The sequence below is a fragment of the Juglans regia genome, chromosome 9, assembly GCF_001411555.2.
Source record: "Juglans regia cultivar Chandler chromosome 9, Walnut 2.0, whole genome shotgun sequence".
NCBI lineage: Eukaryota > Viridiplantae > Streptophyta > Magnoliopsida > Fagales > Juglandaceae > Juglans > Juglans regia.
This window is the reverse complement of record NC_049909.1, coordinates 2,149,852-2,212,874: the sequence shown is the minus strand read 5'-3', so window position 1 is coordinate 2,212,874 and position 63,023 is coordinate 2,149,852. Positions and strand designations below refer to the sequence as shown.

At 35.4% G+C, this 63,023-nt stretch overlaps 3 protein-coding genes across 6 annotated transcripts; all 3 read left to right on the top strand.

The window, feature by feature from the left end:
- The first annotated feature begins 15,754 nt into the window (after nucleotides 1-15,754).
- On the top strand, nucleotides 15,755-24,726 carry LOC109021500. Its single transcript, XM_035694143.1, has 4 exons — nucleotides 15,755-15,916; nucleotides 23,754-24,108; nucleotides 24,198-24,466; nucleotides 24,562-24,726. The coding sequence occupies exons 2-4, from the start codon at nucleotides 23,823-23,825 to the stop codon at nucleotides 24,724-24,726; spliced, it is 720 nt and encodes a 239-aa protein (XP_035550036.1). The 5' UTR covers nucleotides 15,755-15,916; nucleotides 23,754-23,822.
- LOC109021498 lies at nucleotides 20,116-21,777 on the top strand. Its single transcript, XM_019004136.2, has one exon. The coding sequence runs from the start codon at nucleotides 20,116-20,118 to the stop codon at nucleotides 21,775-21,777; it is 1,662 nt and encodes a 553-aa protein (XP_018859681.2).
- Nucleotides 24,725-31,048, top strand: LOC108989988 (MAG2-interacting protein 2-like). 4 transcript variants are annotated; one of them, XR_004802425.1, is made up of 9 exons: nucleotides 24,725-24,770; nucleotides 24,867-24,959; nucleotides 25,115-25,210; nucleotides 25,339-25,952; nucleotides 26,620-26,843; nucleotides 26,986-27,110; nucleotides 29,102-29,290; nucleotides 29,463-29,686; nucleotides 30,761-31,048. XR_004802425.1 is itself a non-coding variant. In XM_035694108.1 (3 exons), the coding sequence occupies exons 1-3, from the start codon at nucleotides 29,214-29,216 to the stop codon at nucleotides 30,794-30,796; spliced, it is 330 nt and encodes a 109-aa protein (XP_035550001.1). In that variant the 5' UTR covers nucleotides 28,826-29,213; the 3' UTR covers nucleotides 30,797-31,048. The 4 variants fall into 4 exon arrangements, 1 of the variants encoding a protein (XP_035550001.1); XR_004802426.1 differs by having other exon boundaries at nucleotides 25,339-26,843; nucleotides 27,001-27,110; XR_004802424.1 differs by having other exon boundaries at nucleotides 25,339-26,843.
- Nucleotides 31,049-63,023: the final 31,975 nt, after the last annotated feature.

The window sequence follows — 63,023 nt, the reverse complement described above, 5'->3', positions numbered from 1 at the left end:
TCTAGTGGATATCTCTTTCATTGTTCTTTTTACCAAGTATTTTCCTAGTTTGCTTTGATTTTCCATATCCATTTCTCTCTTAGCCCTCACCTTACAGCCTGTCATTACAACCTTGATTAAAGACTTTTTGATCACTGAGTTTGGTTTGACGACATTAGTGGAGAGGATTTATGAAAATTAGACTTATGGAGTTAAGTTTGGAGAGAATTCTTTTGGTTTCAGTTGTTCTACTTTTATTTGAGTTTGCAAGTGGTTTGGAGTTAATTAAATTGACTATATCGCGCACACACACACTCAAAGTCTTAACTTTAGGTTGAAGTAACCTCTTAACTCTTGCTTGACAAATTGTTAAATTTTTTATTGATTTTCCTTCTATCTTTGATGTTAAAAGAGTAAGATACTAGTGATGATATCTAATTCAGATCATGACTTGGTGAGTGATGAAACTTTTCTATGGGGTCTAGTTGATAGTTTATAGTGGTATTTTATTTTATTTTATTTTCGTTTGAGGATAAACAAAGTTGTAAGTTTAGGGATGCTTGATGATTTGTATAATTTAGAATATTTTATCACTTCATAATTTTAACTTTAGTATAAATTTATTTATTTTTATTAATTTTTGGCTTCATTGTTATTATTTAAATTTTATTTTAGATTTAAAGAAAATGAAAGATTCTAGTTTTGGCAGTCGATTGTCTAGTGACACTTTCATTTAATGAAGAATTAGGCAATTTGAAAAATAAAAGTCAAGAGAATGTTTTATGTAAGGGACCTTTTTCGCAAATGCAAAGCTGCAGTTTGACCTGGCTTTATAAGCTGGAATTAAATACGGGCCAGTTGGTATCGAAGACGCACGAAACGGAAGGAAGGCAGCTGAAGGAATGAACGAGTTATGCGGGATTTGCTGCGCAGACGTGCGGGACGAGGAGCTGGAACGCGCGCGATACGTAGCTAAATAGCAAGTGGACGAGGAGCTGAAACGAGGGCGCAATTGGAGTTTGAAGTTGACTTTAAAAAAAAAAAAAAAAGAAGAAGAAGATGAAAAAGTTGGAAGACGCACGGAGAAGGGGATTGAATGGAATTTTTGACTTTCCAAAAGAAATAAACAGAGAGGACGAAGAAGATTGGACGGACGCTGCGACTTGCGACTGAGAGGCTGGGCTTGTGAGAAGTATTTTTAGTGTTTATTTTCTAAAAAAAATTATGGTTAATTTGTTTATGTTAAATTTAATTTTTAGTATGAACTAAATTCTTTTTATTCTAAGAAAATGATGTAATCTAGTTCTGAACTATGCTTACTTTTCTATTCTAATTTGAAGTAATTATCTTCTATATTTGTCTAATTTATTCTGAGATTATTGCTTTTAATTAACTGGCCATTAATTAGATATTTTAATCTTGTGATTTGTTGTCGAAAGAGGAAATTATAGGATAGATCTTGGATATTTCGACATAGGTAAATATAGAGATCGAAAGACTTATATGAACCTATGTTGTATTAAAATCTTTGGTCTTATTACTTTATTATTTTATTAATTTGCATACTCTTGTGTAAAATGATGAACAAGAATAATTTTCAATTGAGCTTTTGGATGTTTGTGGAGATTTTGCTAACAAACAGAGAGAATTAAATTCAATTAGTTAGATGAGTAAAACATAGTAAGAAATTAGGTGAAATTGATTTCCTAGAGGTTTTCTTTCCCATTTATTTGATATTCGAACAATATCTTTATTTTCTGTTGAGTATTTTCTTTAAATTAATTTTATTTTAATTTGCAATTACAAAAATCTTAGTGATTTTTCTAAATAAAGTCGAGATTAATATAATTTCGGTATTTGTCAAAAGTAAGTTACAAATCCCTGAGGACGATACTCTTCTTATCACTTTACTATAAAACTATGATACTGTGCACTTGCAGTTTTGCACCGATCAAGTTTTTGGCGTCGTTGCCGGGAATTGATTTCTTCTTATTTTTGCCAATATTGATACAAAATAATCTTGATTTTAATTTAGAATTTTATTTTATTTTCATTTGGGTCTATTTTTTTATGTTGGATGCGCCGTGCTAGAATTTGTAACATCACTCATTTTGATCCAGAGATCGAAAGACTTATATGAACATATATAATATTAAAATCAGTTGTCTTATTTCTTTCTTACTTTATTAATTTGCATACTCTTGTGTAAAATGATTAACAACAATAATTTCTAATTGACTGTCGAAACAGGCTTTTGGATGTTTGTCTAGATTTGGTAACAAACATAAAGAATTAAATTCAATTAGTTAGATGTGTAAAGCATAGTGAGGAATTAGGTGAAATCGATTTCCTAGAAGTTTTCTTTCCCATTGATTTGATATTCGAGCAATATCTTTATTTTTCGTTAAATATTTTCTTTGAATTAATTTAATTTTAATTTACAATTACAAAAATCTTAGTGACTGTTCTAAATAAAGTCGAGATTAGTATATTTTGGTATTTATCAAAAGTAAGTTACCAATCCTTAATAACGATACTCTTCTCATCACTTTACTATTAAACTACGATACTGTGCACTTGTAGTTTTGCACTGATCAATAATGTATTATATAAAATATTATATATATATATATTGTACTATATATATAGTATAGTATTTATCTAATACTATATTATATATTATATTATAATATAATATATAATATATACTATATATATGATCTATTATAAACTAATGAAAATAACATTAGAACCACAAGCTGCTCTTATTAGCCCAAAATGATATATTTTATTATTATAATCTAGTACACAAAATTCTAGTGTACAAATTGATAAACAGTTTAATTGGAATCAAATTACTCTCCCTAATGAATGACAATTAGAAAATATTACTCTATAACTTAAGATAAAAAATAATTCTAAAAATGATCTTGAATACATCAATAAAAAAGGGGACGGAACAGTCCTAATTACCTTTCAACCTTTTAGAAGATCTTCATCACATTATTTTTCTCTAGCATCTTCTAGTTATTATACACCAAGATCTGTTATTACATCAATTTCTCGAAATAAATTTCAAAATTTTGACAACAAATTCCAAAATCTAGACTCACAGATTCGGGAAATTATTCCTGAAAATATTATTGATACACCAGTATATACTGTTAATCATTCGGATAAGGCATCCACCTGTCATAATCCTAAAAATGAACATTCTTCTCCAACGTATTCACAAGTGATAGAGATTATTCCCAAATATACACCTTGAGTAAAGAAGAATTTAAAACTAACAAAGAATATCTTAAGCAAGATTATATTAAAGAAGAAAATAGTCACAAAAAATTAATATTTTTCTCGACTTTTATAAAAATAGAAAGATATTATATTCAAGAAAAATATTACGAGCACTTAAAAGGAATATAAATTAATATACCTTTCTTTACATGATTTGAAATTTATAAATCAAATCAATTATCGACTATAAACAAGACTACTAATCAATGGATTAGAGAAGAAAATAATTAAATTGTTTGTGAACAATATCTTCATTTTGAAACCGTTAAATTCAATCAAAGAAATACTCAACCCATTACCTTTGATGGATTCCCAAGATCTGTTCGATCTGAAATTAACAAATTTTGACCCATGACATGATTCCAAAAAATTATCACTATATAGTATATATAGAGTGTATTATATATATAATGTATTATATAGTATATTATATATAGACTATATATATAGTGTATTATATATATATATAAGTTTTGTTGTTAGTTTTATTAATTATATATCATTGATTTATATATATATATATATATATATATATATATATAGTATACTATATATAGTCCAGATTATTCATTCTGGCATCCACCTTTCATAATCTTAAAAATGAACTTTTTTCTCCAACATATTTACAAGTGATTGGAGATGATGCTCAAATATACACCATATACACATTGAGTAAAGAAAAATTTAATAGGTAACAAATAATATCTCAAGCAAGCGGGTTATGTGAAAGAAAAAAATAGTCACAAAAGGTTAGTATTTTTCTCAACCTTTCAAAAATAAAAAGAGATTATATTGAAGATAAATATTATGAGTATCTAGAAAAAATACATATATATAACTATTACATTAATAAATACTAATTATTGAATAAAAGTAATGTTTGAACGTTCATTTTTTACGTTCGAATGCTAATATTATATTCCCACTTGATTTCCTCATATTTGTGATAATCTTTCCACATTCGAACGTTACAATTTAATGTGCGAATGTGAGTGGACATATATGAGAGGAAATCGATTGACATTCGAACGTACAATTATAATACGTTCGAACACAAGAAAAATGTGAAAATTTTCTCGCTCAATTTAGGCACCTCTGTGATGATCAGAAACGTTCAAACGTTAAAATTTTACATTCGAACGTTAGTCGATGAAATTCACTGGAAATTTATAAACATTCAAACGCCAAATTTCCTAACATTCGAACATGAAAATAAAAGTTCGGAAAATTTCTCGCTAGATTTCGGGCTCTATCATAGGAAGATACTTTCGAACGTGTATAACCAATGCCCAAATGTTATCCGCAGAAAATTTACTTGAGTTTTTTAACGTTCGAATGTCATCTAACAATTGGGCTGGATATTTTAACGTTCGAACGTACATCTTAAACGTTTAAACGTTACATCTAAAGATTTTGTTTTTGAATCAATACACGCACAGGAGGCAACAGACTCATTTCTACTGCTTCTCCCGTTCGCGCAAATAACCTAGAGAGACGGAGACGGTGAGAGAGGGTCTTCATGGGTTAGAGAGTTGGGTTAGAGAGAGAGAGTGTTAGAGTGAGAGAGAGTTGAGTGAGAGAGGGTTAATTAATATTTTGAAACTCTAGTTCCATTGATTTTAGTAAGAAAAAACTATTTTTCTGTTGTATTTTCTTTAATTTTATGATATTTATCTTGTGTTTTTGTTATATATATATGGTTCTAATAAGTTAGTGTTGTATTTTTTTGAAGGATTAGATGTTTTGAGAAGTTAGAAGCTTTTGATTTGTAAGAGAATATTGTGATCACTGCCAGGTATATTTCTAAACTTTAGCAATATGTTTATACATTTTATGTTTACTCTTGAAATATTGTGATTATTACTTGTGAGTTTTGTGAATAGTTTGTGAGTTTATGGTATTCATTGATGAATTAATATGTGTAGAAATAATGTTGTGATATGGATTTGAAATATTGTGATTATTGTTTGTGAATTTTGTTTGAATATTTTATATGGTTAGAAATATATTATGTTTAGGTTGTGGATTTATGTGAATTTTTTTATATAATATTTTTTGGTGTTATTTGAATTTGTGAGTGCTAGGTATATTTCTAAAGTTTAGAAATATGTTTATACATGTTGTTGTGATTTTATGCTTAGTCTTGAAATATTGTGATTATTATTTGTGAATTTTGTAAATAGTTCATAGATTTATGATGTTCATTGATGAATTAATATGTGTAGAAATATTGTTGTGGGAATACTGTGAATATGTTACGATTTGGATTTGAAATATTGTAAGTATTGTTTGTGAATTTTTATTGAATATGTTTATATGGTTAGAAATATATTGTGTTTAGTTTGTGGATTTATGTGAATTTTTTATATTATATTTTTTGGAGTTTTTTGAATTTGTTCATTAACAAGAAAATTATAAGGTTAGGAACTTAATTTAAGTAAAGATTAAAAACATTTAATATACATTTAATATTTAATAAGTGTATATAATATATTCATACTAATTTAGTTAGAATATGATTATTATTCAAATTATAGGTATAGTATAAAACTTAATTATAAAAAAAAGAAAAAAAAATTATATAACTTGACGATATATAGAGTATAATAAACATACAATAACTATAATTAATAATTACTTATTAAATATTCTTACCATTGGGAGGTTCCAAACTATTATATTATTAAATATTATATAAATAAAGTAAAATACTCTTGAAGAAAAAAGTGTTGAACCTACCAAATAAGTAGATAGTTGGAATAAATAATTATACTTATTTAAAATAAACTAGAGAGTAAATAAATAAGGATAAATTAAATGCTTATATAGAAATTATATACTTATTTTCTATATAAATAAATAACTCACTCAATTAAGTATAATAATTAAAATTATACTTTAGGAATGATAATAATTAAAATTATATAATAACCTTTAAAATGATATATAACAAATATAATAACAATTATATAATATGAATTAAAATTACATAGGTATCAATCAACAATTTCCTAAGATATATAATAACAATTAAAATCACAATATGCATTCAATTCAATTGCTGATGGTGTATAATAAAGACTATAATCAACCGTCTCTTTTAGATATCGTTGAACACGTTTGAGAGCTGTCCAGTGACCTTAACGTGGGCTATGCATAAACTGGCATAGTTGGTTGACAATATAAGAAATCTTTGGTCTAAAAATAGTGTAATATTGAAGTGCTCCAATGATCAATCTGTATTTACTAGGGTCTATATGTAGGTGGCCATCCTGAGATGTTAATTTCCTGCCAAATACCTTCGGTGACGACAATGGTTAAGCTGATGAGAAGAGGTAGATTTTATTTTTTATTTTATATATTAACACTCCCTCTCAAATGTGGGCTAGACTCCTCTTCAATGGATACCCAACATGTGAAATATTTAATTAAATGAGATAGAGTGTAGAGTTAGGGTTTGAACTCAGAACGTGGCTCTGATACCATGTAAGATTAAAGAGAGTAATCCAAACACAAAAATGCAGACAATATTGGAGTAGATTTCAATCATCTACCAACTGAAAGATTCATGTATTTATAAAGCTGTAGTTACAAAAGAATTCAGTTTCACAAGGATATCCAACAACTTATCTTAAGAGACGTTACAATTCAAATTTAAGTATTTAAAATTCTGTTTTGACATTGCTGCATATTCGCCAACTGATCTGATACTGCTGCATAATCGATGATGCTAACATTCTACTCGCATTGCTTCTGTAGAGATGAGATGCAAGGCAAACCACCGAACGACAACTTCTCCTTCCAACAAATCGTTTCCAGAAGATATCAGTACGCCATAAAATGTTCATAGCTTTTCCTTGCTCATGTATAATTCCCAATTGCCTATCTACTTTTTATTAGATTCATATTTACTTTCAAGATGAAGTGGATTAGCAACCTCCAAATCAATTGCTTCAAATCTGACCAAATCGATTCCAGTAGCAAAGACAAACAGTAGAACGGACCAAGAATATAAATTAACTTCCAAATTATTGCAACAAGCCAATAGTAAAAAGGAACTCTATTTCATGGTTGATTCCACTCTCGGTGCTCAAATTAAATAAAAATTGGGATCCTCTATCTAAATGACACCATTATATATCAAATTAAAAGAGCCTCTATCTAAATAACTCCATGCATAGAGTCTATTGACAGATCACTTCTATAAATTAAGCCACGATCTCTTCCATTTTTTTAACATCATGATTTTAAGATAATTAACCTTTAATTTTGTAATTGTAAATTTTACCATAAATCAAGCCAAAATCTCCTCCAATAGAATCATTATGGTGAAAATTTGGGCTTGATTTATGGAAGCGATTTGTCAAATTGTCAATAGAGTCTGTAGTTGGCATCCTTGCAACGAACAAACTCTTCTAAATTCCATCTAGATCTGTTACTACATCAATTTTTTGAAATAAATCTCAAAATTTTGATAAAATAAATGCTTATATAGAAATCATATACTTATTGTCTATATAAATAAATAACTCACTCAATTAAGTATAACAATTAAAATTATACTTTAGGAATGATAATAATTAAAATTAGATAATAATGTGGCGCCCCCAATCCCCCTTATATAAATACACGGGAATCGAGACGCCCGAATGGTGACAACACGGTCACTCATCCCAACGAAATGTGCCCCAAGTGTGTGCAACACACAAAAGTGCACAACAAAATTCGCAACGGATAATATTATAAGTCAACTAAGTACCAGAAAATTAAATACAAGTATCCAAAATAATTTATCTTTAAAAATTTATACAGTCATCCCAAATATATTACAAAAGATAAATATATAAAAGACTAGGATAATAATATCGATGCACGAGAGCAATCCCATATCGCTCTCCCCATGGAGCCAAAGCCTAAAACTCATCATCCTCATCTACATCAAAAGCTGCGATACCATAAAACGGAACCGCAGGTAAGTATAACCAAAAATAACAACGTAATATAAATGCATTAAATATGACCAACATGCATGCATAAAAAGAATATACATTTCTCTCAAAAACATCGTTTTCCCCGAAAACGATTAATTTCAACACACGCCAAAATCTCATTCGGCCCAAATTATCCGTAAAATACTTTTCCAGAAAATGGTTTACGCAGAACCCAACCATTTATCGGACACTGTAGGCGGGACTCACAGGCGGGAATCTACCACCATCCCTGCTTACCACCATCCTTATCGCGTGCACCGTAGGCGGGAATCACAGGCGGGACACAACCACCATCCATGCTTACCACCATCCCTACCGTGTGCACCGTAGGCGGGAATCACAGGCGGGACTTTACCACCGTCCCTGCTTACCACCATCCCTACAGTTCTTTTCCACACAACGGATGCATAACAGAGCACTGTAGGCGGGAATCACAGGTGGGACTCTACCACCGTCCCTGCTTACCACCATCCCTACTGCATGCACCGTAGGCGGGAATCACAGGCGGGACTCTACCACCGTCCCTGCTTACCACCATCCCTACAGTCTCTTTCCCTTTTTTCTCAAATCAATCAATCTAAACAAATCCAATTTCTCCACATGAAATCATAACTTTTCCAAATCACACATGCACATGAATGCAATACACGAAAACCCATTTTTCTTTACAAACATGATCATGCATGAAATATTGATATGTACATGCACCAACACTGATCCATAACAATCAACAACCAATAACTAACTCAATGAAGCAACCAAACAACTCCAATCACAATTCCATCCGACCCCCAAACTCCTCGGACTCAGTCCGGCATATCAAACAAATACAGTGTAATATGTTAGTGTAAAAATACATTTAAATTACGAAAGTTCTTTGGAGAAATACTTACAATACAATATTACAATTTTCGAAGGATCACGGGTGCGCACGAAGTGGAAAAACAGCCGCCGAACAGTGTAAAATACACTGTGGCCGTGGGTCACAGATACCCACTTCTCAACGGTGACAAACGAAGATCTAAAAATGATAGGGTAGGGCCTAGAGAGGTCGGTGAAGCCAATAGTGGTGGTGGTTTGCTGTGGGTGGCGGCGCAAGGGGTGGTTTTAGGCCAAAAATGTACAAATTGGAAATGGACTTGGTGGGGCTTCACCGGTGACGGATCGGAGCTGGGGTTGGGTCCATTGGGTTGCCAAGAGGTCGGGGATGAAGTGGTAGGAAGATGGTGGCCGGTGGTAGCGCGACGGCGGCGCGCGAGCTCAAAGAACGCCGCGGCTTCGTGGGACTCGTGGGGGCTACCAGCGGCGAGTTAGGGGCTGAGGTTGGTGGGGGTTGATGACCGGCGGGAGGGGAAGAGAATGGGCCGGGCGGTGTCGCACACGGTGGCACGACGGCGGCGCTACAGGCGGACGAAAAACAACGGCGGAAGGGAGAGAGAGAGGGTCCGTAGCGCGCACGGGAAGAGAGAGGGAGAGGAGAGAAAAAGAAAAGAAAAGAAAAGAAAAGAAAAGGGAAAAAGAAAAATAGAGGGAAAAAAAAATGAGGTCCAGTCCTCACATCTTGGGTCATAAAATGATCCAACGGCAACGATTTTAAAACAACAATTCAGTTAAAATAATTTAAACGTAATGATACAATGAAAATAAAATAATTAAATTCCACAATCAATTAATTTAAAAGAAGAACAATTTAAATGTACTACAATAAATAAACATTAAGAAAATATAATAATTTAATTCTCACAATTTAAAGATCATAAAAATAATCCATTTAAAATATCCGATAATTTTAAAACAAGAGAATAAATTTTTGAATAAATAATAATAAATGCTTCAATAAAAATACACTAAAATACGAGGTGTTACAAATAACCTTTAAAATGATATATAACAAATTATAATAACAATTATATAATATGAATTAAAATTACGTACGTATAAATGAACAAAATTCTAAAATATATAATAACAATTAAATTCTGAATATGCATTCAATTCAATCGCTGATAATGTATAATAAAGACCACAATCAACGGTCCATTTTAGATATCGTTGAACATGTTTAAAAACTGTTCAATAACTTCAACGTGAGTTATGTATAACTTGACATAGTTGATTAACAATATAAAAAATCTGTCAAAATCAACCAAAATTTCCTCCAATAGGATCGTTAAGGTGAAAATTTTGGCTTGATTTATGGAAGCGGTCTGTCTAATTGTCAACAGAGTCTGTAGTTGGCATCAGACAAACTCTTCTAAATTTCACATGAAAAGTAGTCATCACGCGTCAACCACTACCTCCATGATGACACTGAGTCATGTCAATCATTATTATTCCTTGTAAGGATAAAGCTACAGCCACCGTTATTTTGCACCATTTTTTAGTCGCGCTTGATGTGTGCACGCCACTGTGGTATTTCCTTCTTTTTTTTTTTTCATTTGCTTCTTTCTTCCTTTTTTTCCTTAGTCCCGCACCCGTTTCCATTTCTTTTCTCTACAACCATTCTGCATTGCCCCAAACAAGTGCACAAGAGACCCATCTCTCCCAAATCCCGATTGACTGCCCATTTCGTTTTCCCCAAACAAGTAGAGACCCATTTCGTTTTCCTGATTGATTGCCCCCAAGAGACCCATTCAGACAGGCACAAGAGACCCATCTCCAACCGGCACAAGTGACCCATTTCTAGCCCCGGGATCTCCTTCGTTTGACCTCAAATCCGGGAAACAAAACCTCTGCAATTTGGTCTCCTTCACGGTAGATTTCTCCATTTCTGCTCCCTAGATTACTGGTCTTGATTTATTGTTTTTCTATAATTATTTTGGTGGACCATTCTTGTTTATTATTTTTGGCGACGGTTGGTTTCTTTCTACAAAATATTTCTTGATTTCTTTCTTCTTTATCGGAAAATATTTCTGGCGACAGTTGGTTTCTTTCCGCACCCATTTCCGCATCCTATCATTTCTGGCTTCGTTATAGAACTTGTTGTTAGGGATAACTGTTGTAAATTTTTTGCTGTAAATATTTCGGTGGACCTCTGTTGTAAATATTTTGCATGAAAATTATAGAACTTGTTGTTGAGACTTGTTGTGGTTGAGAACTCTATATGTGGCAATGCAGAATGGGTGCAGAGGAAAGAAATGGAAATGGGCGCGGGACTCGAATGAAAAAAAGTAAGAAAGAAGCAAATGAAAAAAAGAGGAGGGGGGGGGGGGATGCCACAGTGGCATGCACACGTCAAGCGGGATTCAAAAACGGTGTAAAACAACGGTGGCTGTAGCTTTATCCTCCTTGGAAGGTCCTTGTAATTTGGGTGGAGTGAATTAAGCTAGCTAGCTATCTAGGATTTTTTTGTAATTTACACTTGCCTCATCATGTACTTAAGCGCCGAATGGATGGTAAAACCTACTCATGACTCACCACGTGCTCGATCGGATGGGTGGGGCATGAAAAATTCGAGTGATCAACCTCCTCCCATATATAAGAGCAAAGATATGACCGTACTTGGAATATGCGAGGTTTAATGATTGGATTTAATACTCTTTATGTTAAAAGATAACTTCCCTTTCCCTACCTACCTATTATGTCATGTGCATTACTAATTTGCACATCAACTTCATATATCCAACATTAATAGTTGTTGTAATATTTTATAATATCTTGGTTAATAGTTTTTTCAATAATTTATATATATATATAGAGAGAGAGGGATATTTTATTTTTAATTAATTAAAAGTTCTGAATGGTCCTAAATTTATTATACAAATGAAAATATTAAATTATGATTTTCAATATTCTGCTCATATATATATATCAAATATTAATTAATATTATTGAGTACATTTCTGTAAATCAAATATGTTTTTTTAGATAATATGTAATGTAGTTCCACTTTTAAAGAAGACTCATATCAATGTGCAAAAATACTTACACGTATAACATTAAGATAATTACAGATTTGTCCTTTGATCTTATTACAGGCATGACACTACCTCAAATGACCTAAAAAATCATTTTTTTATATTGTTTCCAAACAAATTGAACATATTTGGAATATGTCCATTAACTTGAATCTACGTTAAGTACTGAAACCCTATACTAATCTTGTAGGAGTTTCTAAGTACAATAACACTAGCTTAACGATTGGGGAAGCGATTGTGGACAGCCAAAGAATCGAATATCATTATGGCCATCTTTCCTATCTTAACTTGTCAATTGGGTAACTGCATGCGTGCTTGATAATGGTAATTAAATTAATAGTAGTTCTTATGTCGATCTCTGGTACAAAAAGTTACCAACTTTTGACATTTATCCTTTAATTCATCGAACAGGGACGGTGTGAAGGTCAAGGGGTACTTCGCTTGGTCTTTCATGGATAACTATGAGTGGAACTCGGGTTATAGAGTTCGGTTTGGCCTTTATTATGTAGATTATAAAGATAGACTGAAAAGGTATAATAAAACATCGGCTAATTGGTTCCAGAACTTCTTCCATATTAATCACTCATATCAAGCACCTCCTCCATAGTCCATTTCTGTCAAATATAGCTCGGTGCCCTCCTCGTCTCCGCCTTCAAGTATATGGTTCCCTAATACTGCAGCAATGAACCATTTTGCATTAGATTTTGTCAACATGAATCTCGACGCAACATCGTACCATGGCTCTGACCCAGCTAACATTGGCGACGACAGAACCCTTCCTATCCAAAATATTGGCTCTGCTCACTTACAGTCACCATCTGGCAATTTCTTTCTTCATAAACTTCTTCATGTTCCATTGATTACTTGAAATTTAATTTTTGTACGTCAAATTTGTCTTGACAATTTATTATTTTTTGAGTTTCACTCTGATTTTTTTTTTTTTTTTTTGTGAAGGATTAGTGCACCCAGACACCTCTTCTTCAAGGCCACGTTAGGAATGGTTTGTATGAGCTGCCTACTGGTGTTTTCACTCCAACCTCATCTGCTTCAACTCCACAAGCCATTCTTGGTGAATGGACCTCTTCTAATTAGTGGCACTCTTGTCTTGGACATCCCAGTCCCCGCACCACTTCATTTACTATTAGAAATTTTCAGCTTCCTGTTACTAATAGTCCTCGCATATCACAATGTTCTACTTGTCCTTTAGCTAAGTCTCACACTCTCCCACATCCCCCACCCCCTCTAGCTCCCTCAAACCCTTTCAACTTGTTTTTCTTGATGTTTGGGGACCGGCACCTATGCCCTCCTCTAATGGTTCTCAGTTCTACTTATCTGTAGTTGATAATTATTCCAAATATCTATGGCTCTTTCCACTACAATCAAAGTTTGATGTGTTCCAAATTTTTTTAGCCTTTTTAAATTACGTTCGGAATTTTTTCTCAACTAACAGGGGTGGAGAGTTCAGAACCTTAAATAAATTTTTTCAATCAAATGGAATTGTGCACCGTGTGACATGCCCTTATTCTCATGCTCAAAATGGCAATGTAGAGCGACGACATCAGCATATCGTGGAAACTGGGCTTTCTCTCATGGCCCATGCTTCCGTTCCCTAAAAATACTGGGCTGACGCCTTTTTAATGGCTTTTTTTTTAATTAATCGCATGCCAACTCCCATTCTCAATAATAAATCTCCCCATGAACTCCTCTTTCATCGTTCTCCAAATTATAAATTTTTACGAATTTTTAGGTGTCAATGTTGGCCCAATTTGCGCCCACTTAATCATCACAAACTTGATCTTAGATCCAAACCGTGTGTTTTTTATATGGGCTACAGCCCAGACCACAAAGGGTATCTATCTCTTGATATTCCTATGGGCAGAGTTTATACATCACGCGATGTACAGTTTAATGAATCCATCTTTCCCTTCACTGTTTGCTCACACACCGACTCACCCACTTCCTCTTCATCGGGACCCTCTCTTCATCCAATTCCTATACCTGTACGTGCATTAATGCAGCTTCTCGCAATGGGATCCCCATTGGTCCAGCGGTACGTATTATAAATTAATGTTACAAATTAATAAACGTATTAACAGACATTTGTTTGTATTTATAATAATAATAATAATAATAACAATAATAATAATAATAGTATTGATCATATCGATCTAATTAAGAAGGTTATTGAACAAACTTCCCTCCTTTTTTTTCCTTTTCTAATCGCAGTGTGCTTCACCTTGGCTCTACATTTATCCTAGCGGACTTCGTGATCTTTTGAACTACACAAAGTATAATTACAATGATCTAGACATTTACATCACTGAGAATGGTATCTCTCTCTCTCTCTCTCTCTCTCTCTCTGTGCATGTTTTCTTTTTCTTTTCTTTTAATTTTTCTGGTAGTTTCTGGAATATGTCCATTTGTATCTACGTTAAGTGAAACCCTATACTAAATCTTGTAGGAGTTTCTAAGTACAATAACGCTTGCTTAACGCCTGGGGAAGCTCTTGTGGACAGCCAAAGAATCGAATATTATTATGGCTTGATAATGGTAATTAAATTAATAGTTTTGATTTCGATCTCTCGTATAAAAAGTTGCCAACTTTTGACATTTATCCTTTAATTGATCGAATAGGGACGATGTGAAGGTGATCAAGGGATACTTCGCTTGGTCTGTCATGGATAACTATGATTGGAGCTCGGGTTATACAATTCGGTTTGGCCTCTATTTTGTAGATTATAATAATGGACTGGAAAGATACAATAAAACCTCAGCTACTTGGTTCCAGAACTTCCTAATCCAGAATTAATAGAGATCATGAAGATGCATGCTCGATCGTATTGCATGGATGGTGAAGATGGTTCCATCTGTATATGTAATTGCTTTCTAAATAATGTCCTAATTAGCCTTTGTGTGCGGACTCGAATCTTTGTTAAATAATAAATTACTCGTGCTGTAGTACTGCCTATGCGATGAAACAAGTCTAAGCATTGATCAGTACTACAGGCACTACATAATCTGCCGCCCTTTCATATTATATATCGCTTTGTCTAATTTTTCAATGCATATTAATTTACGTGATCTTCTGAATTTTTATTATGCATTAATGAATGATTAAGCCATCATGGATTTTAATTACGTTGCCAAATCCATCATGCGTATGTTTGTCTTCATCACTACAACACAATTACTTTTTAGTGACAGTTGGAAAATTGTGACAATCACTACAAGAAAATGGCCCTATTGCGGTGAATTTTTGTCTGATGGAATTAATATCGCCGCAATAAGTGATTTTTCGCGGCGATTTATGGGTCGACGCCGTGTCCAAGTCGTGCGGTTAATTATCGATCTTTTACGGCGATTTTTCACATATTTGTGACGAAAAGTGACGCCGTAAAATATGTTTTTCCTGTTGCAGCGATTTTAACTATAATTGCGGCGAATTAAGGCGCCGCTAATGTGAAAAACCTTCTGCCGACGCACAACTTCGCTGCAATAGCCAATTTAGTGTAATCGGCGCCAATTCCTCCCCCAAATCAGATTTCCCCCCAAAATCCCTATTTCCCCCCAAATTGCAGCGTTCCTTCGTCCTGATGTTTGCAGCCGCCCCTGTTTGCACCCGGCGATTCTGGAGCTGAAAATCCCACGCCCAAATTCCAGACTTGATTGCAACCATACTCAGTGCCTCCCCGCGGTCTGTTCTCGATATCGGCGGTCGAGAGCGTCCATCGACAGGTATCCGTGGTTCTAAGTGAATGTTTTGCTCTTCCCCTTCATCCTCGCATGAATTTAGTGTCTAAATTGACTGCATTCTTAAATATGGATTTGTGTTTGTTATGAGATTAGGGTTATTGCTCCTAAGAACCCGATAAATCAGTTCATAACAGTGTTTCTGTGGCTTATGCATGTAAGGTTCTGAGTGAACTCTTTTCATTTTTTGGTGATCCGTAGCTTGTGGATTTTGTTTATACTTCGTTTGGTTTATTCATGGCCCCTTGACTGGTACATTGTGCAGTGTTTGTCTCCTTCGATTGTCTTTGAAGTTCCAAACTGTTGTGTGTAAACTTTATTTATCATGTGGTGTTGTTGGGTCTCAACTCAGGGGAATTAGGTGACAGGGTAGCTTTTTGAGGTAATGAAAGAAGTTACTGAAATACGTATCAAATGATATATACCTAATCTTGTTGGACTATGAATGGTTGTCCCTCACCTTCCCACTAAATGCTGCCAGTGGCTTTCAAAATATAAGCTTGTTTATAGGCGAATTTAGAATTGTCCAAAGAGTAGTGGATGGGAAGTATCAATGCCACAGTGGTGCAATAAAAATGAAAAGAGAACAGGAAACTCATAAAGAGAAGTGGAGTCAGATTAATGGTTCAGTTTTCATAGTAGATCATGTACCAAGAAAATCTTGGTTTGATTCAACAATCTAGAATTTTGTGAAGACTAATATTAGATATAGTCATGTTGTGTAGTCATGTTCATATCATTGTTCTCAAACAATGAAGCTATTCCTAGTTTAATGCTTGAAGTGCAATGGAGCAAGAAAATTACCAATTTTGATCCTTAGGAAAGCAAATGGAGGCATTACTATTGCCAATTTTTCCCTCCCTTTCATTATTACTCCCATATATTATGTAATTGAACTCAACATCTTCTCTTTCCCTTCTGTAAGATTATTTATAAGTTGGTTGTGTTCTTTTAAGCTCAAAAACACAGTGGATACCTTGGTCCATTGGTTTTATTTATTCTGGCCGGGATTCTGTTTGGAGTAATATCATTGATTGTGTTGTGTGCATAATCTCTTGATCATCAAACCCATTACACAAACTTCCCCACAACCTCTCCGGAAGGTACAAAAATCCATAAAACATCGCATCTCCATAAACTACACCACAACATCAAGGTGGTCACACGTGTAAAAGAAAACAAATATAGTTAAAAGCTAAGGTGTGGGATGTGCACCCATGAACCGGCTGATACCCAGATTATTTCTTAAAGGCTAATACTACTAAATCAGGATTCCTAGCGAGCGAGTTTAACATAGTTGTTTATTTTTGTGGCTTCTTTATTATAGTTGTTTAGCAGATAAATAGCTAGGTTAACACAGTGCAATGCATTCTTGAAATGCCCTCCTGTTTTGCCAAGAATTAATTGATCTAATTTAGTTTCTACGCTACTTTAATATCTATCTGCTTTTTCAATCTTAGTGTGTTGTTCTCATTCATATACGTCAATTTTATACTCTTATATGAGGTTTTGGTGGTTCTTGTTATACGATCTGGAAACATTAAGCACTTGAATATATGGTAAAATTAATATGCCTATATATTATACTTAATATATTAATGATTTGTTTTTAAATTGGAATCACGTACGTAGGCAATTCTCAATTATTACGTAATATACATATATATATTGTATGAATTTTCACAACTAAAATGACCTTACACGGTACTAGAAATACTAATAAAATTATCAAATATTGTACGTTTGTGAGTACTCATGCATGATACTCATATATGCATTGACTGTTGACAAATTAACATGCATGCAGTAGTACTACTATATATATATATATATATTATACCCGCGTGTATAAAAAATTGATTATTGGCTGGCTATGGCGCTAGGGTTCAAAGATTAAAGCTGAATGACATAGATATATATATACTAGCATGGCTAGGTTGATGAGGTAGAAAAAGAATTAGAAAAAGATCATGTAAATATTGAAAGAAATGATCGATGATAGTGAAACGGCCGTGATGAAGTCCTTGACGGGCAAATATATAATATTATTATTGGGTCATGATCTGCCAAGCTAGTCATGTTAATTTGTTGCGGTCCTAGTCATCATCATGCTGCAGAAAAGGAGTAAAGGGATGGCTAGGGAAGAAGGTGATTAGGGTACGTACGTACTAATCTAATTACAATTTTCTGCATATAAATTAAAATATGTATAAGGCTAGCTTTTAGAGATTAGAAATGAATCGATCCATTCGTGTTCCCTGTTTCATTTATATTCCATTCTTTTCTTGTCTCTTTGTCCCTTCTTTTGTGCCTCTTCCTCAAGTCATTAGCACCTCAATGCTAGCTTTGCTTGTTAAACATTCAGAACCAATGACCAATTAGTGTCTCTTAATCTCATTAACATTGTAATGTTGTGTTCGGAAAAGTGAAAGCAGGATTAGGATTAAGAGGACCTTCAATGGTCCTTTTTCCTTTTGCTTGTATTTGAGTGCATGCATGCTAGCTTCCTGTACATGTTAGAAAGAAACAAAGTGCTCATCAGCTGTTTTATATATATATATATATATATATAGGTGCATCATGTCTCAAATTCACTCATTAATATAAATTATGTCGGATTTAGACCTTCTTTTTTGTAACTCATGACTGCAAAAAAATGAGTATTTGTGATAAGTTATTTATGTTAAAAAAATGACTATTTGCAATATTGCGAGAATTGTGAGACCAGTTCTTCATACAACATTTTTTTTGCTAGCTGTCCATATGTATGTACTCCTAATCAGATTATATTATGTGTTCAAAAAATGAGTTATAACTAATATAATATGTTATATATATCTCCTGCTTTAAACCTTTTTAATCACCAACATAAATACTCTTAAATATAAGAGTATGCAAATTAATCTATATGATGCATGCAATTTGACCAACATCAAAACCGGCTGCGAGTGATCACCTTTTTCGAGACGTGGATTACAAGATGCATGCTGACTGAAATCGTTAAAGCTGATGTGTTTACTTGTTAGTGGAAACTCGTATGGCTGCATATTACTACAAGAACCAAAGGGTTCTACAAGAAAGGAATTTTCCAGCTTTATATGTAAAGTTTTTATCTTCTTAATGATCCCCTGTTGTTAATAGTAAGAGAATTTATTACTTTTTTACTTTTACATCTCAAGAAGCTGTTTCATTAAAAATAAACAATAATAACGTACAATGTAGTTGGCTGTCCTGTATGTTTTTTGGATATTCTGTTTATATGACAATACACGTACTGAACAGTGGCCTTAGGTTCTTAGTTACAAAATTTGGATAAAGGATGTTCAAATATTTATATATATTAATGTGTTTGTGAAAATTACGGGGTTCATTGTGCTGACTTAATGTATAAATATTTTGTTTTGTTTTATCTTTTTGCAAAAGTATTTTATAGTTATTTTTTTTTTTGAATGGAAAACATGCAGCCCGTCAATGTAGTTATAATTCACAAGTATTAATGCTAGAAACATGTTAAACTTCTATCTATTTTAGGAAACTACTAAGGCCATGTTTGGGAAGTGTGAGCTGAGTTATTGTTCAAAGTATAACTGAACTAAACTGAAATTTTCTGTTTACTTATAGTTCACTTCCTCATTTTTTTGGATATTCTTCAAAGTATGCAATAAATTTGTTGTCTATGAGGGAAAACTAAGCTGGGAGCATTTAATCATTTGATAGATATTTTTCAAAGCCCATAAGTCTCTATGTATGTAACTTACCATGACAAGTTTATAGCTGTTTTTGCCCATAATATTACTGTGTATTATTCTTTCGAGTTTTTTAAACATTCAATGACAAGTATATGTTACTGATAGTTGATGACAAGTCGTCTTTTCATTTAGATGGACAAAAGCTGGATGAATTTGGGTGATAGACTTGTATCACCTGCATATGCTGAAGGGGTTAAAAATTTCCTCACAATGGCATGAAACCATTGTGAGGGAAGTGCTCGCATTCGGTGTCCCTGCCGTATATGCTGTAATAACCTCTTCTTGCCTATATTTGAGGTGGAGTCTCACTTGTTCATAAAAGGGATCAATCCAAATTACACTCAGTGGATATTTCATGGGGAGGAGGAAACACTCCCCATCATTGACGATGACACCGATCCCGGGGTTCGAGTTGCAGACAAGTACATTGATGACATGGACCGTATGTTAGACGACATCCGGGCAGGCACATTCGGAGATGCTCCTGAAGACAACACTACATCGCCAACTCAGCCATCAATACCACATCCCTCCCCAAACTCAACTTTTGACCAACTATTAGAGGATGCTCTACGTGACGGCTGCACTAAATTCTCAAAGCTCTCATTCGTTGTGAAGTTGTTACATATTAAAACGCTCGGTGGGTGGTCAATCAAGTCTTTCGATATGCTCATAAGCCTTCTGCGGTCTGCCTTTCCTGATGCTAAATTGCCTAGTTCATATGAGGAGGCAAGGTCATTGGAGCGAGGGTTGGATTTCAAGTACCACAAAATACACGCATGCCCCAACGACTGCATTTTATTCTGGAAGGAATATGCTAATCTTAATGAGTGCCCTATATGTAAGGCTTCGCGTTGGATGCCAAATACACATGGGTCACGAGTGATCCCACAAAAAGTCCTTCGGCATTTTCCTTTGAAGCCAAGATTGCAGCGTCTCTTCATGACAGAAAGGATAGCATGTGATATGAGATGGCATAAAGAGCAGCGGGTACCAGATGAGACTAGTATCAGACATCCTGCTGACTCTCAGTCCTGGAAGACGTTTGATCAAGCCCATTGTCGGTTTGCTAGGGATGCTCGCAATGTTAGGCTCGGTCTGGCAAGCGACGGCTTCAATCCCTTCAACAACCTAGCAAAACCGTATAGCATTTGGCCAGTTATTCTTGTCCCGTATAACTTGCCGCCATGGTTATGCATGAAAGACCAGTTCTTCATGACATCTCTCATTATCCCTGGTCCAAAATCACCAGGGAATGACATTGACGTGTATTTGCAGCCGTTAATTGATGAGTTGCTTGAACTCTGGGAACATGGGGTACCTACATATGATGCTTCCACGAAGGAAATGTTCATGTTGCATGCTGCCTTATTGTGGACAATTAATGACTTCCCTGCTTATGGAAATCTTTCTGGGTGGTCAACAAAAGAGAAATTGGCATGTCCCTCTTGCAATGCAAGCACAGATTCCAATTGGTTGAAGTATGACAGAAAACAATGTTATATGGGACATCGACGTCTCTTACCGGCAGGTCACATTTGGCGGACGAGAAAATGGTTGTTCAATGGTAAAGAAGATTATCGCATGCCACCAAATTGGGTTGAAGGAGCAGCTCTCTTAACTCAACTACAAATGCTTGGAGATGTCCAATTTGGAAAATCTTGTAGAAAGAGAAAACGCATTGCAGAACAGTTGAACTGGATAAAGAAAAGCATATTCTTCAAACTACCTTATTGGTCAATGTTGCGGCTTCGACATAATCTAGATGTTATGCATATTGAGAAGAACATTTCCGATAGCATATTGGGCACTTTAATGGACATTCCTGGCAAAACAAAAGATAATATAAATTCTCGGAGTGATTTGGAGTACTTGGGCTTCAGACAAGAATTGCATCTTAAGTCTGAAGGTGGCCGTGTTACAATGCCACGTGCATTGTACACATTACATGGAGATGAAAGGAATAAATTCTGTGAGTGGCTCGCTGGGGTTAAATTTCCAGATGGGTTTGCCTCCAATGTCACGCATTGTGTATCTGTACGTGATTGCAAAATCATTGGCCTCAAAAGCCATGACCATCATGTTTTCTTGCAATGACTGCTTCCTATTGCTGTTGGGGGGTTCTTAAGGAGTGATATTGCATTGGCTTTGACTGAACTTAGCAGTTTCTTCAAAGAGTTGTGCGCCCGAACCCTGGATGTGAATCGTGTATCCTAGCTTCAACTTGATATTGTCATTATTCTATGCAAATTCGAGATGATATTTCCTCCTTCTTTTTTCGATATTATGGTCCACCTAGCTGTCCATTTACTGGGTGAGACCATACTCGGAGGTCCAGTTCAATATCGGTGGATGTATCCGTTTGAAAGGTATCTCGGCAAATTCAAGCGGTATGTTAAGAATAAAGCCCGTCCAGGAGGTTCAATAGCAGAAGCAAACATTCACATCGAGTGTTTGACATTTTGCTCCATGTATCTCCAAGATGTTGAGACAAAATTTAATCGAGCGGACCGCAACATTGATGGTGGAGAAGAGGATACTATAGATGGTTTCAAAATTTTCAACCAAAGACTTCGTCCATTGGGTATAGCCCGTAATGTGCAATTAGAAGATAGACTCCGCACCTCAGCCATATGGTACGTGCTTAACAACTGTATCGAGATTGGACCTTATCTCGAGTAAGTAATCATGCCTTCCTTTGTGCTTTTTCGAAACGACCTACTACCATCTTGTAGACCTTACTCAACTAACTAATATTGATTGCCCAATGCATGTGTTCTCCAAATGCAGGGAGCACTATGAGAAATGTAGGGAGTCAAATCCAAATTCTGTCGATCGCACGCATCAAACTGAGTTTCCAACTTGGTTCAAGCAACGTGTACGTTGGCAATTATTAGAATATTCTATCTACTTATAATTAAACCGACTTTGCTTTTGAGTATGTATTTGAAAGTATAAGTTCAATTTTCAACCCACTGGTTTTGTGTAGGTTCAAGACCAACGTACGGGAAATCCACCACGGGTGTCTCCTGATTTGTATGCGTTAGCTTGTGGTCCTGACCCTTGGGTTGCATCATATGCTGCCTGCATTATAAATGGTAAACGGTTCCATACGAAGCAACTTGAACTTCGCCGACGATCACAAAATTCAGGGGTGTTGGTAACTGGTGACGAAGAAACTAATAACTTAGACTTTTATGGTGTTCTTAATGATGTTGTCGAGTTACACTACATTGGAGGTCGTCGAGTGTACTTGTTCAGTTGTGATTGGTTTGATGTTGGTGATAAGAAGCGTGGAGTACGAGTAGACGATCATATAACTAGTGTCAACATGGACAGAACTTGGTATAAGAACGAACCATTTGTGTTGGCATGCCAGGCTTCCCAGTGTTTTTACATTAGAGATATAAGGTCAAAGGGGAACTGGTATGTTGTGCAGAAGTATAATAATAGGAATGTGTATGACATTCTACCAGTGCCAAGGGTTCTGGACGATATTGATGGCGAATCAAGTGAGGATGATGTTTATCAAGAAAATGAGCCATCATTTGATTATCCACTTTTACATTGTGATGCATATCCAGTATCAACTCCACTTAGTAGGACTGATATAGAACCTATCCACATTGAAAGAGGCCATATGGCGGTTGGTGGTGAATGCTTCAATTCACCAGACTTTATTGATGATGGAATGGTTCCATCTGGTTCCGGAGATGGTTATGGTGATTGGGAATATTCAGACGAAGAGGACCTATCCACCGATCAAGAATTGGAGTCAGAATAGGCATCTGCCAACCATTGGAAACCAGGTGAGCACCGATTCAATTGAAAGAGGCAGCCTTCATGGATTGGATTACATACTGGGTTGCAACTGCAATTTATTCTAAATTCATCACATTTTTTCATTGGTTTTTTCGTGGACCCTTATGTAGAAGTATTAATGAGGGTACACACACTAATGTATATAGTTTGACAATATTTATTTGAATGCATTATCTTATTGCATGGTTGTCGTGGTTATGTTTTCTCTAAATAGCTTCATGTAATTAACATTTGCGATTTTTTAATCTCAGGTGGACAGAAATAGGATACATTTGGTTAGAGTGTTCAAGGCAAACTCCATTGCAATCTCATCTCAACCCATGGAGTTAATGAGGAGCATTAACGGCCCAGTTAGATCATTGCCCAGTGTACGAGGAACCCGTCCCAGGAAATTTGCACCGTACAGACGTAGTGCACGCAGACCACGTGGAGTCCAAATTGGAGACGCTAGTTCAGATGATGAGACGCAACCTCCAAGCCATCCATTGGAGACTCCTTGTGCGAACCCATGTCCAGAGACCGAGGCAAATAGAGAACCCTCGCCAAGGGAACAACCGGATCCTGTTCAAAGTAATAGGATCGGTATAGTTGACAATGATATACAAGGTGAAATTAATGCATTGTTGATTGTTGTGTAAGATTGCTTTAAACAAACGATACCCCTAACGCAACCTTATTGTTATTATGTCATACAGGTGCGGATGTCTCGTCTGTGCCTGTATCCAACCAGACACAGACGAGACGTGGTCGCGGCCCAGCCAAGTGCACTGAATTTGAAAAATTACGTAAGCATGGAAAAGTGTTGTTGAAGATAAATAGTGGAGAAACAGCACCATGTTGCGAGAATGCAAACATGTTTACAACACGTTTAAGCTGGATCATTAAACATCACTGCAACATGAGCTACCCTAGATGGAGTGATGTACCCCAAGAGCATAAGGATGAATTAATCGATCGTGTTCGGGTAAGACTTTTATTCTTTCATGTTGATCATTAAAAACGAAAGTACCACATATAATTCACGAGTGATCACCCTAAAAATTAATGTATATTGTGCAGGGTGATTTTGAATTGGATTGGGACTTAGAGAACCATCAATTGGCTGTGACTAAACAGCTTCGTAAGCGCTTTAATGCCTTCCACCACCAACTGCATCAGATATATATGTCATATGGCAGCCATGACGAGGCATTGGCGACTGGGACTAGTTTGGTCACCCCCTAGTATGGTTTAAGCTCTGTGAACGATGGGGTAGCGAGGCCTTCCAGGTATGCATTCTGTGTGTTCAATTCAAACCCAGACTTTTAACGGAATGGTTACTCTATGTAATCTTGCATATTGAAAATGAAATATTGTAATGGCAGAAAATATCAAGTAAAAATTGGGACAATAGAAGGATGCTGAAAATTAACCACACAACTGGTCGCAAATCCTTTGTGAGGATGCTAGAACAAAAGGTATAAGGTTTGAAAGCTCACAACCACACACTCACATAATGTTAAATTTAGGACGTAGATTTTCATGAAAGCATGGGGTATGCTATATCCCCATACCATATGTCCCATATTATCTGATTGAATATGTTACATGCACACGTACCACACACATGTAGCGGGCTGAAAATGCAAATTTGGTGGACTTCTACAAGGAAACCCACTGGTCCAAGAAGAAAGATAAATTTGTGACACCTGCTACCGAAGACATTTATGTGAGTATATTCTAGCATCGAGTGTTTGTATGTTAAATGCAATGATGGTTCAATTTATTAGAATGAATCTTAAAAATGCATTATTAGAGCATAAAACCCCATAATCGGTTCATTATGTCCTATTGCAGAAGGATATGGTAGGAAAGCCAGATAAACGAACTGACGAAGCAGCAGCGGGTGTCTTTAGAGAGGTACTTGGGCATCGACCGGGTTATGCAAGAGGATTGGGAGAGATGGTGATCCCCGAGTCTACAAGACAACGCTCATTGGCACGAGAGAGAGAATATATAGCTTTGATTGAAAAACATAAGAAAGAGGCCGAAGCTTCCAAGAGTCAGATGGAGTCAATGAAGGCAAACATGGACGTTATGATGGAGAGACAAAACGAAACGGATCGTATGTTGAGGGCCATCTTCACTGCAAACCCGTCCCTGGGTGAGTCTCCTCGAGAGACTCACTGAGGATATCTTTTGCGGGAAAAAGTGAGAAGGTTTTTTGTGGTATTTTTGGTGCATTTTTGTGCTAAGAAGGTGGATTGACAAGGTATATATATATAGAATATATATACCCAATGGGAGACTATATGTATATGTTTTGTGGGAGCAAGCTTGGTTGGGAAATCAGATGTTTTGGCCCAGGATATATCCTTAGATATGGGTGATGGTACGTGGTACACGTTTTTGGCTGATGGTTGACCAGACCATGTCATCTTGACCAAATTCACGGGAGGGGGAACAAGCAGGTGATGTCTTCATTCCCCTATTCGATTTACTTCTACTATGCACTTCTATACAAATGATCATTTATTAGTGTTTATTCTTTCATATTGTTCGTAATCTATGTTCCTCTTTTTCGTACGTGGGAATTTTGGTTGTTAGCCTTGTTCTGGGATGTCTTTATGAAGGGTTATATACAGATTTCAAAAAGTATATTGTGTTTTTTAATATGGTTATAGGTAGTAGCATTTGGATTGATGCATTATGAGATAAGAAGCTGTTTAATTTGGACAGATTATAACTAACATTGGAACATGTTACCATGTAATGTATACATGTGATGTTATATGTTACAATATGTAGCCAGTTATACATGTATGTTTGTTCAATGGAAGGTATTGAGTTTGAATAATGTGCTATAGAATATAACAAGGTGAATGGAACTTGAATAAAGAATATGTATTGTATAGTATTTTTGGGCCCAGGTAGCTAACTTGAATGAATGGAGGAAGGGCTTTTTACATTGATTTTGAATTAAATTGCACTTGTATGGATTGATGTTTTAAATGCCAAATTGGTTAATGGATGGGATAACTAATTTGTTGGATCTTTGTAATGAACTATAAAGTTTAACTATAACTAGGGGTAGGACTGAAACAACAATAAATCGGTGATGTCTTTTTGTCCATATAGGTGCATCCCATGAGTTGCACGTTGAGGGTTATAAAAGGGGTATATATAATGTACCTGAGGAGCGCGCAAAGCTAATGCAGCAGGCACGTTTGGGAGTTGTCAAGGAATATTTGGGTGGTGGGGTGATGACGAAGTTGTACGAGAAGTATATAAACGCTGAAGGGTACCGTCGAGTGCATGAGGCGCTCATACAATATTGATGGATAGCGTCACCTTTTTGAAGGGTAAGCAATTTCGATTGATTGATCATTAGTTTTGGAGTTTATAAGTTTGTGCATATCTAAAAGTAGATTCAATATTTGTAAGATTAGCATATTGAGTTATAAAATACGTTTTGTTTATGCTAATAATTAATTGATGTAGCAGTCAATGATGTAGCAGACTTTTACATCAGTGCTGATCTTGTCATTTGACGTAGCAAGAGGCTTCAAATTCAAGAACCCCGGCCAAGGATTTTTGGACCCAATCTATATAAGCTTGTTAATTAACTGGTAAGTGACATTTTTTATGTTCCTACAAGTTTCCTGGGACTTTCAACTTTTTGAAGTTAGATTTGCTAGCATATGTTGCAGACTCTTGCTGTGTTGTGTAGAAAGGTAGATATAGGACCACCATAACTAGGCTATATATGCATTATTAGCCTATTTCTTAGGTACTTAAATCTTATATATATATATATATATCTAAGCATCAGTAACCGAACCATCAGTACTGCATCAGTACTTTCTTAGCTACTTTATGTGTAAGTAACCTAACCAAAAAATCTTATATATATATATATATATATCTAAACATCAGTACTGCATCAGTACTTAAAGTAAAATCGTAGTTGAAATCTTTCAGCTTTTTGGTAAATACATCATGAAGAAGTATCGTTCCAAAAAGAGTGTCCAAAAAATAATTAACATCCAAATTACTACAGCTTGTTACTTGTGCATTGACTTTCTCCAGGGTTCTATAATTCCATTAATAAAATTAAGAATTTTCCATAGAAAGTCACTTCTTCCAAATTAAACAAAGATCAGGATGAAAGACAATACAAAAACATCTCTTTCAATGTTTTTCAGGTTGATTTTATATCCGGCTAAAAAATTCCTATTTAGAAAATAATAAACAAGATTAAGAGTTAATTTAGTTGAAAAATAAAAGTAACTAGCTGTCATCAATCTTTTAATATAAATGTTTACATTCACTTTTCAATAACTCTTTCTCTCTCTCTCTATATATATGCAATTATATAGATAGATAGCTGCATCCTCCTCCTAAGAGCATTGGCATTGGACTCATTTGATGAGTCCAATGCTTAAAATTTGATGAATTTTACTCAAAACACACGGCATTGGCTTCACCATTTATGTAAATGTGAAACTTCCAGCTACAATATAGTATCATTTATCGCCAAAGTTGATGAACTACTGTTCAACATCTATTGCATTATTTTATTACAAAAATATTAATTCGCACGCAAGGTATTCTTTCTTCCCTCTCTATTCTGCTTTCTTCCTCTCCCGAAATCCTCAATTCCTTTTCGATTCCTCTCCCTTTTTTATTCATTTATTGGGTTTGGTCCAACCCCAACTGAAAGAAAGGTTGAATCTCTGTCTCTCTCTTCTCTCCTCTCTTACGTTCAAGAAATGATGCGGTGTGTTTTTTGAGGTATAGGGTTCGAGATCTCTGGGGAAAGATGAAGAGATGAGGACACAGAAACAGTATCATTTGGCCATGGATGATACCAATTTACGGACAGTTCTATACGAGACGCGTCATCACGCTTCTCTTTTAAATATTGTTCATTTGTCCGTAAGTTAATTTTAGTTCAGTTTCACCAATTAATCAGAGTAAAAATGCTTGATAACAAATGTTTTAGTAATCAACAACGAGGGAAAAATGTTTTTTTCCCTGTATATAATGCTCATTGTTTTCGTGCTTAATTGATTCAATGCATTGAATTTCAGGGTTTATGGTGGTTTTGATAGGTAATACACACATACTTGCATACATAAAGATATATGTTTCAATGCATTCCCGGATGCGCATTTTCTTTCCTATTAAACTATTCATAAGGTTAATTTGATTGTACAAGACAATCATGAAAAGTTAGCCCACTTAAGTCTATATAGGCTGTCCAAAGGAATAGTTTGGTTAAACAATTATATTACTGCAGACATTGTATGCTGTGTAAGGTTATATAACCTATTCTCAGCAACCTAATATTTCTATTGATGCCTACTCACAATTGTGAAATGGGATTAACCCAATACGAAATAAGAAACTAATTTCTATATGTTATTGGGGGAGGGAGGATTTTAAGATTGGTGTTGCCTTAGTGAGGATTCAAGTTGGCAGTAATTTTGTGTTAAAAATCTTGATTGATCTTAATGATTTGGTTGTAATGCTATGAAATCCATAACCTATATAGGTCAGGTTTGTACGTCACTGCATTTTTCTTTCTATTTATTCTAGTTGGTATCAAATGTATCAGGTGGAAGCCTTGCTACATTCACTACGGGAACTTGGTCTGAGCCTCACAATGTACTTGGAGTTGCTGATGATACTGATACAGTGTATTTATCAAAGTAAATGGAGAAGAGATAATGAGAATTAATAAAATCTCTATTCCAATTGTTGGCCTGTATGCACAGAATGATTCTGATGAACAGATTTCCTGCTTGTAAGTGTGTTTTTTTTGTCCGTTACCTCTGCATGAAATTTGACTAGACTTCTTTTTAAGAGTATTTTCCTGTTGACCTTGAGTTCATGGTTGGAGGCTCTGGCTTTTCTTGTTTGACCACTCCTGAAGTCCTTAGAACTTGGCAGCTGTTTAAGTTTGGAAATGTTTCCAGGTGCAGCTTCGTTATCATTACATCAGATGGTTCCTTTCAGCACATTGAGATCGGCCAGGAGCCAAGTGCCTCTATGTCCTCTGTACTCACCTCAGATAATGGCTTAACCCTAAAGAGGCAGTTCTATGACACTGTTTTCTGTTTTGACTACTGTCCAGAACTTTCTTTGCTAGTTGTTGTTGGTGGTTCTACCAGTGTCTCACTGGCTTCTGGTGGGAATTCTGGTATGTTTATGTACTGGTTTTTTCTTTCAATTTTTTTTGTTGTGAACATTGTGTTTTTATAGGTCCTTGTGCAACTTCATTTCTTTTATATTAGACATGCAGCTACCACATTCTAACCCTTTCTCACACAAAAAAAATGAGAGAGGAAAAAAAAAAAAAACTCCACCTTCTAGTTCTGCGTGGTAAAATATGTGGATGAGTAGATGACTTTTGATTATTGCTTTTATTTGATTCTTTAAATGGTGTAGACGTCCTTGAATCTTTCTATCAGTTGAGGTTCATATGATTGTGCTGCTTTAAAAATTCGTCCTTTTACGTTTCCTCAACCAATGAGTATGTGTGTCCATTTGAAAACCCTGAAAATTGAACTTCTTTCTTTGGAGACCACCATATCAGTTAGAGTCCATTTTTCTGTCTGGTAAAAGGTTATTATGAATGTCTAGCACTTTTTAGAAACATGGAAAACTAGATTTTGGACCTAGACTACTCATCAAGAGTTAAGCATTTGGTAACAAGATTTGTAATTTTCTTCCAGGGTCTAGTAGTATTTCTCTTTGGCGTAGAAGTAAAATCCTGGATATGGAGCGACTATTCTCTGCTCAATTTGAGGGCATATATTCTAAAATATGAAAGAAAAAATAATAATTTGAGGGCAATTTGAGGGCATGCAGCCTTCTAAAGCCTTGATTGAGGAACATGCTAAATAATAATAATAATAATAATAATAATAAGTTTTCATGACCAATTGTATGCATATCTTGGAATCATCTTCCTTAGCATGCATGTGGTATATGCAAATATAATGTACCACATGATCCAATACAGATCATAATCATCTTGAATACCTTTTTTATATAGATTAACAATATATATTACTCTTAGGTACCTAGCTAGCTGGAAAAGAAATCATGGTTCATGCACATAATTTCTTTTCCGCTTTTTGGTTTAGAATGTAAAAGGCAGTGTATGTACTCCACTGTAGATTTCCTAATAATTGCACCATTATTTGTTCATGTACACCATTTCTTTTCATATTAATTGCAGATTGCCAACTTGGGTATTTCTTTTGTGCAGTGTGCAGTGAATCTAGAAGGTAGAAAACTCCCTTGATAACCCTGTTCCAGAGTGCATCGATCGATCTTTGCCGCTCAATCACCAAGTCATCGCAAAATCATCAACAATCGATGTGCGAAGTTGCGGATGACTTAACCAAATGTTTTCATTTTGGTTTATACTTGTATCACATTTGTGTTGTCTTAGTTTGATGTGGACTTTGTTTTTTGTAAGAGACATTAGCTGCTCCCATTTGTAAGAATTTATTGTCTTCCATTAATGTACCATATGCCAGTTTATAGGAGGAAACTTAATTCAAAGGGTTTGATATTGTACTGATCATGTATTGGATGAGTTGGATTAAAGTATGGTTACAAGTATTGGATGAGTTGTATTGATTTTGGTTACAGGTATTGGATTAAAGTATTATACATGTAATATTGTGCATTAGTTGGAGCAGGAAATTAGGTACCTATTCAAAAAAGTGTGCATTCTGTACAAAAGCTGGAAATTCTAGTTTGAAATAATCTTTTGCGGCGAACGTGAGGTCAAAAGCTAATATGACTTTTAGCGGCGAATACAGTTAGACGCCAAAAGCTAATATGACTTTTAGCGGCGAACTATAATTCGCCGCTTAAAAAAAATATCTTATTTGCGGCGATTATAGTGAACGCCAAATGCAATAAATAGTTAAAATCATTATTGCGGCGATTTTATGTTCGCCGTAACAAAATTGAAAATCATATAAATCTTATTTCCAGCGAATATTTTTAGACGGGAAAGGCCAGGTTTTTATTTGCGGTGCATAATATTCGATGCAAAAACTATTAGCGGTGATATTAAATCGCCGCAAATAATATATTTTACGGCGATGTTACTGTATTAGCAACGAATTAAAGTGCTGCGAATAAGTTTTCACAGCGATATATAGACCGAAATATCAAAATTTTTGCAGCGTAATTTAGAATATTTGCAGCGGTTGAAATCGCTGCAAATAAAGTTTTTTGGCAGCGAAATTTGAATTTCGCTGTGGAATCTAATAAAAGTCTCAACAATTGCGACTACCGGCTGGCGCAGTACTTATCGCTGCAAATAAGTTTTCGCAACCATTTTGACACTTATTAGCGGCAATTTTGGGCGCCGGGAATGAGCATTTTTCTTGTAGTGAATCTCCAAACCGTTACTAAAAAGCCTTTTCTGTGACGGTTTTTGAAAACTGTCACTAAAGACAGATGAGATTTTTTTTTTACGTTGCAACGTATGGGAAATTAACGTTCGAATGTCACATATACATTCGAACATTGTGGCTACTTACATGCGAACATGAAATGTTTTGGCGCCAATGTTCGAACGTTAATTGTAAATTTAAATTAAATATGACTTTAATTTAAAAATTATGTGATTTTTATAGTGCATAATTTGTGAACAAGTCTAAAAAATTGACTTGTATATATTTATATACGCACAATTTGTAAAATATAATTATATATAAATATAAATATATATATATATATATGTTTATATATATTAGAAGTGCAGTGATTTAGTATTAAAGTTGAAAAATATAATATTAAAGAAGATTGAGAATTGAAATTAAAAAAACATAAAAATATTAAATAATATTTTTCCTTACATACACTACAAGAAATCAGGCATTTTCCAACGATTTTAAAATCACCGCAAACAAAATCGCTGTAAATAGATATTATTTCCAGCGATTTTAAAGTCGCCGCTCAATTTCCTATGTGAAGTTAGGAAATAGAGAAATATAATTTTGGCTTGACTTTTTGCAGCAACTTTTTTATCTTTTGTAGCGACTTTTTTTGCCACAAAAAATAATTTTGCACCTGTAGCGTGTTAATTTTCCGTTGAAATGAAAAAATCGCTGTAATTAATGGATTTTGCGGTGAAAATTGTCGCCGTAACAAAATATGCTGCAAGTAGAACTTATTAGCGGCGAATAAAATTCGCCGGAAAAAGAACATAAAATTTAAATGCCGCGGGTTAGGTTTTTCTTCATTTGTTTCCCTCGTCAAACTCTCCCCGCCCCTCTGCCCCCCTCTCCCCACGTTCTTCTCCTTCAAGCCTCCGCCATGCACAGCCGTCGCTGACGACCACACCACGCCACCGCCACCTCACCTCGACAGCGAACCCCTCCTTTTCCCCCAGCCCCCGCGCCGATCTCTTGCCTTTTTCCCAAATCTAGCCTCACCTCTACCACCCACATCTCGGCGCCGTCGACAGTCCTCTGTCGGAGCCCCCTTCTCCTCCACGCCTAGCCGAGCAGCCCGAGGCCCTCCCTCTCTCCCTTGCTCTGTTCGCAACCCACGACCACCAGCTCTCCTCAGCGCCACCGTGCTCCTCCCGAGCCACCACTCCACGCCAAGCTACCACCACGACCACCCCTGGTATGGGTTTTCAAGTTAATTTTCAAGTTAATCATGATTTCAGCTTATTGTTTTATTAAAGTATATAATTTTAAAAAGTAAATTTCCTGTTTCATCTTGTAGGTTTTTGATGATTTTCTATTTGTTGTAATTTTCTTTCCATTTTGTGAATGTTGTATGATCTCTCATAGGGTGATGCCACTCGGTTAATTAATATCATATGTGTATGTATATTATGTTTATGCACACACACTTACTTTGTTCTGAGTAAAGAGAGTAAGGAATGGGATCACAGCCTGGGTTAATACCTTCTATGGATGTGATGATAGTAATATCTTATACTTGTTGGGCAGTCTCTTAAGAGGGACCTAGACGATAGGGGCCAGAAGGGTTCTCTCAAAACTAGATCTATAACTTGATCTCAACACCACCAAGAATAAAATGGAACTAAATCAATAGACAGAAATAATGAACATGGTCCCATTAATCAATATATGATTGCCACCTATGACAGATTTGTCAAATCTTCTGTCACATATTAAGGCTTTGTAAGTCAGAAAACTTCCCAACTTATTCTTAATAATTTCTTTTAAGCAACTAATCCTAAATTTTATTTTTACTATCTTGATTTTGTTTTCTAAGTATTAATCCTTAATGTAGATGGAACTGTATGGCTAATGTTAAGTGGAACTTCTGTTTTGGTCACTAGATTAGCTACACTGTGGTCCATAGAAGTTGGGTACATATTTCTTATGTTATAAGGTTCTCCTGAGCTAGTCGTTATCTGGCTATGGTACATACTTAAAACTGAATGAAATCTTAAGATGCCTTGATAATTCTCAATAAATTTTAACCAACTTATCATCATATTCATCACACTTTTTTTATGCCAATTTACCTTATGAGAAATGGAAGATTTGGTTATCAAGTAAAATACAATAAACTGAGTAAGGACTAGCTTCATTTCATGTCAGTTTGCATCAATGATCCATACATCTCCTTAAGGTAGAACTTAATCCTTATATCAAGTTGAAATCGTTCGGCCGTCATTCCCTTCATTATGTTCTTGCAGGTCTATACATATTCATATGCTTATCCTAGTAGAAAGATTAAAAGAAGCAACAAAGGGATGATAAGCAACATTTGATCCACCAATAACCTTAGATAGATGGTCATCTTTGTCAACTTTAAATTTTTGATCCATGAGTTAAATTCTGCAACTTTCACTTCAAGGAGGACATTCTGGATCATGAGTGAGACATATTGGTTTGCCAAGGCTGCACAAACCTGGCGCGAGAGATTTAGCCCATAAACCAAGCACAGCACCCTTTTGGACAAAGTAGCAATCATCCAGCGAAGTAACAGCTGATGCTTTTATTACAGAAACTAAACTATTCAAGGTAGTAGTCTGTATTAGGACATTGAAATCAATGCTAATTATATATTCTGTATTAGGACATTGAAATCAATGTATATATATTCTGTATTAAAACATATGAAATCAATGCTAATTGACTTGTTTCGAAATAAGGCAAGTCTGCCTCTTCAAAACAATTATTCTCTAGCCAAAGATACCCGTAGTTGCCAAATAAGATCTTTCCAAGTTGGACGTTAGACTTCCGTATCACTTAAACAATGGACAAATTGATTATTCTTTGATCTTTCAATTGGGGGGTTTGAGTCTGAGTAGATGGCTTCCTAGAATACAACGTTAATGAAATCCTCTGTGCTACCATTGAGTAGTTTGAGTCTTGCATATGTAGTTCATAAGATCTATAACACTAACTTTATTCTAAATTCCTTCTCATATAATTTTTTTTTCATTTTAATATAAAATAAATAATTACAGATTGGAAACTTTTGTCAAGATTGGAGAATACCTTAAAATCATTGGTTGTGGTCAAATATGTTCTAAGAATCTGAATCTTGCCGGAAATCAGTTGACAGGAACTTTTCCAACTAAAGGTATGTTCATCTTTCATATTACTTTATAGAATTTCCAATCACAAAGGTCATATTAATTAGAATATAATACAACTAATTAATTCTACTTCTTTCCATCGGTTTAAACTTTTCGGATAAGCAGTGATTTCATAAAAACAACTGAGATGGCTGGCCTAGCTATTACCCATTTGGCTTAGAGGCTATGGACAGATTCATTATTCATTGGACTTGTAATTTGGACGTTTTTTACAGTATGTACATGATGTTATTTGACACAAACTTAAGTACTCTTTTGGAAGCAAAAAGCTAAATTAAAAAAAAATAAAACAAAAACTTTTTATTTTTAAACTAGAAAGATCAAAACGCTCCACATGCAACCCATGCTTTTGGGAAAGCTTAGACCCTCACTTTTTAAGGACTTGTTTATTTATAGTCCTGTTAATAAGTAATATTAATTATATATATGCGTGCATAGTTTCATTCTCAGTTGATTCATAAGCACTATATATATATGTAGTTTTTAACAAGATCAGCTGGTGCATGCAGGTATCTTAATTATATATATGTAGGCCTACATATGATGATGATGATGATATTTTGGCAGCAAATGTATCATATGATGATGATGATCGTCATGGTTTAAGGCCTGATCTGAAGTAGTTCAGTACTACTGATCTCTAATTTCAAAAGTAACATGGCTGTTGTAATTAGAGATAGAAATTAGGCCAATACCCCTCACGTTCCACACTAGAAATTAGAGATGGTTTGCCAAGGTGCATGCAGGTCTTGTCAACAAGACTAAGGAACTGCTGTACTGTTATATATATATATATCAACAGGTCTTGGACATTTTCCTCAGCAAATTTAGTTCATATATGTAGATTTGCAGGGTCCCTTATCTCCAAGTAGGATATATCCTCAGTAGATTTAGTTCATATCTTGATCTACATTCAGTATTGTTTTTGGGTTTGCATGCAGAATCCTTTCAGCTGGCATTTTTTGCATGGTCTTGGATAATGTGGATGGTATGGCTAGCATATTGGGATGCAAGGTACCCTCTTTGCTCATGAAGTACTTTGGCCTATGGATGCCTCCTTCAAGGCCAAGTCTATTTTGGTGGCAAATGTGTTTCAATCACATAATACTCTGCTATAACTTTTATTTTTCCTTCTCTCTGCCTCTTTTGGTTAGAAGCCATACAGCTTCTTAAAGTTTTATCTCTCAAATTCGTTACCCATCCTCCATATAGCTAAATTGAAGTTATCCTTCTTTCTAATATGCTGTAGCTAAATTGAAGTTACCCATCCTCCCATTAGGAAGTTATCAAATTTGGGAAATGGAGTAACATTATTTGCTACTTTCGTACCTTGTAGCTTCTTATCTAGTGTTTGCTTAAATAATTTGATTTCTTCCTAATTTTTCTCCGTTTAAGCTTATAAGCGTAGCTTTCCCAGACACGTCTTCATGTACTATATATATATATAGAAGGTATAACATGAACATGCCAATTAATTGACATGCAGTACGTTTGATAATTAATCTTTTTGTGCCATTCCATAATTAAGTATAAATATTAATACAAATACACACATTATATTATCATTATTTTTTATGCTTCAGTACCATATTATATACATATAGAGCCCTTAACCTTGCATAACTAACTAGCTAGCTAGCTAGAAGCTGCTAACATGCAGTGGTATATTAATGCAATGCCAAATCATGAATCAGATAGCTAATTAACCCAAAAAAAAAAAAAGCATGCAGTGTTTCCCACATACTAAGTTATAATTTGTTTTTGTTTTTTTTAATTTTGTTTTCTTTCTATGGGTGCAGGATGTTGACATAGATGGTGGAGGTGAACCTTCGTCTCTGTCAAGCATTGGGGTCAGTGTTGCTCCTTATCTATCTAATTCATCTTTGACTAGTACTTTTAGGAATGTCAGCTGTTTGATTTGGTTAACTTTTGAGTGTTGGTCCGAGTAAGAAGTTTAATTTGTTGGATGTTTCATCTTATAACTTAAAAAGGTTTCTCTCTATCCTTGTTCTCCGGTTCATCTCATTTGAGGCATATGTTTCCTTTTTAAGGCATGTTTTGTGAAATTTTCTTTTTTATTTTATGAAACACTTTTTCCGGCGAGTAAAATTCGTCGGAAATATTTTTTATAGTTTAAATTTATTTCCGGCGATCTAATGTCGCCGGAATACTATTTTCCGGCGACACCTATCCGCTGGAAATACTTAATAACGACGATAATTTAAAATCGCTGGAAAAAATAATGATTATTTGCGGCGATTTAATAACTTTTGTGACGGTTAATATCGCTGCAAATAGTTTTTTTCAGCGATTTTAATGGTAAACGAGAAGGCCATTTCAGTCGATTTTTTTTTATATATAAAAAAAAATACAAAATATGATAGAATTTTGTAAACAACACTCAGATGATAGTGTTATTCGCGATATTCATATTTCGTATCTCCTCAGTCAAAGTATCAACTTTGTCATTGAGGATACCTACACGATAGGCTATCTAGGCAATGGACGCCTATGTAGTCCCGAGTAATCGATCGATCTTACGATCGATATGCGCAGTCAGCTGTGAGATCATCACATCAACCCAAGCAGGCCGCGCATCTCCCGTATATGTACGCGTCGGCTGCTGACTACTAGTCCCCACACCTGGCTCAGGCTGCGTTGGAGGAACTAGATCCTCCACATGGTGGCTGACCTCCCTTTGTCTGTCCAATGCTACGTCGATGTGTGGTCATGTCGAGCAGACTCATTTGATCTTTGAACTGCTCCTCCGGTTGGGTTGGCACTGTCCGAGTAAGTAATAGCCGGCTGATCAGGACATCGTATATGAGATTGTCCGTCAAGATGATGCTTGCCTCGAAACGGATCCTCTCAAAGATGTGCAATGGCAAATCTATGGGATCTCCATATGCCACTAGTATCAAAAATTGTGCCCGAAGCCGACTAAATGTGGTTTTATGTGCCACGTGATCCACATTTGTTGTAACAATAAGGTGCAACAGGCGGAAGAAAGGTAGCAGATGGTTTTGGTTGAAGGCATTTGACAAAGTGTCAAAAACTACATGATTATGCTGCTAAAGTGAATGAATTATTTAACCAAAAAATGAATTAAGCACTTAATTATATAGTAGTTTTTAGTACTTGACTCAATGTTAAAGTCATGATATTTTGCTCTTAAAAAGATTTATGCAGCTGGGCCACGTCAAAATTAATACCCCAACTTTTACTCCTCTCATATCTTACTTATATGTTGCAGGGCATTATGGGAAAAAATGTTAAAGCACATGGGTAATTTTGGAAATACCCAACAAGCACGACAACACCCAAAGTAATGCACTGGATAATCGACTCACGCAGCTAAGACGCTAGGGATCTGAAACCAAACAAAGAGAAGAAAAGAAAGAGGGATGAAGTTATGGAGTGGGACGTGGGAGTGGAAAGCAGAGCAGGATCGTGGCCTCCATTTAGCGCAAGATGCGCACTGTAGAAGGGGAGAAAATGTACGCACGTTGTTGGTGTAGAGTAGCAAGCGGGTAGCGGGTTGGAGATGCAGAATGTAGACCATGAAACGCAGGGCTGGAAACATGCAATGCAGGACCTAGAAGACGCAAAATGCTGGTCTGGAAACATTAAACACAACTTGAACGGAAGCACACAAAGAGTATAAAAAGAAAGCATTTTTCCGTGCGAACGGCTCTCTTTTTTTCCACAGTTTTTGTTTTATTTTTTCACCTCTCTCTGCTTCGTTATTTTTCGCTTTTTCTTTTAGGGGATTTTTGGCTTGAGACCTTGGTTTTGGCAGGGGAATTTATTTTCTCAGTGGTAGAGATTCTGGATTTTTCTTCAGCAGTTTCGTTATGCATAGAGCACCCTTCTATGAGTTTGAGTTTACTCGTTTTAATTTATATTTTCTTGAGAGAATGATGTTAGGCTAGGTTTACAGCTTCAGCTACAAGATATGGATTCTCTTGCACTAAACTACTGATTAGAGTGATTCTGAAATGATAAAAATCCATTTTATAGTTTTGTAAGTTGGTTTTGTTGAGATAAGTCAAAGCCAAAAACTCTTGTTCCTGTTCGATTGTTGACGTAAGGCACAGCAGAAACTTGATAATATTTTCAAAGTTTTTCATGATTAGTATTCATAGTAAATTTATTTGCACTCTATAGATACTTTAGACTTGAAATCTAGTTTTAAATCTTCATTTTCCGATTGCTAATGCTTAGACTAGATTGACAATTGAGTTATTGAGTTAGACCTCTTAATCAGAGTTTGGTAAAGGAGGAAACATTCTTGTAGCCCAAGTGTTTGACATTTTGTGTCACTTGTTTTGATATTACTACAATCTCTACATTTCCTGCAATCTCTACTTCAAATGTAAGGCAAGTGAAGGCAATCACTACTTGGAGAAATGGTAGGGTGGTGAACATTCCAGCTCACGGTTCAGACAAGGCTGGTAAGATCTCTAAACCTGTACAATATGAGACTGAAAAGGGTGAGGTTGAACAATGTGAAACTGAAAATGAGACTGAAAAGGTTTCCTGTCCTGTACCTGCTCCTTTTCCTCAAAGAATGGCTCCTCTGCACAAAGACATACATCAATACGAAATTTTAGAAATATTCAAGCAAGTCAGGATTAACATCCCTTTGTTGGGTGCTATTTAACAAATTCCTACATATGCTAAGTTTCTAAAAGATTTGTGTACTATTAAAAGGAAATTAAATGTGCAAAACAAAAATTTTCTTACTGAGCAGGTCGGTGCCATAATTCGGAGCAATACCCCACCAAAATATAAAGACCCCGGTTCACCAACAATTGCTTGTGTATAGGAAGTTCAAAAATTGGTCAAGCATTGTTAGATCTAGGTTCAAGTGTGAATTTACTGCCTTATAATGTTTATGAGCAGCTTGGTTTGGGGGAATTAAAACCAACTCCTATCATTTTACAACTAGCGGACAGGTCAATTAAAATGCCAAGAGGGGTTGTTGAGGATGTCTTAGCTCAAGTAGATAAATTTTTTTACCCCATAGATTTTGTTGTGTTGGATGTTCACTTGACACCAAAATTTTCTTTTCAAGGACCTGTGATTCTTAGGAGACATTTTCTTGCTACTTCAAATGCATTAATAAATTGTAAGAGTGGTGTTTTAAAACTGAGTTTTGGGAACATGACCCTTGAACTACACATTTTTAATATTTATAGGCACCCTCAAGACTTGGAAGATGTTCAAGAAGTAAATTTGCTAGAAAGCATGCTTGAGGAACATGCTTATTTGGCATACCAACCCACTGACCTGCTATTTGAGTTAGAAAATATTTGTGATCTCATCACTAATGACAACCCCATTGATGTTTCTCTTGCTTTTAATGCAGAAAATAAATTTGAGACTACATGGAGGCCAACAATTGAGCAGCTCCCACCATTGACAGCAAATTTGAAGCCTTCAGCAAATGAAATCCCTATATTAGAGCTGAAGCCATTGCTGAATGACCTGAAATATGCATTTTTGGGTCCGGACAGCACCTTCCCAGTGGTGATTTCAACCCACTTACTCATGACCAAGAAGGGAGACTAATGGAAGTCTTAAGGCAGCACAAATGTGCTATTGGATGGAAAATCGCGGATATAAAATGTATAAATCCTCTTGTGTGCACTCATAGGATTTATTTAGAAGAAAATGCTAAAATCTCTAGAGAGATGCAAAGGAGACAAAATCCTACCATGAAAGAGGTAGTAAAAATAGAGGTTTTGAAACTACTTGACATGGGAATTATCTACCTATTGCGGACAGCAAGTGGGTAAGTCTCATTCACATAATTCCAAAAAAATCTGGGCTTACTATTGTGAAAACTGAGAAAAATGAACTAATTTCTACTATGATTTCTACTGGTTGGCGAATGTGTATAGATTATAGGAAGTTGAATGTCACCACTAGGAAAGATCATTTCCCTTTGCCATTTCTTGATCAAGTGTTAGAAAAAGTTGCTGGCCTTGATTTCTATTATTTTCTTGATGGATTTTCTGGTTTTTACCAAATAGAAATAGCACCTGTAAATCAAGAGAAAACAAATTTTACCTGCCCGATTGGAACTTTTGCATTTAGAAGAATGCATTTTGGACTATGTAATGCACCAGCTACTTTCCAAAGATGTATGCTTAGTATTTTCAGCGACATGATTGAAAATTGTTTGGAAGTATTCATGGATTATTTGTCAGTATTTGGTAGTTCTTTGGATGCATGTTTGACCAACTTACAAGTTGTTTTAGCCAGGTGTGAAGAGAAGTATTTGCTTCTCAATTAGGAATTGTGTCATTTCATGGTTCAACAAGGCATAGTTCTTGATCACAGTCTCGTCACGAGGTATTGAGGTTGATAAAGCTAAGATCGAGCTTATCTCCAAGCTTCCTATACCCAAAACAGTAGAAGAAATCAGATCATTTATTGGGCATGCTGGGTTTTATAGGAGATTCATTCAAAATTTTAGTTCTATCTCTAAGCCCTTGTGTGAGTACTTATGCATGATGTATCTTTTGAATGAACCACTTCTTGTCAAAATGCTTTTGATAAGCTGAAAATTTTGCTCACTACGGCCCCTATCATGTAACCCTCTGTTTGGTCTATTCCTTTTGAGATAATGTGTGATTCCAGGGATGTAGCCATAAGAGTTGTTCTTGGATAGCATAGAAATAAGTTTCCACATGTCATTTCTTATGCAAGTATAACTCTAAATGGAGCCTAAAGAAATTATTCTACCACAGAAAAGGAATTGCTTGCTGTAGTTTTTGCATTAGACAAGTTTCGAACTTATATTCTTAGTTCTCCTATGGTTGTTTTCACCGACCATGCAGTGTTAAAGTACTTATTGTCAAAGAAGGATGCTAAATCACGTTTAATCCGGTGGATCATTCTTCTCCAAGAATTCGACCTTATCATCAAAGACAAGAAGGGTGCAGAAAACGTAGTTGTCGACCACTTGTCTCAGCTTACAATTGCTGAAAATGAGCACACTGTCCCTATCCTTGACTCATTTCCTGATGAACAATTAATGTTAGTTGAAAATTTACCTTAGTTCATTGACATAGTTAATTTTTTGGTAACGGGACAAACTCCACCCCATTGGAGTGCTCAAGGCATACGAAAATTCAAACATAAGGTAAAGTCATTCTTCTATGATGATCCTTACTTGTTTAAATATTGTTCTGACCAAATCAAAAGGAAATGTGTGCCTGATCATAAAATACAAGTTGTTCTTTCTTATTGTCATAATGAGGCTTGTGGGAGACATTTTTCTGCACATAAAACCATTCTAAAAATTTTACAAAGTGGGTTTTATTGGTTGCATACGTTTAAGGATGCGTATAATTTCTGCAAAATTTGTGAACCATGTCAAAAACTAGGCACAGTCACTAAGAGAAGCAACATGCCTTTACAACCCATTTTGGTCATTGAGATTTTTGATTGTTGGGGGATTGATTTTATCGGGCCATTTCCATCTTCTTTTGGTTATTTGTATATCCTCATGACTGTTGATTATGTTTCCAAGTGGGTTGAAGCCATCCCATGTAAAACAAATGACCATAAGGTTGTGCTTAAGTTCTTGAAAGAAAACATTTTTGCTAGATTTGGCATGCCTAGAGCTATCATTAGTGATAATGGAACCCAATTTTGCAACAAACCATTTGCTGCCCTCATAAAAAATATGGTATACACCATAAGATTTCCACTCCATATCACCCTCAAACGAATGGGCAAGCTGAATTAGCTAATAGGGAACTTAAGCACATCTTAGAAAAAACGGTTAACCCCAATAGAAAATATTGGTCTTTAAGGCTAATTAATGCACTTTGGGCTTATAGGACAGCCTTTAAAACCTCTCTTAACATGTCCCCCTCTCGCTTGGTATATGGAAAAGCATGTCATCTTCCCGTTGAGCTTGAACATAAGGCATATTGGGCTGTTAAACAATTCAATTTTTCCATTGACCATGCTGGCTCTGTGAGGAAATTCAGATTTCAGAATTGGATGAATTTAGGCGAGATGCATATGACAATTCTAAATTGTTAAAGGAGCGCATGAAGGTGTTACATGACAAGCACATCTAGAGAAAGAATTTTGAGCCCAATGAACAAGTCTTACTTTACAATTCTCGCCTCCATCTATTTCCAAACAAATTAAGATCGAGGTGGAGTGGTCCTTATGTAGTTAAGGCTGTGCTTCCATATGGAATTGTTTAGATTACTAATCCTCAAAATGGAAATACTTTCAAAGTCAATGGCCAACGACTTAAACATTTTTTGGCAAAACTTTCACATCAAGATACTTCCATTCCTTTGGAAGATTCCACTTATTCTCATGATCCTAGCTCATTTTTGTTTTACTTTAATTTTTTATTTTCTTTTTTCTGCTTTTATTTGTTTCACTTCTATGTTTTTGTTCTTTTTTCTTTTTTTTGTTCTTTTTCTTCAATATATCTTTTCAGGTTCAACACTGTTTATTTCATTTCTAGTTTTATTTTTACGTTCATGATCCCTTCAGCCATCTCAAGTATTTTCCTTCGGCCCTATTTTCTTTCATGCCTTATTTTACTCCTGGTTTGTAGTGAGGACACTGCCCATTTTTAGTTAGTGGGAAAGGAGAGTCTTTTACCATTAGTCTCTCAGGATTTATAATTGTGGGGTTTGAATTTTTTGTTGCTGCCAAGTTACTATTTTCACACTTCTCTACTTAAGATTAGATAGTTGCAGTCTTGGGATACACTAATTCCCATTGGTTTAGGTTTAAGTTCAACACTAGACCTAATGATAAGTCTTAGCAACTCAAACTTGAGAAATTTATTTCAAAGTTATTGATTGATGACTTTAATTGATACAAGTAGATAATTTTTGTTGTTTGTTTGATCACAACCAATGGTTTCTTCTAAGAATACAGCAAGAACTACAACGACCCATATCTTAATGGCCTAGGAAAAGTGTGATAAAAAAAAAGGTGCAAGTACATTGGAAAAGGCTGCCTATCACTGGGATCTGTTAAAAAAAAGGGTCTTTCAAAGTGTGATAGCATGAAAACCGCCAATGTAATGGTTTTAAATTGGAGTGAAGACCATTTGGTTTTTCTTGAAAAAGTTGTTAAGCTGAAACTATTGTGAAAAATCTTGAAACTAACAAATGGAAATATGTTCACACACTTCATGCACTCAAAGATCTTCAGCTGAAGTACATTTCCCTTGTTTGAGCAATTGAGAATTTTAGAAGCTTTTGTGTTGAGCTAAAACCTAACCTGACTACTTTCTAATACCCCGGGATTTCAATACGATTGTTCTTTTGTAGAGATTTTTGGGTTTAGTGGTTCACTCTTAGATCTTTCAATATTTTTATCGCATTATTTGTTAGAGACTAGCGAAAAGCTCGTTGGGGGGTGTGATAAAGTATCAAAAACTACATGATTAAGCTGCTAAAGTGAATGAATTATTTAACCAAAAAATGAATTAAACACTTAATTATGTAGTAGTTTTTAGTACTTGACTCAATGTTAAAATATGATATTTTGCTCTTAAAAAGATTTATGCAGCTAGTCCACATCAAAATTAATACCCCAACTTTTACTCCTCTCATATCTTATATGTTGCAGGGCATTATGGGAAAAAATGTTAAAGTACATGGGTAATTTTGGAAATACCCAACAAGCACAGCAGCACCCAAAGTAATGCACTAGACAGCAAACTCACACAGGTAAGGGGCTAGGGATCTGAAGCAAAACAAAGAAAAGAAAATAGAGGGATGAAGTTATGGAGTGGGACGTGGGAGTGGAAAGCAAAGCAGGATTGTGGCCTCCATTTACCGCAAGACGCACACTGCAGGAATGGGAGAAAACGTACGCACGATGCTGGTGCAGAGCAGCACATGGGTAGTAGGCTAGAGACGCAAAACGTAGACCATGCAACGCAGGACCTGGAACGGCGCAAAACGCTGGGCTGGAAACATGAAACACAGCTAGAACGGAGGCATACAGAGAGTATAAAAAGAAACCATTTTTCCATGCGGCTGGCTCTCTTTTTTTCCGCAGTTTTAGTTTTATTTTTTCACCTCTCTCCACCTTGTTATTTTTCGCTTTTTCTTTTAGGGGATTTTCGGCTTGAGACCTTGGTTTTGGGAGGGGAATTTATTTTCTCAGCGGTAGAGATTCTGGATTTTTCTTCAGCAGTTTCGTTATGCACAGAGCACCTTTCTATGAGTTTGAGTTTACTTGTTTTAATTTCTATTTTCTTGAGAGAATGATGTTAGGCTAAGTTTACAACTTCAACTACAAGATATGGATTCTCTTGCACTAAACTACTTATTAGAGTGATTATGAAATGATAAAAATCCATTTTATAGTTTTGCAAGTTGATTTTGTTGAGACAAGTCAAAATCAGAAACTGCTGTTCTTGTTCTTCCGTTAACGTAAGGCACAGCAGAAACTTGGTAATATTTTCAAGGTTTTTCATGGTTAGTATTCCTAGTAAATTTATTTGCACTCTATAGATACTTTAGACTTTGAATCTGGTTTTAAATCTTCATTTTCCGATTGTTAACACTTAGACAAGATTGACAATTGAGTTATAGAGTTAGACCTCTTAATCAAAGTTTGGTAAAGGAGGAAACATACTTGTAGCCCAAGTGTTTAACATTTTGGGTCACTTGTTTTGATATTACTGCAATCTCTACATTTCCTGCACCCTTTTCTCTAACATTAAATTTATTTTCTCATTTCTTTCTGTTTCCATTTCTTTAAAGTCAACAAGCATTCAGAAAATTATTCAAAAAAATAGAGAAAAGACCCAAACCATACTTCATTAATACCCTTCAAATCAGTACATAAATTTACTTTCCTTATTTCTACTATTGGTTGCATAAATAGCCCTTTCACAAACAATCTCCTTACACAAAATACATTTCATTATATGTTTGGTCAGCATGAATACTATTGTCCTTGTGGAAATGGCCATGGAACTCATCCATGTACTACTTTGATAGCTTATACACTTGGAAGACAGATTTAGAAGCCCTTCAACCTTCTTTCTATCGATCTGCATGCGATCTCTCTCGGTAAGGATTTAGAAATCATCGTCTCAGTCATCATCCCAAGTCTCGAGGCCAGTATAATCGGCCTCTGACCAGTCTGCATCCTTGGCTAATGCTGGCTCAAATGGGCCAGTAGATGATGCAAAAGTGCCTACATCCCCACTAGGTGTGCCATGTGCAGATGTAGATGTGCGAACCATGCCTAGAGAGTCAGCCGTAGTCGATGTCTCAACTCCTCAAAGAATCCCGAGGTGCTCGGCAAAAACATCCGATGAAATCTCGATGAAAACACTGCGTACAATCACGGTATGAGAGGATGCATCTTGAGGCATGTCACACATCACCATTGAGGGGTATACCTTCCACCTCAATGTTTAGATATTTCTCCAACCTATATTGACGAAGACATCTCTGAGGTTCATCTGCTACCATTTGAGTTCGTTGAACTCATTGATCAGGACCACTCCCTCCACCATAACAGTATGAGCCCAGATACGAGCAGTGTCCTGAGTGTCTCCTTCCCTACCTCTTTTCCTGGTATTCAAAGGATGAGCCATATCCTGAAAATAAAAAAGGAAAAAAAAATTATTTACATTGATGCATTTTTCGTGTTAATTTTAAACTGCTTTGCATTAACGTTCGAACATAGTAAAACAAATGGTCGAACGTTTAGATAAAACGTTCGGACGTGTATCCTTTACGTTTGCACGTAAAACATATACGTGTGAACGTATAACATACACATTCGAACGTAAGTAGTAAATAACTTTAAATTACGTACATTTAGACATTTATATTATACGTTCGAACGTATGAATTTTACGTGTGAACGTAAAATATACACGTCCGAGCGTTGAAGCATAAATAAATTTAAAAAGTAATACGTTCGGATATTATAATTAAATGTTTGGACATAAATGTTACGAAAAGTAACGTCCGAAAGTAAAAGAATATAAGTTCGAACGTAGAAGACATAACGGCTATGTAATTGAAACTTTGTACGTTCGAACGTCTTGGTGAAACGTTCAAACGTTACGATACAGAATGACTGAGTTGACTCAGCCATTATTGAAATCTCGAAAATCAAGTTACAAGGTCTAAATGTTGAATGCCACCATAGAAATGAAATATACATTTGAAGAAACTTTTCTACGGTGACTATTTGGTCAATGGCAACCCGTTGTGGCCAGAAAATGGGGTTAGCCTGTTTTAAATAAACCCGAACCCAAATCTCAAATAAAATATATGTTAGAGGTTAAAAGATGGATGTCTATATTTTAATCATGGTTGTGGCGGTGTTTGTCGGCTGTGGTGACGAATTAGTGGCGGCGTGCAAATGGGAATGAGTACAAAACGGTAAAAATGACATTTTGCCGTTCGGTTTTGGGCTTATATACATGAAACGTTCAAACGTAATTCTTAGTACGTTCGAAAGTTTGTCGATTGATTTTCAAAAATATCGATTGTAAGAATATCTTCTCAAACTCAAGAAGACGATGGTCCGTTAAGAACCAGAAAATTCTAAACAAATGATTAGTTTTCAAGACGCTTTGGAAAGATTTCAAAAGAAAAAACTTAAAGATGTTTTTATTTCTGATTTACAACACAAAATAAATTCTGTTAAAAAAAAATCGTTGAACTCAGATCGGAGATTAACAATCTTAAATCTGAAAACGAGATTTTAAAACAAGAATTTTTGTGTTTAAAAATTGATAAACAACTTGATCAAGATATTCCTTCAGACAATGAGCAAACAAATGAATCTGATTCTAGCCAAACTGATAAGGCTCGAAATAATCAGATATGTTTGATTCGTCAAACTATTTCTCCTAAATGGTTTTCACGAGTTACTATTGTTGTTTCCCGAGATTTTCAATTTTCTGTAATTGCTATGATTGATTCTGGATCAAACTTGAATTGTATTCAAGAAGGATTAATCTCTAGCAAATATTTTGAAAAATCTACTGAAAAATTATTCTCGGCAAATGGATCCCAAATGAAACATGTTTGCTCATGTTTGCCAAGATAATGTCTGTTTTAATATCCCTTCTGTTTTATTCAGAAACATGTTTGACAAAGTGATTTTAGGGATTCCTTTTATTTCATCTTTATATCATTTTTTGACTGAAACAGATGGTATCACTACCGATCCTTCTGGTCAAAAAGTTAAATTTAAATTTGCTTCTAGATTTGAAATTGATATGGATAAATAATTGAATTCTTTACTTTCTGCAAAAGCAAAACATTTGAATTTCCTTCAACAGGAAATCAGATACAAAAAAATTTCTGATCAATTATCCAATGCTTTGCTTCAATCAAAAATTGAAGATTTTAACAAACGTTTGATTATTGATATTTGTTCTGATTTACCCAATACTTTTTGGTATAGGAAAAAACATGTTGTTTCTCTTCCTTATATCAAAACTTTTGATGAGAAAAATATCCCCACTAAAGCCCGACCTATTCGAATGAATAGTCAGACTTTAGAATTTTGCCGAATTGAAATTGCTGATCTTCTTAAAAAAATGATAATTAGACATAGCAAGTCTCCTTGGTCTTGTGCTACCTTCTATGTTCAGAAAAATGCTGAACTAGAAAGAGGAACACCTCACCTGGTTATCAATTACAAATCTTTGAGCAAAGTCTTAGAATGGATTAGGTATCCTATACCTAACAAAAATGACTTAATTCATAGGTTGAGAAATGTAGTAGTCTTCTCTAAATTTCACCTAAAGTCAGGATTTTGGCAAATCCAGATAGCCGAGTCAGACAGGTATAAGACTGCCTTTAATATCCCTTTTGGTCACTACGAGTGGAATGTGATGTCTTTCGGCCTAAAAAATGCCCCTAGTGAGTTCCAAAATATTATGAACGACATTTTCAATTCATTCACCCGTTTCACCATTGTCTACATAGATGATGTCTTTATTTTCTCCAAATCCATTGATGATCATTGTAAACATTCGAATTTGTTTCTTGACATCATTAGATTAAATGGTCTTGTTGTTGTGGAAAAAAAGATCAAATTGTTCCAAACTAAGATCAGATTCCCTGGTTATGATATTTCTGAAAGCAAAATCAGACCCATTCAACGGGCTATCGAATTTGCTGACGAATTCCCTGATGTGATTACTGACAAAATAAAATTGTAGAGATTCTAAGGATCTCTCAATTATGTTGCTGATTTCTACCAAAAAATGAGGAAACAGTGTTGACCTTTGTTTAAAAGGCTTCTACAGAATCCTCCCCCATGGTTAGAAATTCATACTACTCTAGTAAGGAAAATCAAAGCACATGTCAAAACTCTTCCATGCCTTGGTATCCCTACTTCTGATTCATTTAAAATTGTTAAAATAGATGCCTCTGATATTGGTTATGGCGGCATTCTGAAACAAATTGTTTCACCAGACTCTTATGAACAAATTATTCGTCACCAGATTCTAATATTATATTATATTATAATATAATATACAATATATACTATATATAGGATCCATTATAAACTAATGAAAATAGCATTAGAACTACAAGCTGCTTTTATTATTAGCCCAAAAGGATATAGTTTATTATTACAATCTAGTACACAAAATTCTATTATACAAATTGCTAAACAGATTAATTCGAATCAAATTACTCTCTCTAATGAATGACAATTTGAAAATATTACTCCATTACCTAAGATAAAAAATAATTCTAAAGAAGATCTTGAATACATAGATAAAAAACCGAATGGAACAATCCAAATTGCCTTTCAACCTTTTAAAAGATCTTTATCACATTATTTTTCTCTAGCACTTTCTAGCTATTATAAACTCAGATATGTTATTACATCAATTTCTTGAAATAAATCTCAAAATTTTGACAACAAATCCCAAAATCTAGACACACAGATTTGAGAAATTATTCTTGAAAATATTATTGATACACCAGTATATACTGTGTAACACCCCGTATTTTAGTGTATTTTTATTGAAGGATTTATTATTTATTCAAAAATTTATTCTCTTGCTTTAAAATTATCGGATATTTTAAATGGGTTATTTTATGATCTTTAAATTGTGAAAATTAAATTGTTACGTTTTCTTAATATTTATTTATTGTTGTACATTTAAATTGTTCTTCTTTTAAATTAATTGATTGTGAGATTTAATTATTTTATTTTCATTATATCATTACATTTAAATTATTTTAAATGATTTGCTATTTTAAAATCGTTGTCATTGGATCACTTTTGTGATACAAGATGTGAGGACTGGACCTCATTTTTTTTCCCTCCATTTTTCTTTTTCCCTTTTTCTTTTCTTTTCTTTTCTTTTTCTCTTCTTTTTCTCTCTCCTCTCCCTCTCTCCCATGCGATTTTCTCTCTCCTCCTCTCTCTCTCTCTCTCGCCGTGCCACCCTTCCCCTCCCAGCCCAGCCGCCGTCGCGCCGCCGTGCGCGACACCGCCCGGCCGACCAGCACCCCCTCCCTCCGGCGACCTCACCCCCCAAATCCCAGCCCCTATCTCGTCGCCGGTAGCCCGCACGCACCCCACGAAGCCGTTGCGTTCCTTGAGCTCGCGTGCCGCCGTCGCGCCACCACCGGCCACCATCTTTCTACCACTTCATCCCCGACCTCTTGGCAACCCAATGGACCCAACCCCAGCTCCAATCCGTCACCGGTGAAGCCCCACCAAGTCCATTTTCGATTTGTACATTTTTGGCCTAAAACTACCCCTTGCGCTGCCACCCACGGCAAACAACCACCACCATTGGCTTCACCGACCTCTCTAGGCCCTACCCTATCATTTTTGGGTCTTTGTTTGTCTCCGTTGAAAAGTTGGTATTGTGACCCACGGCCACAGTGTATTTTGCACTGTGGTGTTGCTCGGACGTCGCCTTTTTCAACTCCGTGATCCTTCGGAAATTGCAATATTGCATTGTAAGTATTTCTCCAAAGAATTTACGTAATTTAAATGTATTTTTGCACCAATACATTTCACTGCATTTAATCTGCTAATTGGTTTTGCCAGACTGAGTCCGAGGAGTTCGGGGGTCGGATGGAATTGTGAATTGGAGTTGTTTGGTTGTTTGATTGAATTGGTTGTTGATTGTTATGGATTGGTGTTGGTGCATGTGCACATAATTATTTCATGCATGATCATGTTTGTAAAGAAACTGGGTTTTCGTGTTTTACATTCATGTGCATGGGTGATTGTAAAATCATGATTTCATGTGTGAAAAATAGTTAGAATATGTTGAAATGTTTGGATCGACTGGGTCGAGGAAAAAGGGAAAGAGACTGTAGGGATGGTGGTAAACAGGGATGGTGGTAGAGTCCCGCCTACGATTCCCGCCTACGGTGCATGCAGTAGGGATGGTGGTTGTGTCCCGCCTGTGATTCCCGCCTACGGTGCATGCAGTAGGGATGGTGGTAAGCAGGGACGGTGGTACAGTCCCGCCTGTGATTCCCGCCTACAGTGCTCTGATACGTATCTATTGTGTGGAAAGGAACTGTGGAGATGGTGGTAAGCAGGGACGGTGGTAGAGTCCCGCCTGTGATTCCCGCCTACGGTGCACGCGGTAGGGATGGTGGTTGTGTCCCGCCTGTGATTCCCGCCTACGGTGCACGCGGTAGGGATGGTGGTAAGCAGGGATAGTGGTATAGTCCCGCATGTGAGTCCCGCCTACAGTGTCCGATAGATGGTTGGGTTCTGCGTAATCCATTTTCTGGAAAGGTATTTTACGAATGAGATTTTGGCGTGTGTTGTATTCAATCGTTTTCGGAGAAAATGATGTTTTTGAGAGAAATATATATTCTTTTTATGCATGCATGTTGGTTGTATTTAATGCGTTTTTATTACGTTGTCATTTGGGTTATACTTACCTGCGGTACCGTTTTATGGTATCGCAGCTTTTGATGCAGATGAGGATGATGAGTCTTAGACTTTGGCTCCATGAGGAGAGCGATCTGGGATTGCTCTCGTGCATCGATAGTATTATCTTAGTCTTTTTAATATTTATCTTTTGCAATATATTTAGGATGACTGTATAAATTTTTAAAGATAAATTATTTGGATATTTGTATTTAAATTTCTGGTACTTAGTTGACTTCTAATATTATCCGCTGCGAATTTTGTTGTGCACTTTTGTGCGTTGCACACACTTGGACACATTTCGTTGGGATGCGTGACCGTGTTGTCACCATCCGGGCGTCTCGATCCCCGAGTATTTATATAAGGGGGATTGGGGGCGCCACATACTGTTAATCATCAGCATAAGGCATCCACTCTCACAATCCATAAAATGAACATTCTTCTCCACATATTCACAAGTGATATAGAGATGATTCTCAAATATACATCTTGAGTAAAGAAGAATTTAAAATTAACAAAGAATATCTTAAACAAAATTATATTAAAGAAAATAGTCACAAAAGTTTAATATTTTTCTCGATTTTTACAAAAATATAACGATACTATATTCAAGAAAAATATTACGAGTACCTGGAAGGAATATAAATTAATATATCTTTCTTTATATGGTTTTAAATTTATAAATCAAATCAACTATCAACTATAAACAGGACTACTAATCAATATATTAAAGAAGAAAATAATTAAATTGATTATGAACAATATCTTCATTTTGAAGCCGTTAAATTCAATCAAATAAATACTCAATCCATTACCTCTGAAGGATTCCCAAGACCTGTTCGATCTGAAATTAATAAATTATAACCCTCAGATGATGTGATTTCAAAAAAATATTACTATATAGTATATATATAGTGTATTATATATATAATGTATTATATAGTATTTTTTTTTTTATGAAGAGCCGAGAATCACCTATCCACGAGTGATCCCGTCCCGATTATATTAATAAACCCTCACTTATGGCGGAGGAAAACCGTGGTTACATACCAATACCTGGCGTTACAATATAAAAATCCAAAACCAGATATTAAAAAAAACCTAGTATATCTAGAGAAAATTACATAAACAACCTCCTCACCTGCAAAAAACCATTAGCACAACAAACATATATAATAAAATCTAACCAAACCAACACAACAACCAAATAGAACCAGATTCTTAATTCTGACAGTACCTCAAAGAAGGTAACCCAAGTTTATCCAACCGAAGTAAACCTCGAGGGACCCTAGGCAATTCTCCAGCTATATTTCAATCCATATTAAGACCAGCTGCCCCACTCCGAGCCAACCAGTTAGCAACTTTATTACCTTCCCTATAAACATGCCTAATTGTGCAAACCATCGAATCCATAAGAGCAAGAGTATCCTCCCAGAAATGTTCCAAATACCATATGCCACATCTTCGCCTATTCCACCAAGAGATTACCACTTGAGAGTCTAATTCTATTTCCACAAAAATAATCCCTAGATTTTTACAAGCTTTAAGACCCTGCAGCAATGCTAACAATTCAGCTCTATTATTGGAACCAAAACCAATATAAGAATTAAAAGCATGAACCAAGTGACCCTGATCATTTCTAATAATACCACCCACCCCCGAAGGTCCTGGATTTCCTAGACTACTATCATCTGTATTCAATTTAAACCACCCTGGAGCAGGTTTTTGCCAAGTCACAATTTTAATAAACTGCCTCACGGGAGCTTTAGAAGGAATATGCAAAGCATGTAAAATCTGAAGATCATACATAGAACATTTTTTTTACCTTTTTCATATCATGGCTACAAGAGCTCATCCAATTTTTGATCATTTGCCAAACCGCACTAACAGATTGAATCCGCCCCACCATACGGCCAGTGCATCTTCTACGCCAAAGATGCCAACTAATAATAGACGGAAGTAACCCCACAAGAATCTCCACTTGAGAATCAGTTGACGCACGTCTTAACCAAGCCGTCACTGTCTCCATCCAAGTATGACCAAGAGGTAAACCAAAAATATTAGCACAATAACACCATATATTAAATGCAAACTCTCCTCCAAACAAAACATGGTTTTGGTCCTCATACTTACCTTCTTCACAACAATCACAACGAGAGACAATCGGGACCCCAATCCTTCTAAGACTATCATCAACACTCAAAACTATGTTCCATGCCCTCCACATAAAAACCGAAATTTTAAGAGGCAACAACCTATGCCATATCCATGGACGCCAATCCAAATTAGAACCTCTAATTCTAATACAATCCCATGCTGATTTAGTAGAAAAATTTCCACTCTCATGTTTAGTCCAGATTAACACGTCCAAACCCTCCTTACAACCGGCCAAAGCTTCAACAATATCATCAACATTCTTTTGACCAACTAAAGAAATCAAAAGGTCCATATCCCAACTATTATTCAGCATACACTCCTTTACTGTAATCTACGGATTCCCCACCATCTAGACCTCCTCCAATAAAGGACCCCTATCTTTCCATTTATCAAACCAGAAAAAAATATTCCCCTCCCTCACTTTCCATCTTGAATTATTAAGCACATCGGGAATACTCTTCATAATTATTTTCCAAAATCTAGAACCTTTTTTAGTATCAATGAGAGACCAAGGAGAATATCCCACATATTTTCCTTTAAAAAAATTTGCCCAGAAGGATTTATCCTGAATTAAATTCCATGCAAGCCGCATATGCAATGCTTTTTGCATGTCCTCTAATTTACGCAATCCTAGGCCCCTTTCCTTTTCTGGCTTACAAATATTTTCCCACGACACCCACTTTTTTTTTACTTTTACCATTAACCTCCCCCAAAAAAAATGTACTCATCATACGATTTAGAGCTTTAATAATTGATCGAGGAACCTGCAAAACAGCAAATAAATGTAAAGCCATACTAGAAAGCACGTGCCGAAGAAGTATTAGACGGCCACCTGATGAAAGTATCTTCATTTTCCAACCACTAATTTTTTTCCAAACTTTGTTAACCATTTCCTCCAAATGCACATGCTTTAGATGCCCCAATACAATCGGAACCCCTAGATATTTAAAGGGAAAGGAACCTTCTGAGAACCCTGTCAGTCTTTTTAGGGCTCTCTTACGAGCAACAGAAATTTTTGAAGAAAAATATATGGCTGTTTTCTCTTTATTAATCATCTGACCCGACCATGCTTCATACTTTTGAAAAACCAACAAAAGTTCCTTAACAGATTTTTTTCCCCCATTCAAAAAAATCACAATATCATCTGCGTACATAAGATGTGAGATCTGAGGAGTGCCTCTAGGTTGGGAGAAATTACCAATCTTATATGATGACACACTCTGCTTCAAAAGACGAGAAAAGACTTCCTGAATAATAATAAAAAGATACGGCGATAATGGGTCCCCCTGACGTAACCCACGACCACCTTGGAAGAAACCTCTCATCGTTCCATTAAGCAAAACAGAATACCAAATATTCGTAATGCAAGCACGGATTAAATCACAAAAAGAAGGAGAGAATCCAAAACAGTGAAAAACCTCCAACAAAAAATTCCAATCTACTCGATCGTATGCTTTAGCCATATCAACTTTAATCATAATATTTCCTCCATGAGTGTCCTTATTCAAGGAATGAACCATTTCCTGAGTAATACTAATATTCTCAAAAATATTCCTTCCAGGTATAAAGGCTCCTTGTTCAAGAGATATTAATTAGGGAAGATAATTTTCCAGACGATTTACTATAATTTTTGAACAAATTTTATAAAAAACCGAACACAGACTTATAGGCCTAAATTTATCAAAACCAGTAGGCACATCTGTCTTCGGAATTAGTACATTAAAAGAAGCCAAAAAGAACCTCGGAAGCTTTTTGAAAATAAAAAATTCAGAAACAGCTGCGAAGACCTCCATCTTAATCACCTCCCAACAAGTTTTAAAAAAACCTGCTCCAAAACCATCTGGCCCAGGACAACTGTTTATAGGAATCGAAGAAAGAGCCTCATTTACTTCATCCAATGAAGGGGTACGACAAAGACATGTATAATCCTCAACATCAATAACTGGTGAGATCAAATATGATAAATCCGGAAATACTCGTGACTGGTTAGTATTTTTAAGAAAATCCGCAAAATACTCAACAGCTCCATTATGAATTTCTTCTGGCGAGTTAAACTCTACCCCATCCGGAGTTCTCATCCCTTTGATTCTTTTACGTCGTTTATTAACTAACCATACATGAAAAAATTTTGAATTACGATCACCTTCCATATTCCATTTTATTTTAGCCATTTGAGCTAATCTGATATCTTCCCTACGTCTCCAAGAATTTAATTCATCCGAAGCCAGCACAAGCTCCCTCTCGGCATCAATCTCCCACTCTCTTCACAGACAACCTTCCAGACCCTCAACCTTCGCTTCTAAAGATTCAATATGGGTATTAGTCCTACCAAACACTCGCTTATTCCATTCACGAAGAGCCACTTTCACCTTTTTAAGCTTACAAGCAAGAATGACAAGCCCCGTCCCAATCACCGGCACATCCCACACCTGCTTTATAAAACCAATAAATTCTGGATGCTCAACCCACATTTGCTGAAATCTAAATGGAGGAGAACCATAGGAATAAGTATCCTTAAAAAATTCAACCAACATAGGGCAATGGTCCGAAGTCGTCCTTGATAAGTACGAACAAGACGTTGTAGGGAACAAAGACAATAAATTTGCATCCAATAAAACACGATCCAGCTTCGCCCAAGCTCTAGCTAAACCACTCTGGCCATTACACCAAGAAAAATTACTACCTTGAGCACTTAAATCAATTAAACCACCCTCATGGATCCATTGGTTAAAATCATTCATCACTGCTATTGGCCTAGGACGACCACCCTGTCTTTCCAATTTCGTATGAATAATATTAAAATCGCCAGCAAACAAACAAGGATCATTATTCATACTATTCCACCTCAAATCCTCCCATAGAACCCGCCTATCCATCATATTACACTTTGCATAAATAAAATTACCCAAAAATTGAAATTGACCCTCAACTATCCTTAGAGACAAAAACTGTGAGGTCATCCGCATAATCTGTACATTTAAATCATTCATCCACAAGACCCATATTTTCCCACCAACTTCTTCATTAGAAATTACATTATCAAAATGAAGAGTCCGCATATATGATTGAGCTTTAACAAAATTCTGGAAAGGCTCCATTAAAACAATCATCTTGCAATTCAACTTTCTTTGCAGTATTTTTAAACGACCTATAAAGGAACCTAGTCCCCTAATATTCCACACCAAAATAGAACCTATCATAGGGACAATTTTGTGGCTCGAGTAATCACTCGATTAGAACTCCTAATTTTCTGAAATTTTGTTTTCTATATTTCCTCTTCCCAGTTTCTTCCTCTATGTCTGAATGATACTCCTTATCCTACGAAAAAATTTCCGCATGAATATCAGGTTCCGGATCCGATAAAGACCCTTCTTCCAAACAAAAAGCATCATCAGTCAAATACTCTGTTTCTTCCTCCGCCAAATACTCTGTTTCCGTAACCTGCTCTGTCTCTCGCGCGACTGCCTCCGATTGCAAACTAGCATCCGTTTGCCTCACCTCAGCAAGACTCTCCGTATTTACTGCCTTTCCAATTTCTGTGTCCACTACTAATTCCTCTATCATCAAAGTAGAAGCAGGGGCCCCTAAAACCAAATTAATATCCACGTATTCTGCATCAACTTGTTCTGCATGATTTCTTGGAAAGGCTAAAACCGAAGACCCAAGAACCAACTTAGATTGATCTTCCACCCCACGTTCCTCTGTAACTGGTTCTTTAGGCTCTTCCAATACTATTTCTCTAGGCTCTTCCCTATCTGGTTCTTGATTACCATCTGTTGGTTGTTGCCGAACCCACATTTTCTTTTCTGGTTTCTTTTTTCTAGCCCGACATGTACGCACATTGTGCCCCTGAATTTTACAAATGGAACAGAAAGCAGGCAATGTTTCATACACAATCTCCTGCTTTTGACTAGAACCCAACCCCGGCATGCCAATCCAAAAATGTGAAATAGGCTCAATGGCCGCATCTATCTCCACACAAAGACGTGCACCATCAGTGCGAGTCGCACAACGTGTGGGATTATCACGCCTAATAAATCTACCGATTGGAGCTGTCAAGATTTTAAGCAATGATTCATGATAAAAATTAGGAGGCAAACCTGGTAAAGCAATCCAAACCGGCACTATTCATGGTTCTTCCTCCTCCTTAAACTCTGGTGTCCAGTGAAAGACATGATAAGGAATACCGTCCATATCGCATGCCTCCCTTGATAAAGCTTTCATGCAGTCCTCCTCCGAAACCATACGAACGAAAACATTTCTCGGACGCCTCATGGTTGAAACAACTGGAGTACCTTCCAAGCCCCATCGATTCCGAATGAAGTTTCGGATAGCATCCAAAGATGGCCGGTTACGGAGAAACTTCAAAACTATTGAGAACCTGAATAGTTCTACCGAACGGAATATCTCCTCCTTGGAGAACTGAAAGAAAAGTTCTCCATCCTTGGTTTTTGGCGCACTGTGAGATACGGCCAACTCAGGAAGAGGCTGAGGAACCACCGAAACTAAATCTACAAATCGTCTACCAACTTCATCAGTGGCTGCCATGCAGCCTTACGTAAATCTGGGAACAAAATTATGCAGAAAAAGAAAACTCAAGGAGAGTTTTCAAGAAGCCGCATCATTTCTTGAAGCATTTCTTGGAGCCCAACGTTAAAACTTTTGCTTCAAGACGCCCATCATGATGAAAAGCCTCCCATATACCCTCTTAAGATTCCAGAGTAGAATGTCCTCAGTTGAAAGAATGGTACAAGAAAGATGGGGGACGGGAGGGGTCGTTCACCTAAACCTTGGGCCTTGAGTAACGCTGGGAGCTACTAATCTTTATGCAAGAGTAAAATCTTGCTCATTTCTTGTTGTTCCCCCAGTGTTGACTTCCTTTCCCATGAGTCTTTCCTTTCTCTGATCGCTGCACTTGGGAAAAGTTGAGACTCTGATTTCATCACAGAAATTTCTCCCACACCTTTCCAAGAAAAACCGAAAGCCAGGGCTTTCCAAGAGTTTCTTGCCCACTCAAATTCCCTCCGCTGCTAGTATCGAGAAGATGGACTCCTGCATTCCATTGACATCTATATAGTATATTATATATAGACTATATATATAGTATATTATATATATAAGTTTTGTTGTTAGTTTTCCTTAATTATATATTATTAATTTATATATATAGTATACTATATATAATCCAGATTACTCACTCTGGCATCCACATTTCATAATCCTAAAATTGAACTTTTTTCTCCAACATATTCACAAGTGATTAGAGATGATACTCAAATATACACCTTGAGTAAAGAAGAATTTAATAAGTAACAAAACATATCTCAAACAAGTGGATTATATAAAAGAAGAAAGTAGTCACAAAATGTTAGTATTCTTCTCAATCTTTCAAAAATAAAAAGAGATTATATTGAAGAGAAATATTATGAGTATCTAGAAAAAACACACATATATAATTAATAAATACTAATTATTGAATAAAAGTAACGTTCGAACGTTCATTTTTTATGTTCGAATGTTAATATTATATTCCCGCTCGATTTTCTCATGTCTGTGATAATTTTTCCACGTTCAAACGTTTTAAGTTAATGTACGAATGTGAATGGAGATATATGAAAGGAAATCGATTGGCATTCGAACTTACAATTATAATACATTCGAACACGACAAGAAAAATGTGGAAAATTTTCCACTCGATTTAGGCACCTCTATGATGATCTAAAACGTTCGAACGTTAGTCGATGAAATTCACTGGGAATTTATAAATGTTCGAACGCCAAATTTCCTAACATTCGAACATGAAAATAAAAGTGCGGGAAATTTCCTGCTAGATTTCCAGTTCTGTCATAGGAAGATACATTCGAACGTGTAAAGCCAACGTCCGAACGTTATCCGCAGAAAATTTACTTGAGTTTTTTAATGTTCAAATGTCATCTAAAAATTGGGTGGGATATTTTAACATTCGAACGTACAACTTAAACATTCGAATGTTACATCTAAAGATTTTGTTTTTGAATGAATACACGCACGGGAGGCAACAGACTCATTTATGTTGCTTCTCCCATGCGCTTAAATAACCCAAAGAGAGAGATGATGAGGGAGGGTCTTCGTGGGTTAGAGAGAGAGAGGGTTAGAGTGAGAGAGAGTTGAGTGAGAGAGGATCGTGGGTCTGAGAGAGAGAAAGTTAGAGTGAGAGAGGGTTAATTAATATTTTGAAACTCTAGTTCCAATGATTTTAGTAAGGAAAAACTATTTTTCTTTTGTATTTTCTTGAATTTTATGATATTTGTCTTATGTTTTTGTTATATATATGCTTCTAATAAATTAGTGTTGTATTTTTTTTGAAAGATTCGTTGTTTTGACAAGTTAGAAGCTTTTGATTTATAAGAGAATATTGTGATCAATGCTAGGTATATTTCTAAACTTTAACAATATGTTTATACATTTTATGCTTACTCTTGAAATATTGTGATTATTGTTTGTAAATTTTGTGAATAGTTTGTGAGTTTATGGTATTCATTGATGAATTAATATGTATAGAAATATTGTTGTGGGAATATTGTGAATATGTTGTGATATGGATTTGAAATATTGTGATTATTTTTTGTGAATTTTGTTTGAATATGTTAATATGGTTAGAAATATATTGTGTTTAAGTTGTGGATTTATGTTAATTGTTTTATATAATATTTTTTGGTGTTCTTTGAATTTGTGAGTGGTAGGTATATTTTCTAAAGTTTAGCAATATGTTTATACATATTGTTGTGATTTTATGCTTAGTCTTGAAATATTGTGGTTACTGTTTGTGAATAGTTCGTAGATTTATGGTATTCATTGATGAATTAATATGTGTAGAAATATTGTTATGGGAATATTGTGAATATGTTGTGATATGGATTTGAAATATTGTGAGTATTTTTTTTTTGAATTTTTATTGATTATGTTTATATGGTTAGAAATATATTGTGTTTAGTTTGTGGATTTTTGTGAATTTTTTGATATAATATTTCTTGGAGTTTTTTAAATACGTTCATTAACAAGAAAATTATAAGTTTAGGAACTTAATTTAAGAAAATATTAAAAACATTTAATATGAGAATTAATATTTAACATTTAATAAGTATATATAATATTTTCATACTAATTTAGTTAGAATATGATTATTATTCAAATTATAAGTATAGTATAAAACGTAATTATAAAAAAAAAGGTATATAACTTAACTATATATAAAGTATAATATACATACAATAACTATAATTAATAATTACTTATTAAATATTCTTACCATTGTGAGGTTCCAAACCATTATATTATTAAATATATATATATATATAAATAAAGTAAAATACTCTTCAAGAAAAAAATGTTGAACCTACCAAATAAGTAGAGAGTTTGAATAAATAATTATACTTATTTAAAATAAACTAGAGAGTAAATAAATATGGATAAAATAAATGCTTATATAGAAATTATATACTTACTGTCTATATAAATAAATAACTCACTCAATTAAGTATAACAATTAAAATTATACTTTAGGAATGATAATAATTAAAATTATATAATGACCTTTGAAATGATCTATAACAATTATAATAAAATTATATAATATGAATTAAAATTATATAGGTATCAATGAACAATGTCCTAAGATATATAATAACAATTAAAATCACAATATGCATTCAATATAATCGATGATGATGTATAATAAAGACCATAATCAACCGTCCTTTTTAAATATCGTTGAACACGTTTGAGAGCTATCCAGTGACCTTAACGTGGGCTATGCATAAATTGGCATAGTTGGTTGACAATATAAGAAATATCTGGTCTGGAAATAGTGCAATATTGAAGTGCTCCAATGATCATTCTGTATTTACTAGGGTTTGTAAGTAGATTTTATTATTTATTTTATATATTAACACTCCCTCTCAAATGTAGGCTAGACTCCTCCTCAATGGAAGTCCAACACGTGAAATATTTAATTAAATGAGATAGAGTGTAGAGTCAGGATTTGATTTTAGAATTTATCTCTAATACCATGTAAGATTAAAGAGAGTAATGCAAACACAAAAATGCAGATTTTATTGGAGTAGATTTCAATCATCTACCTACTAAAAGATTTATGTATTTATAGAGTTGTAGTTACAAAATAATTCAGTTTTACAAGGATATCCAACAACTTATCTTAAGAGACGATACAATTCAAAATTCAAGTATTTAAAATTCTGTTTTGACATTGCTGCACATTCGGCAACTGATCTGATACTGCTACATAATCGGTGATTCTAACATTCTGCTCGCATTGCTTCTGTAGAGATGAAATGCAAGGCAAACCACCAAACGACAACTTCTCCTTCCAACAAATCATTTCCAGATGATATCAGTACCCCATAAAACATTCATAGCTTCTCCTTGCTCATGTATAATTCCCAATTGCCCATCTACTTTTTATTAGATTCATATCTACTTCCAAGATTAAGTGGATTAGCAACCTCCAAATCAATTGCTTCAAATATGACCAAATCGATCCCACTGGCAAAGGCAAATGGTAGAATGGGCCAATAATATAAATTAACTACCAAATTACTGCAAAAAGCCAATAGTAAAAAGGAACTCTATTCTATGGTTTCCACTGCCCGTTCTCAAATTTAATAAAAAGCCACTATCTAAATGACCCCATGCATAGAGTCTATTGACATATCACTTCTAAATTCCACATGAAAAGTAGTCATCGAGCGTCAACCACTACCTTCATCATGATGACACCAAGTCATGATGTCAATCATTATTATTCCTTGTAATTTGGGTGGAGTGAATTAAGCTAGCTAGCTAGGAT

What these genes read in the sequence shown, in the direction of transcription:
- LOC108989988 (XM_035694108.1), top strand. Translation starts at nt 29,214, where the DNA reads ATGAGAATTAATAAAATCTCTATTCCAATTGTTGGCCTGTATGCACAG. An exon ending in GATGAACAGATTTCCTGCTT is followed by an intron (nt 29,291 to 29,462) that starts GTAAGTGTGTTT and finishes AAATGTTTCCAG; the next exon opens with GTGCAGCTTCGTTATCATTA. An exon ending in GGCTTCTGGTGGGAATTCTG is followed by an intron (nt 29,687 to 30,767) that starts GTATGTTTATGT and finishes TGCAGTGTGCAG; the next exon opens with TGAATCTAGAAGGTAGAAAA.
- LOC109021498 (XM_019004136.2), top strand. Translation starts at nt 20,116, where the DNA reads ATGGACCGTATGTTAGACGACATCCGGGCAGGCACATTCGGAGATGCT.
- LOC109021500 (XM_035694143.1), top strand. Translation starts at nt 23,823, where the DNA reads ATGGAGTTAATGAGGAGCATTAACGGCCCAGTTAGATCATTGCCCAGT. An exon ending in AGTTGACAATGATATACAAG is followed by an intron (nt 24,109 to 24,197) that starts GTGAAATTAATG and finishes TATGTCATACAG; the next exon opens with GTGCGGATGTCTCGTCTGTG. An exon ending in AATTAATCGATCGTGTTCGG is followed by an intron (nt 24,467 to 24,561) that starts GTAAGACTTTTA and finishes TATATTGTGCAG; the next exon opens with GGTGATTTTGAATTGGATTG.